Source organism: Camelina sativa, chromosome 8, assembly GCF_000633955.1.
Source record: "Camelina sativa cultivar DH55 chromosome 8, Cs, whole genome shotgun sequence".
In the NCBI taxonomy this organism is placed as follows: Eukaryota; Viridiplantae; Streptophyta; class Magnoliopsida; order Brassicales; family Brassicaceae; genus Camelina; species Camelina sativa.
The window spans coordinates 9387888-9451399 of record NC_025692.1 but is presented as its reverse complement, the minus strand read 5'-3'; the positions used below and the strand labels follow the sequence as shown (position 1 = coordinate 9451399).

The following is a 63512-nucleotide window of genomic DNA, read 5'->3' as shown; positions in this document are numbered from 1 at the left end:
TAAAAACATCACAGATTTCGGTCCTAATTCCCACAAGTTTTGGTTCGACTCACATGACAAACTGACTCAATAAAAAGAAAAATAAAGAAAACAAATGTCATAGGTGACCCTCCCCCGGACTTACTTCACACCGTCTCCGAGCATTAAACTTGGTGGGTTACCTGGGCCTGGGCCTGAAATTCATTAAACTTACCTGGCCCAATCGCTCTTCTCTTTTTCTTCTTTTGTTCTCAATTCGCCGAGCATGTGCATCGGGTTGCTCGCGTCCTACGAGCATGTGCTCCGCTTTTTTTCTTTTTTATTTTTCAGTTCGCCGAGCATGTGCATCGGGTTGCTCGCGTCTTGCGAGCATGTGCTCCGCATCTTCTTCCAACATTCCTGAAACCAAAAAGAGAAGAAACAAATCCTAAAAAGAAAAAGAAAAACTCAGCAATATATACCTGGTGGGTTGCCTCCCACCCAGCGCTTGTTTTAGGTCATTAGCTTGACTCGAAAGCTCCTTAGGCAATAGGAGGGTCGCCTAGGGCGAAGGTTTCACCCCTTGCGTGCTCAGAGGCGGCAAGATATGGTTTCAGCCTCTGTCCATTCACCACAAATTCTCCTCCTTTTGTGTCCAGCAACACAACAGCCCCATATGGTCTAATCTCCTTGATGGTGAAGGGTCCGGACCATCGTGATCTTAGCTTTCCGGGAAACAGTTTCAGCCTAGAGTTGAACAACAAGACTTGATCATTAGGAGCAAAGGTCCTAGTGAGGATCCGCTTGTCATGGTAGGCTTTGGTACGCTCCTTGTAGAGTTTTGAGTTTTCATAGGCGAGGTGCCTAATCTCCTCTAGCTCATGCAGTTGCATCTTCCTCCTTTCATGGGCGCTCTTAGTGTCAAAGTTCAGCATTTTCACTGCCCAAGCAGCCTTGTACTCTAGCTCAACAGGAAGGTGACACGCCTTACCATACACCAAGTGAAACGGTGTAGTCCCCAGGGGTGTTTTGTAGGCGGTTCTATAAGCCCATAGAGCCTCATCTAGCTTCTGAGACCAATCCTTCCTTGTTGTGTTCACTGTTTTTTGCAAAATGCTCTTAATCTCCCGGTTAGAGATCTCAACTTGGCCGCTTGTTTGTGGGTGGTAGGGGGTGGCGACCTTGTGCCTCACTCCATTCTTCTTGAGAAGACTCTCAAAGACCTTGTTAATGAAATGCGATCCACCATCGCTAATGACTACCCGTGGGACACCAAACCGTGGGAAAATAACCGACTTGAACATCTTGAGCACGGTCTTTGCATCATTATTGGGGCTGGCCAAAGCTTCTACCCACTTGGACACGTAATCGACAGCCACCAATATGTTTTTAGTTCGGGAAAGGTCCCATGAAGTCAATTCCCAAAACATCAAATATCTCAACCTCCAAGATGAAATTCTGAGGCATTTCATTCCTCCTGCTGATGTTCCCTTGTCTCTGACATGTGTCGCAAGTAGACACAAACCGCTGCGCATCTCTGAACATGGTAGGCCACCAATAACCCGCTTGAAGAGCTTTGGAAACGGGTTTGAAAGTAGCAAAGTGTCCAGCATAGGGTGAGCTATGGCAATGAAACAAGACTCCAGGAACCTCCTCCTCAGTCACACACCTCCTGAAAACACCATCCGAGCAATGCCTATAGAGGTAAGGCTCATCCCAAAAATACCGCCTTATGTCTTTTAGGAACTTCTTCTTCTTGTTCCCCACAAACTCAGTAGATTCTTTCTCTGCTGCTAGGTATTTTGCATATTCTCCAAACCAAGGAAAACTCGGCTGTTTGTTGGTATCGATTGCCTTGCACGGGGTTTTCGGAGCATGTGCTCCCGGGCGGAGCATGTGCTCAGCGGGATCAAAGATGCCGATCGAGTAAACATGTTCTTCAGGAAGGCTATCGTCCAAGGGTAACTCTTCTTCTATCCTCATTCTTGACAAGTGATCTGCAACACCGTTCTCAATACCCTTCTTGTCTTTAATCTCCAAGTCAAACTCTTGAAGTAACAAAATCCAACGGAGTAGCCTTGGTTTTGCATCCTTCTTGGTTAGTAGATACCTCAATGCTGCATGATCAGTGTGAACAACCACTTTGGAACCAACAAGGTATGATCGAAACTTCTCAAAAGCAAACACAACCGCTAAAAGTTCTTTCTCGGTTGTAGCGTACTTGCACTGAGCCTCATCCAAGGTGCGGCTGGCATAGTATATCACGTGCAGCTTCTTGTCTTTTCTCTGTCCCAGAACCGCTCCCACGGCATAATCACTCGCATCAGTCATGACCTCAAAGGGAAGGTCCCAATCTGGCGGTTGTACAATCGGAGCGCTAACCAAAGCTCCTTTGATCGTGTGAAAGGCCTCCAAGCAAGCAGAATCGAAATCAAACTTCACTTCCTTACACAACAGCTGGGTAAGTGGTCTTGCTATCTTGGAGAAATCCTTAATGAACCGTCTGTAGAAACCGGCGTGGCCAAGGAAACTGCGGATCCCTTTTACCGAATTAGGCGGTTGTAAACTCATCATCACCTCAACCTTGGCTTTGTCAACCTCAATCCCCTTTTCAGAAATCTTGTGTCCCAGCACTATCCCATCTCTGACCATGAAGTGGCATTTCTCCCAATTCAGCACCAGATGTTTGTCTTCACACTGCTGCAACACCCTGCACAAATTAGACAAACAAACGGAAAAGGAGCTCCCATAGACGGAGAAATCGTCCATGAAAACTTCCATTATATCCTCAATCAGGTCAGTGAAAATGGACATCATGCATCGTTGGAAGGTCGCTGGTGCATTGCACAAGCCAAACGGCATTCTGCGGTAAGCAAAGGTGCCGTAAGGACATGTGAATGTGGTCTTCTCTTGATCGTCGGGATGGATTGGGATCTGAAAGAAACCTGAATAGCCATCTAAGAAACAGTAGTAAGGATGGTTAGCCAATCTCTCAAGCATTTGATCAATAAACGGCAAAGGAAAATGATCCTTACGGGTCGCAGCATTAAGTTTTCTATAGTCTATGCACATGCGATGTCCCGTAACTGTCCTAGTAGGAATCAACTCATCCTTATCATTCTTAACCACTGTAATTCCACCTTTCTTAGGGACTACATGAACTGGACTAATCCAGGAACTATCAGAAATAGCATAAATTACACCCGCATCTAGAAGTTTCATTATCTCTTTCTTAACAACATCCTTTAGATTCGGGTTCAACCTCCTCTGATGTTCTACCGAAGTCATTGATTCATCTTCTAGATGTATCCTATGCATGCAAAGATCTGGTGAGATTCCTGGGATGTCATCTAGTGAATACCCTAGAGCATTTCTATACTTCCTAAGTTCACAAAGGAGCAAAGCGGTCTCTACATTGTTTAGTTCAGAGTTCACTATCACGGGGTATGTAGAGTTAGGACCTAGGAACGCGTACCTTAGCCCGGCTGGAAGTGGTTTTAGCTCTACCTTTGGAGCTCTTAACTCGCTCCAAGGACCGTCCGCTGACTTTACCGGAGCATGTGCTCCGGAATCCGGAGCAGGTGCTCCCTCGGCGGATTCCTCCCCTGATTGGTTCTCATCGTCTAGGCTGGCGTAAGCTACCAGTTGCTGGAACCGTGTACCTGCATCCAAAATGCGTGTAAAACCATCAGCTTCCTCATTCAAGAATCCATACTTACCCTCTGCCTTTGTCAAGGCAACCTCCAACGGGTCGAGAGTGAGAACTTCATCGGTAACCTCATGTGCAACCTCTGAACCATCATCAACCACAAAAGTCTGACCATCTATCATAGGTTTCTTGAGCAGCTTATTCATCTCAAACCTTGCGATCATATCCCCCAGCTGGAGATCGATCGCTCCCCCTTGCACATCTATAATCGCACCAGCTGTGCATAAGAATGATCTACCTAAGATCAGGGGGTCACGTGGTTCTTCTTCAAGTTCCAGAACCACAAAGTCTGCTGGTATAAGCGTGTCCCCTATCTGGACATGTAAATCCTCCAACACTCCTATGGGGCGCTTGGTGGATCTATCCGCGAATACTAACGAAATCCGTGTAGACTTGAACTTCGTGTATCCCAGCCTTTTAGCCACTGAATATGGCATAAGGTTCACACTGGAACCTAGATCACAGAGGGAGTTTGCAAAAATCGTTTTACCGATTCTCACGGATAAGACAAATCGCCCTGGATCATCTCTCTTCTTTAGCACTTTGTTTTGCAGCACAGCATTGCACTCTCTTGAAACCATCATCACGTTCTCTTCCTCTGACACTCTCCCAGAAACTAACCCTTTCACATATCTCTTCAAAGCAGGTATCATCTGAACAGCATCAGCTAGGGGTAGTTTTACCGTCAATTCTCTCAACATCTCCTTGCACTTTGCATCCTCCAAATCCTTGCGAGATTTCTTAGGAGGAACAGGGTAAGGAACCCTAGGGGTGTACACGCGTGCAGGAGGTACCTCAGTAGGAACGGTCTGATCGGGAGTCGGGAGCACGTGCTCGCTGGATGGGAGCACATGCTCGCCGGATGCTTCGGCTTCTTTTTGACTCAACGATGGAATCTCAGCAGCATGTTGAGGAAGGTATTCTTCAGCAATACCCTTGCCCTTGTCAATCCTAGCGGATGGTGCTTCTCTAGGGGGTAACTTCTTTCCTCCCCTTAGCTCAATCGCATTGACATACTCGTTCCGCAGGTTTGCTTCCCCTTTTCCGGGCAGAGTTCCAGGAGTTCTTTTCACGGCTTCAGCAGTCTGTGCAACCTGAACATCAAGCTTCTTCACATGTGACATTACTGCCTCATACTTCCCATTAAGGTCATTGTACATGGTATCGACCTTAGCGTTGATTTCCACTGAAGCTTTTTGTTGATTCACCAAGAGTTGTTGCATCATGTTTTTCAGCTCATCCTGAGAGCTGCTAGCAGATGAAGGTCCCAACTGCTGGTTGGTGAAAGGCAGTGCTTGCTGAGCGCTTGTATATGCCTGCTGGTTCCCCCCTTGGAAACGGTTTTGAGTGGGCACAAACTGTTTGCCTTGGAAGTTGTTTGAGAAGGTTTTCTGATAACCCATCTGATTCTGAGCTCCTTGCTGCGGATACACCTGATCCTGAGGATTCTCCACGTTGGTGCTTCTATAGGACAAATTCGGATGGCTTCTGTAGTTCGGGTTGAAACCCCTGTTCTGCACAAAACCTTGCCCACTCACATAATTAACCTCCATCGTTTCATCCTCTCCATCACAAATCTCCTGAGCTAGCGGCATGTCTCCGGTCTCATCGACAAAATGGACAGTTTTCTGGCTCCCCTTCAGAAGAAGGTTCACCTTGGCTGTCAACTCGTCAATCTTTTGCGTATCGACACTGTTGACCTTCACGGACCTGTCATACTCAGGAGCCTTGTTGCTGGAGCTTGCAGCTAGGTTCTCAATCAACTGATATGCTCCTTCCTTAGACTTTGTCATAAAATCCCCATTGCTGGCCGAGTTGAGAGCGTTTCTGTAGTCCCAGTTAACTCCATCATAGAAAATGCCCAGAATCTGTTCATCACTGAATCCATGGTGCGGACACTCTCTACGGTACTCTTTGTACCTCTCCCAAGCCTCGCAGAAGGCTTCTCCAGTGTGCTGTTGGAACGATGAAATCTTGTTCCTCAGGGCAGCGGTCTTAGCCTTGGTGTAGAAATGGTCCAGAAACGCAGATCTACACTGTTCCCATGATGTCAGAGACCCAGGTGGCAATGACTTCAGCCAACGTGAAGCTCTATCCGCAAGAGAGAAGGGAAAGAGCTTGCACTTCAGAAAGTCTGGCGGTATCCCATTTGAACCAGTGGTGCTACATATCTCCTCAAAATTCTCGATGTGGTCCATCGGAATCTCAGCTGGGAGACCGTGAAATAGGTGCTGCTTCACTAGAGAGATCATCTGTGGCTTGATCTCAAAATCTTGTCTCGGGATGGTGGGAGGAACAATCGCCGCTCGGTTGGTGTAGAACACATGCGGGTTGTCCTTGTCCCCAATGGACGGTTGTGGCGGCGCGGCTCTTTCGTGTTGAGCACGGAGCAACTGCCCCAACTGTTGTCGAAGTTGCTGCAACTCGGCAGCCATATCCTCATTGTTTCTGTTGTCACCCATGTTGACGGATTGAAACTTTCTGTTCTTGCGGTTTGTTCTTTCTGCCAAAGAGAGCTCTGCGGCTGACAAAGCAACTAGTTCTTCGGTGTTGTTTCTTCTTGTAGATCTTCTTGACATGCACCTGAAACACACGCAAAGAAGAAGCAGAAAGACAAATCAGTAAGGTCTTAGTCTAGTAATTTCGCCGAAAACCAAAGGTAAAAATTTGGTCCCCGGCAACGGCGCCAAAAACTTGATACACAGAGTTTTAAACCCTATTTTCCTACTGCAAGTGCACAGCAAAGAAGTAGTACTTAGGGGTCGAATCCCACGAAGACCAAGTTTTACTCTATGGTTCTATTGGTTCAATTTCAAGCTAAGACAATTCAAAGTTGGGTTTGTTTGGTAACAGTAACGCGATTAAAACGGTATAAAAAGGCAATAAGCAAAACACTAGATCAGGGGTAATTCTCGGGAATTTCAGAGATAGCAACTAAACAACTATTCAGGGCATAGATTAAGTACCAGTCTAGAACTCAAACATAAATATAAACTGATCCACTGTCGTGGTATCAATAACTCTATCTGATCGATTCTGTGCGGAAACGCGGAGCACGTGCTCAGACATCCGGAGCACATGCTCGGCGGTCCATAAACCCTAAACTGTCGTTTGAGCCCAGAATCGCAGACAAGCATTAAAGAACAGGAATGATAAGTTCACAAATCACCTACACATCAACTTTCGCAGGTCTAGGATAATTTGCCCACTAATGTCTTTTCTAGCAACCTATTACACTTTTGATGAATAGATAAACCTAGAATCATAGATTGGGTGATCAAATCAACCTAAGCATTAAGTCTAACAATAGTGAAGACAATCGATTATATAAAGCCCTATTTGTGTTCTGTTGCTAACCCATGAAACCCCTTTTGAAACCCCTAATCTAGCAAAGAAAACTACTCAGACATAGAAAAATGAATCATAGCAAAAGATGAGAAATTCAATGACATAAAAATAAAAAAAGGTTCAGAGAACGCTTCACAAGGTAGCCGCTCTTCTTCCTCTCACAAAAACGTCGCTCAAAAACAAAAAGAAAAAGGGTATATTCTCTCCTAAAAACCCTAGGTTAAATAGCATACAAGTAGAGAAAAATAAGGAAAGAATCCAAATTCAAATCTCCCTATTAAAAATCGATCTCCTCCCTCTTTCTCTCACAAAGGATCGCCTAAAATAAGGGGAATTAGGCAGGGAATCGGCGCCTAGATGCTTGCCACGTGTCGTCATGAAACCGTAGAGTTGGGAGCATGTGCTCGGAAATCGGGAGCATGTGCTCCTGGGTCTAAAATCAGCTTTTCTGCTCCAATTCAACTCCTATCTGCTCCGATTGCTCCTGCTGTTCCAATCCTTGCTTTTAGCTTCCTAGCCTCGTATTATAACCTGAAAATGACTCAAACAACTACAAAACTATCAAATAAACGGGGTCAAAGTGAGTCAAAACCGTAACATATCACTAACCAATGAATACCTCCGGACTGGCCATCAGAACTCCACGAGAAATTCGCGATGGCACTAGTAAGTTTGGATGTTACCGTTTTCGGAAGACGAAAACAAGACATCACAAACGTAGGAACAGAAACCGCCACTGACTTAATCATCACTGATCCTTATCTACCTTACAAAACAATAAGCTATCATCCGCAAACAACAAATCTGTAATAGGTGGGCACTTATTGGCCACCTTGATCCCGATATTCCTTATCTACCTCTGCCTTACTAATATTAGCAATCAAGACCTCCGTACATAGATTGAAAAAATAAGGAGAAAACGGATCTCCTTGCCGTAAACCCCTCCCCGGGACAATCAAACAACTTGGTTGTCCATTAAGAAGAACCTTATACTCCACTGAAGAAACACAAAACATAATCCATGAGATCCATGACTCCGCGAAACCCAACTTCCGTAACAAAGCCTCAATGAAACCCCACTCAACCCTATCATACGCCTTGCTCATATCAGTCTTGACTGCCATAAATTTGCCTTTACAGGACTGATTACTCTGTAACTCATGAAACATCTCCTGAGCAATCAGAATATTATCTGAAATCAACCGCCCATGAACAAAAGCCGATTGAGTCTCTGAGATGAGACCAAGTAAAACTGTCTTAAGCCTTTGACATAAGACTTTTGAAAAGACCTTGTAACTGATGTTACACAAGCTAATAGGTCGCAACTCCGTAATCCGGGTCGGCTTAGCCACCTTTGGGATGAGGCAAATATGCGTTTGATTTAAACCTTTGTCAAAAACACCCTCGACCAAAAATTGATTAACCAAAGACACCAGATCACCTTTAACCACATTCCATGCCTTTTGGAAAAACAAAGTTGTCATCCCATAATTAGTTTAAATTAAATATTTTAAATTATATAAAAAGGAAAATTATTGCATTTTATAATATTTTAAACATAAAAAACATAAAATTATATTAAAAATAAAAGAACAAATCATAAATGGAAAAAAAAATTAATTGTAAAAAAAAAACTTCTTTTATAATAAATACTAATTCAACCATATAATGATACAGACACAATGAGAATTGGATGTTAAACTTGTTAAATAAGAAAAAACTCTAATTTGTTCCATCTATTATGGTTTATTTTTAATCACTTTTGAAATAAGTGTATGTGGTAAATCTTCCATTGGAGATGCTCTAAACAGTAATTACAGATGACTCCGTTGTTTGTTTTGGTAAATATATTTACAAGTGTCAGTACAAAAACATGAAAATTTGCTATTGATCATTTTGTGCTAGTTAAATATAAGTCATGTGCAATGCTCTGCGTCGGGAGTTGTGTTTATTAAAATAATCACGAACATTGTCTTTACTATGATCATGTCTACAAATATTTAGGTCATAAAGACAAATAATTAAAACTCACCTACGTACCATCTACGAAATCGGCCAAACAATCCCTTTGTTGAAATGCAAACATCCTTTGTGAAGTGTCATACCCAACTGCTTGATCAACAAGAGCTGATGCTCCAAGCACATTAATCCTTTCCTCATCTTCCATGGAAGATCTGACCAAAGCCGTGCAGAGAGAAGATGGGCTGTCTCGGAGATAAAGGCCTTTGTTTGAGATTGTGTAATCGAAACCTTGGAAATGGAGAGTGAGTTTGGGTAATGAATCTATGTCGAACCCAACCTCGGTTGTGAAACACATTAGTTCGTTCACTTTGTACACGATCGTTGGACCAATCTGCGTCATTAGCTCTTCCTTCACCTCCTCGTGGAGTGATGGCTCTAGACTTGTATAGTACGTCCCGATATCTATTGCTATTACACTACTCTCATTGCTTATTCTGATGAAAAAAAAAAGTTTGTGAGAAACATATATAATGGATTAACATTTAAACAAAAAAAAAACATGTTTGTTTCAAACGCTACTCCCTCATTTGCATTTTTATGTGAAGATGATAAAATATAAATTTCTTAGATATAAAATATTATTATTCTTTTTACAATCTATTTGCGAATAATTAAAACTGCTGTTTAACTTGTTAAACGTTGTACGTTGTATCTTAAAAAAAAAGAAATAGACACCAAATTTCTAAGCAAACAAACAATCGAAACCCAAATATAATGGCTAGGATAGGTCACATAAGATAAATTTTCTATAAGACCACATATATATATGTGGCTAGATCTATATATGTTGAAGTATGAGACATTCATGTGAGTGTATGGAAGAGCATAATAGTAAACAAGACACAAGCTTTGTTAACGGGGTTCGGATAACCTACGTCTCCGGGACCAAGTCCAGAATTCATTAGTTAAAAATAGAACTTCAACAATACCATCAAAAGATCTCTATCTTATTGATGGGGCAACGCCACACACCTTTTGTGCATCTCTCAAAAATACCCTAAGACGTGCACCTCTTCATGAAACGGTCTCTTGATATTTATAACAATTGTTCAACCCTAGAGTTGACAACTTTCCTATTCTAAACCGGTAAATTAACATATTTAGATAACTCCTAAATATAATTAATCCTAATTCCATAACTCGGTAGGATTAGTATAGCTTGCACCTCAAGCTATCTTCAAGCTTATGCCAACATTCTCCCTCTTAAGCTTGAAATACTTTTCTTCCAAATCTCTCATGCCAATGAGATCCCCCATTTCTTTAAACTCGTTTCTTCCGAGCGCTTTAGTGAAGATATCTACCTTACCCTCACTTTCGGGAACATGCTCGACTTGCACTTACCCATTCTCCACACATTCTCTTATATCTCTGCAAAAATCTCATTTTATTTCATGTTTGATTGATCCCCTTTTGATGTCGTCGAACACTATCTTCATCGCCTTCATTCTCCCATGCTTATATCAAACAAGGTTCAACTTTTGAACCATCTTTAATACCCCTAAACATCAGGTTCATTCCACAAAGACATAATCAATAGAGACTTTACCTTAGTCTTTCTAGTCTTTGTGACTGCAGTGAACACATATTAGATTGATCCCAATCAGCTTCTCATATAGAGTAATTTTTGTTAGGATTTTCTTTTCAAATAAGGTTGATATCTCCTTGCAAATTTCCTTTGAAAACTTATAACTGAACATATGATAATCACTGAGAAGAACCTCTTCTCTTTTTCATCTAAAAAAAAGATCAAATACTTCAACCTTAATGATGCAGATCATGTCGTGAATTTTTTTTTTTCAACAGCTCTACTTTCCCTTTGTAATCTCTTCAACCACACAATCCTCTTGATGAACTTTGGAAATCACACATACATGTTTACAAGACAGACAAGATTATCTTCTCTTCTGAAATTATGCTCTCCAATCTAGCCAATATATTTCTCCACAACTTCTTGTCTTGAGACAACTAAAATTCTGCCATTTTCATCACGTTTGATGCAGAGCATAATGGAGTAGCAAAACAACCCAGAAAATTTTGAAATTTTGTGGATATATCAACAACAGTCGTATGAAGACACAGGAAAAAACAGATCACGATTTTCATTCACGGTTTGAAAGTTACGGTCACTTTCCCAGAACTGATCCGGAATGATGCAACCTGCAAGCAGTCCAACTTTGAAAGAAATTCCCCACTAAACCACAAGGAATCAGATGACGATATTTATATCATTTGAACGATCTCGCTCTCAAGTTTTCAGAACACCTTTCAGACTTAAAACCCGACATATGTAACCAAAGGAAATCAAGTACAAAGTATCAACCCGTTTCACTTGATTTTATACTCTTTTATGGATTTCTCTCAGCATCGTTTCAATCCAGCACGAAGTATCTCTTTGAGTTAACACTCTCCTTCATGAGGTGACATGAACATCAATAAACCAGATATTACAATTAAGACAAGTTTCTCCACCTCAATCAACCTTGATGATCGTCGATACAATATTCAAGGCATATATCCCATGGTGAAATCAAACTTTCCTTTCTCAAATCTAATGCCTATTTCTTTCCTTTGTTAACTCGATCAGCCTCCAATTCTCTCATGTCTCATAAAGCTTTTAACCTTTGCCACTTAAATGTTGAAACTCATTTCTCCTTTCCCATGTCAGACCCAATATTAAAGAACGGTCATACACGCTGGAGTTCCATCCAACCTCAGTTTGCCAACCAAACATTACAATGTCACCATTTATTCCATACAAATATGTCTCGGAAAGACACATAAAAAACAACAACTAACCGTTAAAATCACGATCCCACCGTTGAATCTGTAGCCAGTAGTACCGTGAAGCTCTCCACCAAATCTCAGCTCGATCAGGAAAGTTTTGGACTACGAAACGCTGTTCCAAGGAGACAACCTCGAATCCGACTTCTAGGGTTGCAGGTTCGAACTGTTTCAGATATTTCTTGCACAGGAAGCAACCAGCCTAACTTCTTGAATATAACTCCGATCGGACTTCCGTCAGTTTCTACGAGCTCATGGCTTGGTAGTGAACGCGATGGTGGTTTTAGATTGATAAACCGATGTCAAATCCGGCGTCCGACGAGCCTCCAAAGTCGCCTTTTCAAACTGCTCTTATTTCCTTCCTAACTCTTTCTTGTTCTTCTTTTCTCCACCTTTCAGTTACTCCGGCGTTGCTCCTCCACCACCACTGAGGCTTTCCACAGCCATGACATGAATAAACAGACCCCACCAATGTTCCCACAGCCTCCATGACGTCTACTTCTCTCCCCTCTCTAAACATCCCATTCTCTCTCTCTCTCTTCTTTTCTCCTCACGACTCTCTTTTCTCCTCCTCTCTCTTTCAATAGCAACACATCAAGAGCACGTCTACTTTTCAAAGTGGCCCACACATATAGAATTTGGGATGTTACAATAACCCTTCTACTTGTCTCTGCCTCAAAGCTTCTTACCCTACAATAGAACCATATGTAACTTCAGTCATTGCTTCTGCATTCTTTGGGGATGTTTATTCACCAATTATTTGACAATTTTTACTTTATGTGTTCTGGGCACTGAATCACCAAATACGATATCTTCTCCGGCTCTCTCAGAGTTCCATGATATTTTTCTCCATCTCAAAATTAAACATATCATTGATTCTCAATCAATACAAAGAAACTCTTCTAGACTCATTGTCAGGTTCTCTCTTTCCTAACCAATCCATTACAAACCTAACTCAATTAAGAAGACCAGATTCATGTTTCACGTTCTTCCCAACGAACACGCTGACAAGTTGACAAGCTTCAATCCCACGTTCTTCCCGAAACACAACAACACAAATCACAACTTTCAGATTTCTGATATCAATCCCATCAATCAATTAGATCTTCGATTTCTTCTTTGTCCTTTATGGGATACAACTTTTAGAACTCCCTCTCTCTCCATCTCTCTCTCTCTCTCTCTCTTCAGTACTATCTCCTTGATTCTGTTTCACAAGCTTCGAGCTTCCTTCTTCACTCGAACGCACAGAAGACTATACACGTACTAAGAGAGTGGGCTTTCATGGGCCTGATTTTAATTAGACAAGATAGAGGGCCAAAACAGAACACATAGACCCATGATGAGAAAAAAAAACGATTCTCTGTTCTTCATCGATGCTTCTGCAACACGATTCTGATCAACAACCTCCTCTAAATCTCTGTAATTTCAGGCTGTTACTTTGTCATCGGTCTTGGCTCTTGAATTCATCATACCTTTCTTTTCTAGCCTATGTCAAGAAAACTCTTTTTTTTTTTTTTCAATCGTTTCTGGGCGGTAATGGAAACAAGTAGCGTTTTCATACAACTTCGATGGATAGCACAAACCCTTCCTGAGAGTTTATGATTTATTTTCTTTCTTCATGAATATTCCTCATTCTCATCTTCTTCCAATTCTAGCCTAGCCACAAATCCAGAATCACATCGGAAACAGGAATAGAAACACAAGCTCTCATACCAAATAAAGCACATATATATGTGGCTAGATCTATATATGTTGAAGTATGAGATGTTCATGTGAGTGTATGGAAGAGCATAATAGTAAATAAGACACAAGCTTTGTTAACGGGGTTCGGATAACCTACATCCCCGAGACCAAGTCCAGAATTCATTAGTTAGAAATAGAACTTCAACAATACCATCAAAAGATCTCTATCTTATTGATGGGGGAACGCCACACACCTTGTGTGCATCTCTCAAGAATACCTTAAGACGCGCACCTCTTCATGAAACGCTCTCTTGGTATTTATAGCAATTGCTCAACCCTAGAGTTGACAACTTTCCTATTCTAAACCGGTAAATTAACATATTTAGATAACTCCTAAATATAATTAATCTTAATTCCATAACTCGGTAGAATTAATATAGCTTGCACCTCAAGCTATCTTCAAGCTTATGCCAACAATGGAGACTAATATGGTTTTTTGCTTCTAATGAAAGAACCATCAACAGTATAAGATCTTTAAAGATCAATGACTGAATAATTTTTTTTTCTTATTAAAAACTTATTTAACTAAGAACTCGTATAATTAAGAATATAAGTTAATTTTGTTCATCAATATATATATATATATATATAGCAATTGCTTAAAGATGTGTGATTGGTAAATGTAATTCATGTGAATGGGGAAATACAATTACATTCACTGTGATTATTTAACTTGCTGTTTAAGTATTTAGTTCTCTCAAGAGGTTGAGCCTGTGGAATCGTATATTATATCACATTGTTTCATTTTACGTAACCATGTTAACTAGGTCTAAAATGGACTAATCCAAAAGTATATATAATCAAAATATCAGTAAAAGATATATTTATATACCTCTGTTGGCCAAGACTGATCCCTAAGAGAGAAACATGATACGAGTAAGCTTCCGTCCCCGTCGTGTTTAACATCGGAACCAATATCATATCGCCGCCGTACGCAGCCACTGATCCAAGACGGATGTAGTTACGCGACCCCGAGGTGGAAGGCCATAGACAGTGTGAAAATCTTGTGAGACGAAGCTGTGAGAGGAGTGAGAAACGATGAGTAGTTAGACTCACTCTCCCGTCGACGCCACCTCCGTCTTCATTCGGCGACGCACGGTTACTAGTCCCGAAGCCAAAGACAAACCCTCGAACTATAGAGAGAGAGTTTTCTTGGTCAGTGATCGAGGATGTCAACTGAAGTGTGTCGGAGACAAGGTAGCCGGAGCTAGAGGGAGAGGCTTCGTAACGGCAGAAATCTGAAGGCGTGCAGAGAAGAGAGAGAGACGTTATTTTCGTTGTTGTTGCGTTGTAATGGTCAGTTGAATTGGTTGAGACATGAGGACAAAGAGAAGAGCTGTTGCAAGAGATTGTAGAGAAAGTGTTGGAAGATTTGTCTGAGAGTGAGCACTGGTGGTCATCATCATTATCGAGACATGTGAGATGTGTAGAAGAGTCTAGTTTGAGGTTGAAAGTTCGCGTTGGGGTTCCGATGGTGATCTCAACGTAAAGATTTGATTCGAAAGGTAAAAAGAAGCCGTTTGGTTGATCGTTCGAGATATCATCATCAAGGCTAGAGCTATGAGTTAATGCAATGAAGAGAAGAAGAAGAAGAAAAAAGATAAAGAGTGGAATTGATGAAACCATGTTTGTTTTGGTCTTGTATGGGGTTTAATGCTCCCTAAACTTTCTAAGTTGGTACTATAGTATATATTATTATCTGTGAATTATTAAGAGACTCCGAACGGTAACATCCAAACTTTCTAAGTTGGTACTATAGTATATATTATTATCTGTGAATTATTACCTTGCATGAAATTGAAATAATGTTAATTAATTTATATTTAGTTTTGGTAGTTTTTAAAAATACTATTAAAATTCTGGAAAATCATCATAAATCATGTGGCATGTTTTGTGGGTTTATAATGTAGGTGGGTGGGTTGGTTACAAAACGCATCTACCGTGATAGAGGCACATATATATTAGGTGACGTGGCCCATTTAGGATCATAAGAACTTGGGCTTCTGGGCGTAAAAGCCCAAAAGAATCAGACAAAAGAGAGATGCGTGGGGTCTCACAAGAATCTACGGTATAGATTCATTGCTTCGCGGGGGTTTTGTTTTCGTTTCATTTACACAAAACAAAACGCAGGACGCGTTTTTTCTTTGTCTTCTTCTTCTTTCAATATCTTATACATTGAGCACTCTCTCTCACCTAACACAACAAAAAAAGCTTTGAGCTTTTTCTTTTTCTTCTTTATAAATTCAAAACGTAGAATTTTCTAATTCACGCATTTATTTATTTATTTATATTTATATTGATGCGGAGTTCGCGATTTCGTGGAATCAATTCTGGCTCATTCCAGGTATATAAAAATCTCATTTTTACGATCTGGGTTCTCTGTTTTTCTTGTTTTGTTCTCTTATCTTCCAATTTCTCCTTTTACGATCTGGGTTCTCTGTTTTCTATTGATTCGATGACTTGGGTAACTGAAAAAATCTCTCTTTATGATCTGATTTTGTTGTAGAATAAACGGTGGTGGTCACTAGTGTTGGATTGCATCGTTTCGTTTTTTATCAGACTCTCAGCAAGTTTTAAGAGACTCTTTCACAAGTTTGCATCAATGGGTTGGGGAAACATTTATAGGAGACGTGTGAAAGTCTTCTCAGTAGCTATACTCATTTACCTCGATTACAAGGTAAAGCTTTTGAATTCTCTTATTCTCTGTTTTGTGTTGTTAAAGTTACATTTTTTTTATTTATTTTTTTTAATTTATTTGGATTTGGATTTGTGAGTGAAGGGTGTTCAGCAAAAGGAGAAGTGGATTAAGAAGTCCAAAGTTCCTGCTTTGTGGGAAAAAGCTCATGATCGTAATGCTAAGCGGGTTTTGAATTTGATTGTGGAATTGGAAGGACTTTGGGTGAAAATGGGGCAGTATCTATCTACTCGTGCTGATGTTTTACCTCAGGCTTATATATCTCTTCTCAGGCAGTTGCAGGACTCCCTACCTCCTCGTCCCTTGCAGGAGGTTGTCATTCTACTTTTATGTTAGCATTAGAGGATATACAGAGAAAAGCTGAAGTTTTTGTTTGTGATGTTATGTCAATGTAGTATGATTTTGAAGTTCTCTTATATGTGAGTGCTCGTTATTTATAATACTGTGTCCTTGTTGATATACTAAGCTCTTTATGTACCTTCTTTTTCTCAGGTTTGTCGAACCATTGAAAGAGAGCTAGGGCATTCCATGAATGTTCTGTTCACCGATTTTGCTGACGAGCCTTTGGCAACTGCCTCGGTAAAATTCTGAGATCTGTTAATAGAAGCAAAATGCTTCTAAGCTACTAAATGGCTAGAAACTCGTATGATTTGTTTTATAGTGAGCTCTCTGTTTTGTAGATAGCACAAGTTCATCGTGCAACTCTAGCTAATGGCCAGGATGTGGTTGTTAAAGTTCAGCATGATGGCATTAGAGCGATTATTTTGGAGGTATTGTCTTCGTTTTGAAGCTTTTTGAGATGAACAGTGGGAGCTATAGATATTATATGACTGTTGACACTCCTTTTAACTTCTCTTCTCTTTTCAATTCTTAACAGGACTTAAAAAATGCTAAGTCCATAGTTGACTGGATTGCGTGGGCAGAACCACAGTACGACTTTAACCCCATGATAGATGAATGGTGCAAGGAAGCTCCAAGAGAACTAGACTTCAATATTGAAGCCGGTATGCTTCACTTGCATAAATAATGAGTAGTTAAAATTTTCATCCTCTGAGAAAACTATACTTGCATCAAAGCTTGTGATTGCCATCCATGACCAAGTTCTTGGGATGTGCTTGTGGTTCTGAGATAAACGTTGCTGCATCGATATCATCTCTGTTACTTGTGCTGGCTAAGATAAAGTAACAGAGATGAATCATACTGTTCAGTATCTTTTCTCTGTGTCTTTAAATTCCTTTCATAGATTCAGCATTTTTCAATGCTTACGCGTCACTCTGAACTGCATTACCTAAGTTTTCCCCATTTTTGATTTGTTTCTCAATATGTAGAAAATACTCGAGCCGTATCTAGGAATCTCGGATGCAAGAAGACAAATGATGAAGTTAGAAGTGACAATCGGGTTGATGTCTTAATTCCAGATATAATTCAGGTTCTTATCTGTCCTACTCTAAAGCATACATACATACAAAATTTCATGTACAGTTTTTAAGTCTAGGATGGAAATATCAATGCCCTTAGCGAAAATCACAAAAGACATCCAAATACTCAAAGAATATGCATATGGATGGATAAGTCATGTTTACCGATGGTAATTCTGTATCATGGTATCTCTGTTGCTGCACATTGTCTATATTTGGTATTGCTTAGAAAATGTGCTAGGATAAGTAGTGGAAGCTAATGTGTAACACAGATTGTCCCAGGTATTCAGTGTACACTTAAACTGAGCATTAGGTTTAATGAATTTAGAAGCTGAAAGCTGTTCGTTCCTTACTCTAATTTCCTGCTACTTATGTCTTATACCTCCTCTATTGCTCTAACTGACAGTCTTCTGAGAGTGTTCTCATTCTTGAGTACATGGATGGAATTCGTTTGAACGATATGGAATCTCTAGATGCTTTTGGTGTAGATAAACAAAAGATCGTTGAAGAGATCACTCGTGCATATGCCCATCAGATATATGTTGATGGATTTTTCAATGGCGACCCTCATCCAGGTATGGTCCTCATGATTTTTTGGGAGTTCGCCAATTGTTTTCTATCTTGTAACCACCAAGCTTGCTTAGACATAAGGTCTTCATCTGATAGAATAATATCTATATTTTGTTTCGCAGGAAATTTTCTTGTTAGTAAAGAACCACCACACCGTCCTATATTACTTGATTTTGGGCTTACAAAAAAAATATCACACTCCTTGAAACAAGCCTTAGCCAAAATGTTTTTAGCATCGGCAGAGGTTTGTGAAAGATTATGCAATACATCTCTCTTTTCTACCTGTGTTTCTTACCCAACCCATTAGTTGATCATTTTGTAGGATGTTAGAGTGATGAGTTTGTTCGTTAACAGAATTTAAATGTTTTAAAATTTGAACAGTTGAACAGTCTGCAAAAAAAAAGTAAAAGAAAAAAAAACTGAGCCAACTGCACTCTGGTCATGTGAAAATTTTTTGTCACAGGGAGATCAAGTGGCGCTTTTGTCTGCCTTTTCAGAAATGGGACTGAAGCTGCGGTTAGACCTGCCCGATCAGGCAATGAGCGTGGCAGGTCTCTTCTTTCGATCTTCAACTCCCTCAAACGAAGCCCTGGTGAGTAAATTTACTTCTTTCTTCCATAACCTTGCTTTCTCTATTGGGGTAACTTTAGCGAATCCGCTCTTACATATTCCTCTCTTAATAGAAAACGCTAAAAACCCTGAACGATCAAAGAACGCAAAATATGAAAGTTATACAGGAGAAGATGCAGCTTAGCCAGAAAGAAGTTAAACGCTTCAATCCGGTGAGCATTAATTTCATTCAAGTATATGCCTTAGTGACCATCGATATCTAATTGAAAACATTTGATACAGATAGATGCATTTCCTGGTGATATTGTTATTTTTGCAAGGGTCATTAATCTACTCAGAGGTATGATGTGTGAATCATACTACTTTACCTCATTACATCAAAGGGTTGGATTAGTTATATTCCTTTGCTATTTATTTACTTATTTATTTTGTTGGCTATTTAGGACTTTCATCCACTATGAATGTTCGGATCGTTTATCTGGACATCATGAGACCATTCGCCGAATCTGTTCTGTTGGGGTAAGCCCCCTTGGAATTTTGCAGTTCATTTCATCATTTCCTTGGAAGATATCTCGTACGATGATAATGTGATTTTTCAGGAGTATCAGTCGAGGACCAACTGTAGATGCTCACTGGATACATGACTCGCCAATCCATTCTGATGTAGAGGCCAAACTGAGGAAGCTGCTCACTGAACTTGGAAGTATCCAGAAAATTCTTGGAATTCAGGTGAGCTACACTCTTTTACTGTTGGCTTGCAAGAGGCTTTCGTTTCATTATACCTTTGGTTTAACTCAGCCATGATTGTTTAGGTATGTGCATATAAAGATGGGAAAGTCATTATTGACACTGCTGCTGGAGTGCTTGGAAGATATGACCCACGCCCAGTTCAACCCGATAGTTTATTTCCTGTTTTCTCTGTGACAAAGGGTGTCACTGCCGGAATGATACATTGGCTTGTCGACAAAAGGTGAGTAACAACATCATAAGCTTTCAAACTTTTTCATATATTTATTTCACACACCCTGACAATCCGAATCGGCTACAAGTCTTACATATTGGTCTCATTGTTAATTCCATGATCTCGTTTGCAGAATTCATGCTTAGTCATACTTTAGTAATGTTAAGTATTTAATGATACAGAAAACTCCAGCTCGACCAGACTGTGGCAAATATATGGCCAGGATTCGGATCAAATGGAAAAGATACCATTAAGGTATAAGGAGCTACACTGTCACATAACCATTTTGCAATCTGTTGTGAGATATTGCTTTTCAATTTAATACCTTGGTTTTATGTTTCAGGTCCATCATGTGCTTAACCATACATCTGGGATGCACAGTGCCTTTGACCCTGTAGGAGAAAATCCTCTGCTTATTTGTGACTGGGATGAATGTTTGAAACGTATTGCTAATTCATCACCTGAAACAGAGCCTGGCACTCAGCAGTTTTATCACTATCTCACGTTTGGATGGCTATGTGGTGGAATCCTCGAGGTAAACTAATCAGATCATTCATTGTTTAATCATAAAACTTATGCAATTCTCAGTTTGTATCTCTTACCTGTTACCTATATGTTGATTTCAATCTTGCTTTCACCAATCTTGAACAGTATGCTTCTGGAAAGAAATTCCAGGAGATCCTGGAAGAGGCCATTATTAAACCTCTAAAGATTGATGGAGAAATGTACATTGGAATCCCCCCAGGTAAAATAGTAACAGATATTGGTTACGTTACGAGCTTTACTTGGAATTATCTAACATCTTGATCTTATTATAGGTGTTGAATCTAGGCTTGCCACTTTGACGTTGGACACCGATGAACTGAGCAAGCTCTCGTCCCTTGCCAGTCAGCCTGAGCTTCCTTCCACATTTCAGCCTGACAAGATCTTACAACTGGCAACCAGCTTGCCAGTCTTATTTAACACATTGAATGTGCGCAGAGCCATAATTCCTGCGGCTAATGGACATTTATCTGCTCGAGCACTTGCACGGTACTATGCAACCCTAGCAGATGGTGGCCTAGTGCCACCTCCACATTCCTCTTTATCCCAGCCACCGCTAGGTAGCCACACCCATGTTCCGAAATTCACATCGTTGAAAGACACAACAAAAAAGAGAAAGGGTAAGGAGATGGCAGCTACAGAAAAGCTTAAACCAAAAGATCATCAAGAGAGGAGGCTGTATGATGAGAAGCAGTTTATGAGTGCTAGTAGCAGCAGAGAGTCAAATACAGAAAGTTTAGCTAGACTAGTTGATACCAGCAGTTCTGCAGGCGAAACCGAGATCAGTAGAGATGATCATCAAGATGATATTCACAACATGTTTAGCAACCCGAGGATCCATGATGCTTTCATGGGTGCTGGAGATTACAGTAACTTAGTGGTACCTGATGGGAAGTTTGGGCTTGGTTTTAAGCGTGTCATTTCACAAGATGGGTCTCTGGCTGGATTTGGACATTCGGGGATGGGAGGATCAACAGGCTTCTGTGACATCAAAAACAGATTTTCCATTGCAGTTACACTAAACAAGATGTCTATGGGAGGTGTTACGGCTAATATTATGCAACTGGTTTGCTCAGAGTTAAATATTCCCTTGCCTAAGGACTTCTCCCTTTCAAGTGCTATCGGTCCAGATTCAGAGATGGCTACGCCTCTAATCAACTAAGGTTGGATTTCTACATAAGTTTTGCCTGCTTACGTTTCAACATACATAGCGGTCTCCTTAAATAGCTAAATAGACATTGCTGGAAAGTAAAGTGTAATGATCAGTTTTTTTGTTTCTTTGTCTGTATACCCAGGGAACTAATTGGAGCAATTCCCTTGTGAGAATGTAATGTATCGCCTATACCATTTGCAGTATTTCGAGCAATAAAGTATATGTTAGACACAAACTTGAAATAGTTTTTGTTTTTATTTTCCATTCTTCGAAGTTAAAGTTAATGAAACTAGAGATCGNGAGTTTGTAGAAGTTGATTCAAGCTGCTCGTGAGGGAACCTCTAGCTACCAAATCTTCTGCTAGTTTCACCTGTAAGTTACTTAAATTAGCACATTCCAATTTTTACTTTTCACAAATTGAGAGAGCAAGTGATCGATGATACCTTGACTCTCAGAGTTTCAACATCTGATTTGAGAACTCTGTTATTTGTTCCAGCGCTACGAAACTGTTGTGTTGCGTCTATGAGCTGCTTGTACAGTGTCGAGTTTTCTCCTTTCAAAGAATCAACCTTAACGAAAACACAAGGTCACTATCACAACATAACTCCTGAATCAAATCATCAAACCAGCTATTTGTGTTAACCTTACCTGAGATTCAAGATCTACCAAGTACTCTTGCTTCCTTCTCCTCGACCGCCTTGCTGATTCCCTGTTTGAATACATCCTGAGTTCACATCACAAAAAAAAAAGAAGAGTGATCACCTTCTATGTATCTTTCTCTCTCTCTCTCAGTGTTTTACATCTAACTTATTAACAGTATCCAACACACCTTCTAATACGTTTTAGATCATTAGGATCATTTGTCATTTCAGATTGACCAGCTTCTGTCTCTGCATCTTCTTCATCAGAGTGATCATGAGAAGATGCACTCGTGGTTCTCCGAGCTCCTCCTCTTGCCTCAGGTTTATTGGCTGACACTGGACTATCAGCTGACAGATTCTCTTTGCAGATAAGAGAAATACAAGTGAACATTAATACTAACTACAACAACACCTCATTACATGGAGTCAAATCAAAGAGGCCTGCGCATACCGCAGATTGAGGACTGTGCATCGCGAAAACGTCCAGTCGGAATCAATCCCTCAGACCACAAAAGACTATCTCTTAATTCACTGGTGTAATCCTGCAACCAAAGGAAAACCAAGAATCTTATTACTATCTCTGGATCTTGATCTAGACACAAGCAACAAACAATACAAACATGAGAGACAACAGAAAGACATAACTAAAGACTAACCCGGTTGATGAGATCGAAAGAAGGGTCTAGAGGGCTTGTGTCAAGAATAGATTCTTGTCTGGATAAAGCAGAAGAAGACAAGACCTTAGTGAGATACTCTTGTAGAGCCAACTCAGAAGCACTTCTCTTCATACCCATGTTTTTGGCTGTGTGACCATTCATTTTTTTTTTTTGGTATGCGAACACACAAGAAGAAGAGAATTGGTGGGAAAAGAGGGGAGGGGGGAGAGTAAGTTATGACAGACATCTTCTTTATATAACCGTCTCTTCTTTACTAAAGTTGTAAAAAGCTTCTTAATGGCTAAGCAAAATTGAATTTGCTTTGTCAATGCAACGTCTTCATTTTCAACTTTTTTTTCTTTAATGACAACAAATAACAAAGAGAACTGAAAAGCAAAGAGAGAGAGAGAGAGAGAGAGAGAGAGAGAGAGATCTTAGGCTCTGTATTTTTCTCCCTTAGCCTCTTGATATATGTCAAATAGTTTTATTTTTATAGAAGATTATGCTACCAATTATATGATAATGATAACATTTAACCAGCTAGAGGTATCTATATATCTAAGGTTAGTCAGAGACTCTTTCAATATATCAAACCTTGTGTTTTTAGGCATATAAAGAGATTATATTCATAAAAAGGATCCTAAAATATTTAGGAAAATATGGTTAATAATATGAAGAAATCGAAATGTAAAAAGTTAAGCAAAAAATAAACTTATAATTTTTCTGTTCACACTAAGAACACAATATGCTTCTTCCTTCTTTGTTTTCTTACTTTTATCGTCGTCATATGCTTTTGGAAAGCAGATCTAAAGACGTTTCTTTTCTCCAGCACCAGAAATGCTTTTTTTTTTGTTTTTTTTCTCTCTAGAGTCATTTTAGCTTTTGTGCGTAAAACCAACTTTTCTTTCTTTTGATCTGCACTACTTCCTTTAAAAAGTTATATAATATTTCACAACAAAAGAAACAAACTAGGAAATGATGTGTCTTTATAAAATCAAAAGTTATTTAGATCCGAATTTAGAATCCAAAAGCATTTTAGAAAAGCTTTTTCTATATATATATTTTCATCAACTAGAACATTCGAACTTAGTGGACTACAAAGTTTACGATCTACCGACTACACTACAGGTTAACCCTTTGCATGAGGAATAATAAATAAGTAGTGATGTTTTTAAACAACCACTGGACCTTAAGTTCTCATTTGATTCGAACCCATTATACAATTCACAATTGATTACGCTTTGACTCATTCAAATCCAAAAAAGAAAAAAAAAAAAGGGCCACAAAAGTATAGGTTAAACGCCTAAACCCATGAGAGAACAACATCACTACTTATTTAGTAGATATATTGTTATTCTAGTGAAAAGTTTTACTAATATGAATATTTTTCACTACAGTTCTATCAAGTAGCTCTTCATGTATATAAAGTACTATAGTATTTTTTTCAAGATTTTTTTTAGAAAAATATTGTGTCAGTTCCTAGATATTATGGCATTTGTACCACTCTAATTCTTGGGACATTAGTAAGAAAATAAATAAATTTATGAACATAGTTAAGTTTAAGACGTTGTTCTCTCACGGGTAAATAATATGCATCCACTTTTCCGAAGTTGAGTGTAATATGCAAGCTTATCCTACATACCACAATTTATGAATTTTGGAAAGCAAGGAACTTTACGCTCCATATGGAACACCCTCTCGACCGTATAGTCAAAGGGATACTTCAACTAATTCACAGAAGGCTGGTAAGCCTTACATGTCCTTCTCCATCAAGAGCGGCAACAGCTTCATCTTCTCACTTCGGTCTCACCTTCCTTCCGATAAAGCCAATTAAAGAAAAGAAAAGGAAAGGAAATATATAAAAAGAAGAAAAAAAAGAAGACGTTGTTCTATGTTTAGCCACTAGAGTAGTAATATTACTAGGAGTGATTTAAGTTTTCCGAAATTTACTTATTCCAAATCATAGAGCTGTGTTATACATATTTGTCTCTTTTGTGGTCGTAGGTGCATAAATATAATTATAGGACCAAAAAAACCATTTGAAACTCAAGACAATAACAAGATTTCTCGTGACATATGAAACTGACGAAATAACAAATAAACAACACAAGTATCTTTAGTTCTAGTTTTAAGGGACCAAATGAATGTTCTTTAAAGAAAAAAAAAAAATCACGAGAGAAATTAGTGTAGTAATTTTGTTTAGAATCTTCTTTCTGTTTACAAAACGGAATATATAATATTTTTCCAACCAAAAGAACTCATGGCGTCTATTTGGTAACGACTAATGAGAGACTGAAAGCTAGAGGTTATAGAGAAACTCTTCCACGTGCATATATTTAACAATCCGGAGAATATAACATCATCACCGTCTTTTACTACTTCATGCATCATCCTTAAACAAAAGAAAAATCATATAGCATCATCATCAGTCATCACCATCATTTAGAAGATCAGAGGCGCGACGGCAATCAACTACACGTTGTTTCTCTTTCTTATCGTTGGCCGACACGAAATCGAGGTTATAAAGAACAAGAACCATCCCCAAAACGCTCAAGAACACGAGGATGGGACCAAAGATCCACAGCATCAGTGAAAACCCGGCGTAGAACAACCTGTTCCCTACCGTGTTGAGAAAGATACCCTTCTCGAACATCTCGCTGACGTGCTCAGACGTGAGGAATAAGCAACCGGAAAGATTAGGGTCTAAATTAGGGATGTTAACGAGAATGGCGACTTGGTTTAAGAAACGGATGCAGAGGGAGTGGAAGAAGAAGGAGAAGATGAAAATGGTGAGAATTGTTAGGTATTTGATAGATATGGCAAAATCTCCGTGAGCTCCAAGAAAAGCGGCGTCGTTTAGTGGCTTCTTGATGCTGTAGGTGCTGCTTAACACCGCGGCTAGACCGGCGCAGAGGAGCACGCATGTTGTGGCCATCAGTGTAGCTCCCATTATTATGTTACGCAGTGTTTGTACGGCCAATATGTTCATCTTTTGATTCTCCTGAAATGTTAAAAAATAAACAATAATAAAATCCTTATATATTTCTCCAATTATAAATATTTTTCAAACTTCATTTGTAGTCGTAGTATGAGAGGATTTCAGACCAGAACCAAGACTAATTTTTATACCATCTATACTAATTAATCCTCATACCAAAGCTCTTATCAATACGATGACAATGACTAAATTGTACCATAATTTTATATTTTGGGTAAGAAGAAAATGGAGATGTATAAACCTTGATCATAGAACAAATCCAGATCCGGCGGCCGCGAGAGTTAATGCCGAGGAGGGTGGAGAAGGGATGGGTTCGAACCATGAAGCACAAGTAGATGTGGTAACAAAGCATCATCACAAGAGCTAAGGGCACAAGAATAGCATCCAAGTACCATTTCTTCCACTCCATTTGCGCCTCTATCTCTCTTCCTAGCTCTTTTTTCTTTTCTTTTTCTTTCCAACCTCTTCGATATTAACGATTTCTTTTGTCTTCATTTATATATATGAAAAAGTTAGATGAAAAAATAAAATTGATTTTCAGTATAAATTCTAAATATAATCAGTTAAATTGTCCCATATCAATTAATATATGAATATTTCCCCATAAAATTTAAATAGAAGCTTAATTATTATAATTAATATTATTTCATACATAAAATTATATATCCTACTATATTAATTGGGAAGTACAAATATGAAACTAACCTTAAAATGTGTAAAAATTACATTCAATATTTGCCATTAGAAAAACTTAATTAAGTTTAATTAATTAATTAGATAAATATAATTAATTAAAAAACAAAAATTGGGGACACATAAAATAAAATAAATTGTAGAAAAGTAAAAAAAAAAATCTATTAGAATCAAAACTAATTTGTACTTAAAAAAATATATTAACAGCTAAGATTTTAAAAATCTAATCAAATAAAATCTATATAATTACAAATTTTATTACAAAACTTTTCAGCACAGATTAAAATTTATATCAAAAATCAAATGTAATAAAATATATAACAGTTCCGTTTAACGGCTTAGATTTAAAAAATTAAAAAAATAAAAAATATAGATATAGTATCTTATCTATTTAAAAAAATTATATTTTTCTTTTAACCATCGTTCTTTAGGAAAATAAAACTAAGTTGAGATTTAAATATATTTAATGCTTGAAGGTGCTTATTAGTTATTATAGACAAGTAAGGGAAGTCACAGAAAAAAACAATGAATGTTGTTTTTTAAGAGGTTTTTCAGAACCTTCACTAGCTATATTTAGTTACTTTTTTTACATGTTAGTTATATTTTTTTTTACTTACTTCACAACTATAGTAAGGATTGCGTTTAATTGCAAAGGTTTAAATAATTTTATTCATTACATGCAAATTTTTTATTGACAGGTTTTCAGCAAACATTTTTAAAATACAAAAATTTTTAATATAAACAAACTAAATTTTTAATCACAAACCTTTATAAATAATATAATAACATAATAACAAAAAAAATTATTAAAAATCTTCATCACAAAAAAAGTTCAGCCCGCGGTTTTCCGCGGGTTAGTACCTTGTACATATGTAATCAAAATTACCGAAAAAGATTTAGTCAAAACTTTAAATCTTGTGTAAGACATGTAGTTTTGTTTCCTTGTTTACAACCTTGTTTTTAAAATTTCTCATTCAGAATAAAAGTATAAATTAAGATTTTAAATTAATACATTTTTTTCTGTAAAAAACTAACTCACTCTCTCTCATTAATTATGGACGAAAATAGTAATTAATCTTTTAAAAATTGTTAACTTATCATTATACCAATTATATCTTATTATTTGTTTTTAGTTATTATATTTGAAATTTTTTGTTAAGATTTATAATTATGATTCTCCTATCATATTTCTTTGATTTCATTTACAAATTATTTGGAATTATTAAATGATACATATGGTTAGTAAATATGTAGAATTTTTTTCTGCATATTTTGTGATTCGAATTTTAGAAAACGAAAATATATTACTCAATCAATGAAAAAGAACATGTGTTTAATGTTCTACATCGACAAATTGATAAAATTGAAATAATGTAAATTGATATATTAATAAGTTTTATTTGCTCATAAATACAATATTAGAATTAATTTTTTAAAATATCTCAAAAATAATAACTCAATTACAGCAAACAAATAATATAAATCTATAGTATACATCAAATAACTTAATATACTATAATCTTCTAAAATAATTTGTACAATGAGATCATTATATGATTGTTTGGGTATAGTTCGACAAAATATGAACTCAAAAATATGAAGTATAGACATACAATTGTTTCGCTACATCCAAAATTAAACTCTATTAATATGGATTAAAAATTTAAATTTACACTACTAAAGGGTGTGTATTCAAAATAGGATTTTGGAGGATTTGTGATTTTTTTTATAATCTCCTGTTATTCAACTAATGATTTTATAATCACATCTCAAATCCACTGTTATTAGATATGAAATTTGTTAAAAATCATTCAAAATCACTCACAATCCATTGTTATACAATCAACAATTTACAAAAATCATAACAAATCCACTGTTATTCAAAACTAATTTTTTTTTTAAACATAATAGTGATTGTGAGAGACTTTGGGTACATTTTTATAAGGGAAATCCTATTTAAGAAATCCCACCTTCCAGAGTGTGTTTTTGAAATATTGGTTTAAAAAAACAAATTACAATTTTGCAATAAAAACAAATTCTGGACTCTCTCTCTATCTCTATTATCCTCTCTCGTTTACAGAGGTTTGTAAAGACTTAAGAGTGAATCTTGTTTCATTCACTGTAATTTCTCTGCTCTTATAATTCATTCATGGTGAGTTTCTCTGTTCTTGTAATTAATTCACAGTGAGTTTCTCTGTTCTGCTTATGGTGGCGGTTTGCAAAGATGTTTGATGTAATACGTTTGAATAATAAGATAACCGTTTTATCATAAATCCTACAAAATCCTCCAAAATCCTATTTTGAATACCCTCTAAGTAATAACCGTTTAATGTAATAAGATATACTATATCTTCTATCCATTCTTGGCATTTCTATACTACTTCATACATATTTCTTGTTTTATACATTTGTTCTTAGTAGTTTATATATACAAAAGCAAATACATACTTGAATGTGGATCCGACATCCAAGCATGTCAAATTCAAAAGATGTACAGTAAAATTTCTATAAATTAATACTAAACTAATATTCGAGAAATTAATAATCGCTATAAATTAATAAATTTTTTCCGGTTCTGAGTTCGGACAGTATAAAAATGACATAATTCGATAAAATAGTAAGATATTATTTTTTGGAAAATTTTATAGATACATATGGTCATATGAATATCATAAATTAATAATTATATAAAATAAATATAAATATATGTTTATATGTAAGAAAAGTTAGTTGATTGGTGTTGTTTGTTTACTCTTTATTCTTGATGAAACTTATCTCAACATATGTAAGGAACTATAAACAATATTCTGTAAACTGTAAAAGCATAAAAACTATAAATAATTAAAGGAAATTCTAAAACAAATATGAATTAGAACAAAAACTTATATTTTGAAATATATATTTTTTGAAAATATGAATAGACAAAAATTTTTATTATTTAATATTTTATTAATTTATCGATAAATTAAAACCTCTTTAAAATTAATAAATCCCAAAATAATTAATTTATAAAGATACTGTATATAGATTTACCAAATAACTGCAATATTGAATTTAAACACGGTCATAAACAAAATAAATATTAAAATATATACAATTATAATTTTATTATTATATTATAATTCTCTGAAGAAAACGTCAGTCCTGAGCTATGGAATACTTCCTAGTTTAGATTAAATCTATTATATAAAAATTTTAAATTTATGTGTACGTTTTCGTATCTTAAGCAATACAATAAACCTTTCAACATTTCAACCTTTTACATGGTCATATGGTATCATATCCATCTTCAATTCTTCATCCATTGATTCGACCACCGTTTGTCAACACCTCAAAGTCAAGCAACCCTCTTGCCATGAGCAATAAGTCTAATGTGAAAAATATATCCTCTAGGAACGACGTTACATTAAGTATACATATTAAATCTCTTCTAAAGGGTTATATGCAATCAAATACATCGAAGAATCTGCATATCCATTCTCCACCTCTGCCAACAAGCACAGTCGACACTAGCTAGGGAACAATAAACGTGGTTGACTAATAGTTTTTTTAGATCAAGAAATCGGAGTTTAATGCTTAGGCGGTTAGCCCGTACGTAACCTCTTAGTAAAAAATAAAATCACTAGAGGTAATTTATATAATCTATAAAATTAGTACAATAGATATCAACCATTAAAAGATTCCTGTCAAGTACATATAGGAACCTAACAAAAGTAATTAGTAAGGTAGTGATAGGAGCTAAACCTCTTTTTCTTCGTTTAGTAAGCTATAATTAGTTACATAAAAAGAACAAATCGTGTGTGATGAAGAAAAAGCAATGTGTTTTATTATGGAAATCAACGTTAACTTTGGAAGGCGACATGCAATATGCATGCATTTTTCTTTGGAGTCACTTGAATCGTGTGTGTGTGTGTGTGTGTAAACTGTATATGTAATAGTTGAGTACTTACGCGAATATTCGCTTAAGTCTTTTAGTGATAATTGATAAATACAGTATATAATATACCACTCTTTCACGTCTGCAAGTATTTATAACGTAATTTCATTAATTTTTTTTTTTTTTTTTTTTAGAGAATACATAAATTTTCAGGTTTATGCAATTAAAAGAAACAATATATTGTTGACAAAAAAAAAATATTGATAATGTAATAAAACAACTTTTTAATGCTTTATGATAAGTTTACGAAAACCTTATACATTTAAATGACTCAGCCATGAGTTCATTAATTAATTCAACTATCAAATCTGCCATAGTAACATTTGTCCTGTGTTTATATACGTTTCACATGGCGACCAACAATCTCTGTGTCACAATCTTCTACCTTCTTTTGAAGATTGTCTGTTATCTATACATTGTTCGCTGTTCTACTCATTTAATATTAACTAGCTAGAGAGCCTAGAGGTGACGATTTCTCTAGCAAGAAGTTTTCCGCAAGTCTAGCATGAGGAATTATGGGACTAGAGAGTAGAATCCCACGACTAAATAGTTCGGTAAAAGTTTGTTGTGTTGTGGTACATATATAGTAGCTAGTGTAGATAATAGCATGTGTGATGTGTCTTGCATAAAACAACTCATGTGTACATTGAGTGAAGAACGCAAGAAACTGGCTTTATGCAAAGCGAACCAAAAAAAAAAGTAATAATAGAAAATGAAAATTATGAGCGCCCTGTGCATATGCATGGGGGATCTTTTTTCCCATCGATTTTTTTGAGTCATATGAGTAGTATTTTACTCAGACTAAAACATCTTTTTTTTTTTGAACAACAGACTAAAACATCTGTGTCTCACGTCTTTTCGATATATATATATTTTTTGGAACAAATTAAAACTCTGTAACAAAATAAAAAAATCGAGTTCCAAATCAATTCAGCAATATTTTAAAAACCAAATCAAATAAGCCGATTCAACCGGGAAGCTAATGATTCTTATCATTTTAAGTATGAAGTTGTAAATCGAAAAAAATCAATTAGAATTCTTGTGAAATTTCAATATTCTTCAATACTCGTTATAATTTTCTCTTCCAATAGTAGGTTTTAGTTCTGGGTCTCTTATTTTTGAAAATATTGTTTTTTTAAAATTTAAAAATTATAAATAGAATAGAAGTAATATAAATATGTAAACATTTAAGATTTTATAAAAATAAAAAATATTGCATTTAATTAATTTAAACATATAAAACATAATAAAAACATTAATACATATTACAATAGAAGTGCAATTCATAAATGGAGAAAATGATAAATTTTAATACTGATTTGCTATAAATTTTGCCTAAATATTCTCAACCAAATCATCTTGCAATCGTTTATGTTTTTCTCGATAACGAACATCCATTCGAATCTTGAGCATAGTTTCGACACATGAAGGCCTGGTTGTTGGAAGCATGTAGTCTACTTCTGAAGCTCTATTTGATTGCAATTGTGCGAATTCATTTTTATCAAACAGAGTGTACCCATCTAGTTCATCTTCTACTATCATATTGTGCAGTATGATACACGCTCTCATTATTTTTCCAATTTTTACCTTATCCCAAACAAGAGCTGGGTTTTTGACTATGGCAAATCGAGCCTGCAAAACTCCAAAAGCACGCTCTACATCTTTACGCACAGCTTCTTGTTGTCTCGCAAATAAAGAGGCTTTTGGAGTTTGTGGTAGCGGAATAGATTGGATAAAAGTAGCCCATTTTGGATAAATACCATCCGTCAGATAGTAAGCCAATTTATACTCATGTCCGTTGACACTGTATTTAACTTTAGGAGCTCGACCATGCAAAATATCATCAAAGACTGGAGATCGATCAAGAATATTGATATCGTTTAATGTACCTGGTGGTCCAAAGAAAGCATGCCAGATCCAAAGATCATACGAAGCCACCGCCTCTAAAACGATTGTGGGCTTTCCAGATCCGCGGGTGTATTGACTTTTCCATGCGGTGGGACAATTCTTCCACTCCCAATTCATACAATCGATGCTTCCTATCATGCCGGGAAATCCGCAAAAATCGCCAATGTCGAGTAGTCGTTGAAGATCTGCTGGTGTGGGTATTCTCAAGTACTTATCTCCAAATAAATTTATGACTGAATCTGTAAAATTGTCCAAGCATGATAGCGCCATGGTTTCAGAAAGACGGAGGTATTCGTCAATCGCATCAGCTGCAGAACCATATGCCATCATACAAATTGCTGCTTTACACTTTTGCAATGTAGACCGACTCAACCTTCCGGTAGCATCTCTTCTTTGTTGAAAGAAGGGAACTTCATTTGCGAGTTTATCCACAATACGAATGAATAATGGCTTGTTCATTCTAAAACGGTATTGGAACATGTTGGGTGGGTAAGTTGCATCCTCACTGAAATAATCGTTCCACAAGTGGTCATGACCGACTTCTCGATTTCTTTCAATGTAAACTCGTTTTTTTCTTGGTTTAGGTGGTTGTTGATGTTGAACCGGTGGACTAAGAAGATTTTGCCATACTTGATTGCTGATTTGATCGCATGTTTGATTAAAACATTCATCAATTATGTCATCAACATTATTGTGGGAAGAAGAAGCCATTTGTAGAGAGTTTGGAAATAAAGGAAATTAAAGGTGCTTTGGTGTTTTAAATTTTGAGAAGGAGTAGTGTTTTAATCGGTTTGGTGTGAATATTTTGTGTGCTTGCTTTGGACATTATATAGAAAATTTTGAGGTCAACGTAAAACTATAATTTTGTGGTACACAAACATTGGATACAATATGTGGTCTAAAATGATAGAAAAACATGTTGTAAGAGTACAAAAAACAAAAATACTTGTACAAACACGGTAAGAGTGAGTTTTGGTTTACTTGTACAAACACGGCTTCTTTTGGTGTCACGGGTAAGAGTGACTTGCCTCTTGTCGACCTGCATAACAATGACAAACCAATTACCATAACATAACAAACCAATTACCATAACATAACAAACCAATTACCATAACATAACAACCAATTACCATAACATAACAAACCAATTACCAAAACCAATCGATTAATAACCATGAGCAACCGATTAATAACAAACCAACTGATTAATAACAAAACCAACCGATTAATCCCAAGTAACATAACAAAACGATTAATAATACATCCAAATAAACAAAAATAAACACGGTCCAACTGAAACAAAAACATAGTTAAAACATAGTTAAAACTGTGATTAAAAAAAAACACAAACAAACTGAAACAAAACATAGTTAGTGAATCCTTTAACATTCAAGTTGATGACATCATGTCATCAATTAGCTTATCCTTAAGAGTTTTTTCTGATTCAGTTAATGAATCCTTCTTGGCAATCAGATTTTCAAGCATCACATGCTTCATATGCTCCTTCTTCATAGCGTACTCCTTCTCTTTCAATGCGAAGTCCTTCTCCTTCATCTCATACATCCAAGACACACGGTCCAACTGATACTCCAAGTAAGCTTTTCCATCTTCCTCCACATCCGGTTGGGTGTTTGAGCTTGTTTTGGACTTCCCCTTTGCAGCCTTAACACCAGGAGGACGAGGCAATGGTTCATCGACATCAACAACCGGGTGTGCATCCGGTTCAGACCCATCAACACTCACTCTTCCCCTTTTCACTCCACTACCTTTAATAGATGTTGAGGCACACCATTTTTGATCGTATCTTAAGTCTCGCCATGCATGCTCCAAGGTAAACCTCGTTCCATGATCATTGAAATATATCTGATGTGCTAACTTCATCACATCATCTTCATTCTGTCCACTAGACTTCTCTCTTGTGGCAGCCTTGTAACAGCCAACGAACTTGCACACCAAGTCGTTTATCCTCCCCCACCTCTGCTTACAGTGACTCGCCTCTCTCTTTGGCCGATCAACAGCATTCGGACATGATGCAAAGTAATCCGCAATCCTCCCCCAAAAGGCTCCACGTCTTTGCTCGTTGGAAGTAATCGGATCCTTGCTAGTGTTGAGCCAAGCGCTGACCAACATGATATCATCCGTTGGTAACCATGCATGCCTTGACTTGCGGTTTACTTGAGGGGATGGAGGTTCGGATGGGGGTTCAGATGGAGTTTTAGAACATGGACTATCAAAAGGAGTGTATTCGAGGTTTTGGTTATCAAGTTGGCTGTGTAACAGGTTCATATAGCTAGAGGAGGGAAGATATGGATTCATAAACTCGTCTGAATCCATATCGTGATAAAGAACTTGTGTGTGTTAAAAGGGATTAAAGAGATTCCTAAAGGGTTTATAAGAAAGAACTTGTGTATTTTACTTTTGTGTGTTAAAGAGATTGGTAAATGGTTTATAAGAAAGAAATTATGTTTTAAAGTTGTTGGTAAATGGTTTAAATTTTCAAATTAAGTGTTTACCTAACACAAAGCATCAAGTACACAAACATAGTTAACAAAGCATCAAGTGTTTACCTAACACAAAGCAACAAGTACTAAAGCAATGAAATCAATGACAAAAGCGTATTAATCACAACCACAACCACCATCCGAAAGCAATGACATCAATCACTCACTCGACTTATACCTAAACTAACATCAAGTAAATTAAGAAAGAGAAGGATAATAAATTACCTTCATTGATGGCCGAATAGACACAAGGACTCTATACTCATGATCTAGCATTCTTTTTGTTGTTAAAGAATGAATAAAAAAAAAGAAAAGAGTTAGATTGGAAAACAAACATCACATGCTAAACTAAACAAACAAGAACCATGACTATCAAAACAAACAAGAACCATGACCCCCAAATCCAACTGTACATTAAACATATAGAGCCTTCCTCACATCCATAACCCGATTTCATCACAACACACATATAGATATGATTTACCTGAATATAAGTTGAGACGTCTTCATGAGTGAAGGAGCTTTCAGATGGAAATGTCAAGTAAATCTGTGAAGAGACTGCATCCTCTCTTTCTTAGCGGCTTGGACTATAAGAGTAACCACCTTCTTCTCCAAATTGTCTGATCCTTGTCTGCAAGAAACAAACAATCACCATTAGCAAAACCAATCCCCAGGAGCTCAATATCTCTTTATACAAAACCAAGACAACAAAGCAACATTTGTTTGGTATAGTCTCAAGTCTTTACACTTGTTTTGTAAAGTCTCAACCTACCAATAATCTTGCTCTTACACTGCTAATCAAACATATACAGAGATTAAGGATTCGTCAATACCAATATCAAAAACATGGATCATACCGGATAACATGGACACCCAAATCCCTAATTTTCCAACACCCATCACATAACCCTAATTTGCGATCCAAAATCTAAGAACCCAAATCATAAAACAATTGTACTAAATCTAAGAAACATACCATGTGATTCCAATTGCTTCAATCTCATCCAATTTATTCGACTACACAATACGAACCGCATCCATCTCCAACTGAAACTCGATTTCTTTCTTTCGCGATTGCAGAGCCAAATCGCCTTCGCCACTAATAGCCTTCTCTCCATTCCCATTGAATCCAAACTCTTCCTCTGAAGCAATTGGTCCTTCGATTCCAAACCTTCAATCTTCTGATTCCAATTTGTTTTTTTTTTTGTTTCGGAGATACAGACGCGAGAGAAAGAGAGNGGATAAATACCATCCGTCAGATAGTAAGCCAATTTATACTCATGTCCGTTGACACTGTATTTAACTTTAGGAGCTCGACCATGCAAAATATCATCAAAGACTGGAGATCGATCAAGAATATTGATATCGTTTAATGTACCTGGTGGTCCAAAGAAAGCATGCCAGATCCAAAGATCATACGAAGCCACCGCCTCTAAAACGATTGTGGGCTTTCCAGATCCGCGGGTGTATTGACTTTTCCATGCGGTGGGACAATTCTTCCACTCCCAATTCATACAATCGATGCTTCCTATCATGCCGGGAAATCCGCAAAAATCGCCAATGTCGAGTAGTCGTTGAAGATCTGCTGGTGTGGGTATTCTCAAGTACTTATCTCCAAATAAATTTATGACTGAATCTGTAAAATTGTCCAAGCATGATAGCGCCATGGTTTCAGAAAGACGGAGGTATTCGTCAATCGCATCAGCTGCAGAACCATATGCCATCATACAAATTGCTGCTTTACACTTTTGCAATGTAGACCGACTCAACCTTCCGGTAGCATCTCTTCTTTGTTGAAAGAAGGGAACTTCATTTGCGAGTTTATCCACAATACGAATGAATAATGGCTTGTTCATTCTAAAACGGTATTGGAACATGTTGGGTGGGTAAGTTGCATCCTCACTGAAATAATCGTTCCACAAGTGGTCATGACCGACTTCTCGATTTCTTTCAATGTAAACTCGTTTTTTTCTTGGTTTAGGTGGTTGTTGATGTTGAACCGGTGGACTAAGAAGATTTTGCCATACTTGATTGCTGATTTGATCGCATGTTTGATTAAAACATTCATCAATTATGTCATCAACATTATTGTGGGAAGAAGAAGCCATTTGTAGAGAGTTTGGAAATAAAGGAAATTAAAGGTGCTTTGGTGTTTTAAATTTTGAGAAGGAGTAGTGTTTTAATCGGTTTGGTGTGAATATTTTGTGTGCTTGCTTTGGACATTATATAGAAAATTTTGAGGTCAACGTAAAACTATAATTTTGTGGTACACAAACATTGGATACAATATGTGGTCTAAAATGATAGAAAAACATGTTGTAAGAGTACAAAAAACAAAAATACTTGTACAAACACGGTAAGAGTGAGTTTTGGTTTACTTGTACAAACACGGCTTCTTTTGGTGTCACGGGTAAGAGTGACTTGCCTCTTGTCGACCTGCATAACAATGACAAACCAATTACCATAACATAACAAACCAATTACCATAACATAACAAACCAATTACCATAACATAACAACCAATTACCATAACATAACAAACCAATTACCAAAACCAATCGATTAATAACCATGAGCAACCGATTAATAACAAACCAACTGATTAATAACAAAACCAACCGATTAATCCCAAGTAACATAACAAAACGATTAATAATACATCCAAATAAACAAAAATAAACACGGTCCAACTGAAACAAAAACATAGTTAAAACATAGTTAAAACTGTGATTAAAAAAAAACACAAACAAACTGAAACAAAACATAGTTAGTGAATCCTTTAACATTCAAGTTGATGACATCATGTCATCAATTAGCTTATCCTTAAGAGTTTTTTCTGATTCAGTTAATGAATCCTTCTTGGCAATCAGATTTTCAAGCATCACATGCTTCATATGCTCCTTCTTCATAGCGTACTCCTTCTCTTTCAATGCGAAGTCCTTCTCCTTCATCTCATACATCCAAGACACACGGTCCAACTGATACTCCAAGTAAGCTTTTCCATCTTCCTCCACATCCGGTTGGGTGTTTGAGCTTGTTTTGGACTTCCCCTTTGCAGCCTTAACACCAGGAGAACGAGGCAATGGTTCATCGACATCAACAACCGGGTGTGCATCCGGTTCAGACCCATCAACACTCACTCTTCCCCTTTTCACTCCACTACCTTTAATAGATGTTGAGGCACACCATTTTTGATCGTATCTTAAGTCTCGCCATGCATGCTCCAAGGTAAACCTCGTTCCATGATCATTGAAATATATCTGATGTGCTAACTTCATCACATCATCTTCATTCTGTCCACTAGACTTCTCTCTTGTGGCAGCCTTGTAACAGCCAACGAACTTGCACACCAAGTCGTTTATCCTCCCCCACCTCTGCTTACAGTGACTCGCCTCTCTCTTTGGCCGATCAACAGCATTCGGACATGATGCAAAGTAATCCGCAATCCTCCCCCAAAAGGCTCCACGTCTTTGCTCGTTGGAAGTAATCGGATCCTTGCTAGTGTTGAGCCAAGCGCTGACCAACATGATATCATCCGTTGGTAACCATGCATGCCTTGACTTGCGGTTTACTTGAGGGGATGGAGGTTCGGATGGGGGTTCAGATGGAGTTTTAGAACATGGACTATCAAAAGGAGTGTATTCGAGGTTTTGGTTATCAAGTTGGCTGTGTAACAGGTTCATATAGCTAGAGGAGGGAAGATATGGATTCATAAACTCGTCTGAATCCATATCGTGAGAAAGAACTTGTGTGTGTTAAAAGGGATTAAAGAGATTGCTAAAGGGTTTATAAGAAAGAACTTGTGTATTTTACTTTTGTGTGTTAAAGAGATTGGTAAATGGTTTATAAGAAAGAAATTATGTTTTAAAGTTGTTGGTAAATGGTTTAAATTTTCAAATTAAGTGTTTACCTAACACAAAGCATCAAGTACACAAACATAGTTAACAAAGCATCAAGTGTTTACCTAACACAAAGCAACAAGTACTAAAGCAATGAAATCAATGACAAAAGCGTATTAATCACAACCACAACCACCATCCGAAAGCAATGACATCAATCACTCACTCGACTTATACCTAAACTAACATCAAGTAAATTAAGAAAGAGAAGGATAATAAATTACCTTCATTGATGGCCGAATAGACACAAGGACTCTATACTCATGATCTAGCATTCTTTTTGTTGTTAAAGAATGAATAAAAAAAAAGAAAAGAGTTAGATTGGAAAACAAACATCACATGCTAAACTAAACAAACAAGAACCATGACTATCAAAACAAACAAGAACCATGACCCCCAAATCCAACTGTACATTAAACATATAGAGCCTTCCTCACATCCATAACCCGATTTCATCACAACACACATATAGATATGATTTACCTGAATATAAGTTGAGACGTCTTCATGAGTGAAGGAGCTTTCAGATGGAAATGTCAAGTAAATCTGTGAAGAGACTGCATCCTCTCTTTCTTAGCGGCTTGGACTATAAGAGTAACCACCTTCTTCTCCAAATTGTCTGATCCTTGTCTGCAAGAAACAAACAATCACCATTAGCAAAACCAATCCCCAGGAGCTCAATATCTCTTTATACAAAACCAAGACAACAAAGCAACACTTGTTTGGTACAGTCTCAAGTCTTTACACTTGTTTTGTAAAGTCTCAACCTACCAATAATCTTGCTCTTACACTGCTAATCAAACATATACTGAGATTAAGGATTCGTCAATACCAATATCAAAAACATGGATCATACCGGATAACATTGACACCCAAATCCCTAATTTTCCAACACCCATCACATAACCCTAATTTGCGATCCAAAATCTAAGAACCCAAATCATAAAACAATTGTACTAAATCTAAGAAACATACCATGTGATTCCAATTGCTTCAATCTCATCCAATTTATTCGACTACACAATACGAACCGCATCCATCTCCAACTGAAACTCGATTTCTTTCTTTCGCGATTGCAGAGCCAAATCGCCTTCGCCACTAATAGCCTTCTCTCCATTCCCATTGAATCCAAACTCTTCCTCTGAAGCAATTGGTCCTTCGATTCCAAACCTTCAATCTTCTGATTCCAATTTGTTTTTTTTTTTGTTTCGGAGATACAGACGCGAGAGAAAGAGAGAGAGAGAGAGGAAAAATAACAAAATCAATCACTTCCAATTTTTTTTTGTCAGTTTGTATTTTCTCTTAGCCCAACAGACAACTGACACGTAGCGCCTCTTAACCTACATTCGAGTTTACTATATAAGAGGATATCTTAGTTATTTTTTTTGTTATGATTTATTTTTTTGCCCAAATACACTAAGAACTCTGTTATCAACCCACCGATGGAGAAGGTCTTTGGACTTCAATTCTTATTTATAAAGGAAATGAGGGAAAAATCATGGGTCCAAAACTCAAAAATAGATTATCATTCTTAGTCTGAAATTTAATATTAAAGCCTTTCAGCTTTTAGAACAAAAAAAAACCTTTAAGCTTATTAGTGGGCTAAATCTGGGCTTAATTTCTTATTAATCCATGTGATTTCTGAAATATGCAGCCAAATCCTAAATCTATGAACTAAGCCACTTAACCACACTTTGCAACGTGGAAAGTTTGTGGTGGCTCAAAATCTAATCATCAGTTTCCAGTTTTTTTTTGCTTTCTTTATTGTTAGGTTTTGTTTTAAAAAAAATTATTTGTCAGAGTCGGAGATGAACGTGTAATTAACGTTTTTTTTTTTTTTTTTTTTGTTATTGTCGTGGTCTATATATCTATCCTATTCAAAATGAATGACACCACCTTTGACCTTTGTTTTGTGAAAACAGTTTTCATGACAACTTTTTCAATGGATCATTTTGGTCTGAAAATAAACACGTGAAGAAAATCGTCTTCACAAGTGTATACATCACCACCGATTGTTTTATCTTCACCTTAGATATTATCTATGGTATGGCTCTTATATCATAGCAAAAACACATGTATTTTTTTTGTAGTTTTAAATTTTTAGTACAGTCGGTCGACACATGACATATATACAAAAAGTACGTATTTTCTACTCTGAGTGACATATACGTATGTTCGTTGTATCAGCATAGTCTAAGACATAATCAACTATTTTAGTCTCACACATAATCAATATCATACAAGATAATCTGAGTTTCTCCCCCGGTGTTGCTGTGGAATTTGTTTATCAACACACGGCGTGTAATAATCAAAACTTAGAAAATGTAAAATAAAGATTAAAAAAGGTGTTGTAACCGTGTAAGCATCCACTTAAACAAAGATTAGGCATTGATTAGGTGTTGTAAGCTTTGGATCACCGTGGCCTAACGATCCAAACACAAAGTGAGTTTCTGTAAATAACAAGAAGTCTCTTGGATTACAACTTCACAACCATGCAAGATTGTAAAGCTAATAATTAGTAATAAATTAGCGGTCGTTTGCCCAAAAAAAAATAGATTAACGGTCAAAAACGTGCTCCAAAATCGAATGGTGCAAGTGAAAAAAATCTCATTTATTCTCTTGATAGTGATGGGATAAGCAATCATTTGCATCACACGAAGCTAGACACGTAAACTTATCTCCCCATTGCACATCGTATCATCATAAGTAATAACCATAACGCAAAACAAACCTCACGCTATTATAAATACCAACCTTTGTATATGCCACAGATAAATATTATAGATTAAAAAAATAACCATACAAAAAAAAACAAAATGAAAATTCTTTCACTCTCACTTCTCTTGTTCTTGACCGCTACGGTCTCCCACAGCCGGCCTTCAGAACCCGTTCCTAGGCTCATCGAGCTCTTCACATCAACAAAAATCGTTGAGAATGAAGCCGAGTTCTTAGAGAAACAACGACTCTCCATCAGCTGGCACCTTGGTGTCGAGACCTCTAACATCATAAACTTCAAGACGGTGTTCGCAAATTGCAAAGACTATGTTGAAGACTATCTGAAAACTTCCCAACAGTACCGTTACGACTCTAAAACGGTGTGCAAAGAAGCTTATTTCTACGCTAAAGACCTTGTCCTAAGGAATGACACCTACAATGTTTGGATCTTTGACTTAGACGAGACCCTCCTCTCTAATATTCCCTTTTACGCCAAATATGGATACGGGTATATACATACATTACTTTTATTAGTCCTACCACCACCATAGAGTGTTTTAGTTAAACTTTTTGTAGTTGTACTCATCATGTCCATATATTCTATTAATTCTTAGATGTCAACATATAATAGAGAGATATACATTTTGTTCGTTTGGTTTCTTAGAACAGAGAAGCATGAACCGGAGACGTTCAGGAAGTGGTTGGAGGCCGGAGAAGCTCCCGTCCTCCCAGAGACCTTGCATCTTTACCAAAACATCCTTGAACTCTGGATTAGCCCCGTCTTACTCACTGAACGATTCCAAGATTTGGAGGAAGTCACTCTAAAGAATCTCAAAGCTGCTGGCTTCCCCTACTGGAGGCATGTCTTTTTCAAGTAAGAATAGTTTGTAACTTTAATCATATATACAGTACTTAAATATATAATATAAGATTACATCAATATATGTATATGTATATGTAGGGAATGTAGGCCAACAGGCTCGAGCAAGAAGATAGCGAACTTCAATCAAAGGAGAAGAAGAATCTGGAGAGGAATGGCCACACTATCATTGGGAATATTGGAGACCAATGGGCTGATTTGGCTAAGGACAGCCCTGGGAGAAGGACTTTTAAGCTCCCTAATCCACTCTACTACAAGATCTAATAAAGATCATGCATCAACCTTGTATGTTTTTTTTTTTTATCTTTGTATCCCCGTGGTTGCTACTTGCTAGTGCAAATTCTAAAATAAAACTTTAATATTATCAAAACTCAATAAGAAAAGAACTTCCTATTATTTAAAGTGTAGTGGGCATGAAAATTACGAGCAGAGTTATTTAGATTTTAGAATTTTAATGTTATGAATAAACTTTTTTTTTTGGGTTTGGTTTAAAAAAAAATATTCATTGAACTATTAAATTATTAATATTAGCTCAGTTGAGTTAAATTGTATTGTTTCGATTTATCCGGATTGAATATCCTTTTCAAAAACAATAAAACCATGTTAAATTTAGGTTTGGACCTGGGCTGCGCTTACCAGAATCAATAAATTGAGCCCAATACTTTATTATGATCAAAGTGAAAACATAAGAACAAATTCACTATTTATATCAAAGTGAAAACATAAGAGCAAACGGAGTATAAGTTTGTGTGGAAAAAAGAGTTGACTTAGTATATAAGGGACATGTGCACTAATCTATTCATTATCAATTAAATTTTGAAATCCATAAAACTTAACATAGTATCATGTTATAAATACATGCTATCTCGCTAATATGATTAGAATGTAGCCTAATACATGCTATCTCTACTAATAAACTAGGGAGGCCCGTGCTAGAGCACAAAATTATATATTTTGTTAGTTATTTTTTTTTTGTAATTTGTATTTTTGTAATGTAGTTTTTTTATTTTGACTTATTTTCTTTATTTATATCGTGTTTATTTGTATATTTGGGGTTATACAGTAAATTAGAAATCCTAATATAGTAATTAGTTTGCAGAATGTAACTTTTCACGGAAACAAACATACCGCAATATTGGATAGTAGTTTTATAAGAGAATAGATACTCCGCAATATCGGATAGTAGTTTTGTAAGAGGATAGACACACCACAATATCAGATCGTAATTTTGTAAGAGGATGAGTTTTTCTTTATTTTGGTTTGTCGTCAAAAGAGGAGAAGTTGCTTGTTAAATTTTAGTGTGAGATATTTTAATGGTTAGGAAACCATTGTATTTATAGTAACATTATGTATATTTAGGTTATCATTTAGAAGTTAATGCCAAAATATACTAATGTATTAATAATTATTGATTACTAACCATTTTATTTTAAAACTACTAAAACAAAGTCATGGTCCAAAAATTGATCCATGAGTACTCATGCTTTAATATAGATAATTTCAATTTTTTAAATGATTATTAAGGAAGCAACTTTAAACAACTTACAAATATATCTCGCAATTACACACATTTGCGTTTTGGGACGATTACGAACTGAAAAAATTGTAAACAAACAATTTAATTTATAGTTTGATAAAAATAGCTGTTTTAACGGGTTTAACTCAAACTTTTTTTATATTTTAAAATTTTTAAGAGTAAAAATATTAATATTACTTTAAATATTTTATAGACTTTAAATATATTCTAATATTTTAAACTTTCGACGAAGTTCAAATATTTATAATCATTTAAACATCCTTTAAAAATTTAAATATTTATAGTATCTTAAACTTTTAGAAAAACGTAAATATATATAATATGTTTACTTTTTAAAAGTTTAAATATGCTCAAATATAGAACCAATTGAAACTGTTAAATTTGGATACCTGATAAATCAAGCTTCCTGCTCATTTGTACTCAAAACATATTAGTCATATATTTATAGTGATTATGAACCATATTCCAAAATATTTAGTCGATGTGGGATATACAGTACACCTTTTCTGTAAATTAGTTTACAACTTTACATATATATATATATATATAGTTTCTGTGTTTTTTATTCTTTCCATCTATACTACTCATAATTAATTACTATAATTTCGTTAAGAAAATATTGAAAAATCTAAACTAAATGATGATTTGTTTTTATTTAATTGTATTAAGTTGATTTATTGTTTCCGTAAATATCTCACAATATAAAAGCAAATCAAATAAGTTTACATATATATACAATTTTGTATTTAATCTATTGATTATTTTGAAAGCAACAAAGTCACAATCGATAAGTATTAAAGATTTCTCATTATTATTAATATTCGTAATAATTATAGGGATTAAGTATGGTAGTAGTTAATATTTGATATTACTGAAGTCATTAAATACTCGGATACCAATTTTCTTATTTATAGGGATTATACCTCTGTTTGGCGACGAGAATAATTATTCTTGAATCAAACCAAATACACGATCCGAATAGTATCAACCCAGATTACAAACAGATCCGTGTGTTTTGAAGTCTACTATTGTTGGGTTAAACAGGATCCGCATCCCAAACCGGTGGTAAATAAGTTGTCGACCAAAGGGTATAAACGTCATTTAGACAAATTTAAACTATAGGTTAATTTAATTTAATTAAGTGATTCTCTAATCATTTTTAATGAAAAACGTACCAAATAGAAGTCATGGTCCAATTTGACTACTCTTGCTTTAATAGCATATGATTACTCTTGCTTTAATAGTATAGATATGTAGTTGCATGCTAGCTAATGGTTTATAGAAAACTAGGTTCGGACCCGCACGTACGTGCGGGGTTGATTTCAAAACCTAAATTCGCTATTATGTTTATAATATATTACATATGTATGGGGTTATGTTTGTAATTTTTTTAAGAACATTATTTGAGTTGTTTTTAATTCGAGCTCGAAAAAAATTTATCAGATTTGTTTTTGTTATTTATAATGACACCTATATTAAAAACAATATGGTATGTTTATTTCGAGACAGCAAATAGTAAGAGAAATGTGGTGTATCATATGCAATATTTGATATTTTAAAGTTGAAATTATGATTTTGATCCAATTTTATGATCTCGTCTCATTATCTTTATTTTCTCGTCATGTTTTTTAAACAAAATTTTTATAATTTGATTTACTCGTTGTCATCTCATAACCAATCGTTTTTTAGTTACCATAAATTTTGGATCGATATGGCAATAGACCTGAATCAAATGTAAATCGGATTTTTTGACGGGTTCATTTTTTATCAAACCCGTGAAGTGTCAAATAAGCCAAAATTGTCAGAAAAATAAAAACTTCCCAAACCGGGTGATGTAAATTTTCAAACGGGTCAAATTCATCCCGGTAAGCAAGTTGATAAACTAACTATCCAAATTATTTAATTTTATCCCGCCACCCAAAATTCTCTTATCGTATTTTACCATAATAGTTTAGATAATTTTTTCTATTTTTCGAATTACCAGTTTCTGTTTCGTACCCATTTTTTTTCCAAATATTTATAATAAATATGTCAATGAAAATATTCAAATATACTACCAACCCATCCCATCTTGTATATATTTCTCTCAAGCAATTCTTTTAAATTCGTACCAAACCGACTAGGCAGAGCGGTCTAACCGCGAACTGGTTGGAGTTCCAGTCTGGTGATATACGTAAAACACATCAAAAACAGGAAACACAATGTTTAAGATCCAAAAACCATGATTAAACCGATGAGCTGGTTAAACCGGATCAAATCTTTGGAACCCAATTTTCATGCTAACGTGAAACTGTTATTTAGTGGAGAAAGTATCTAGTTATTTTTTCATATAATATGATGTGGGACTCTACATAATATTTCTAAAATTAAGGGTAGTTTTTTTTTTTTTTTTTGTCTCTTTTTCTCCTATTATGTGTGTCTAATTGTTTGTCTAATCAAAAAGAAAATAATATTTTTCAACATTAATCCGGAATTCGCATTAAATATTTGAAGTATAACTGATCCATATATGCTACAGTTAAAAATAAATGAACCACTTCTTGAAAATTCAACTTGGTTTAATTGAATTTTTTATTATTCAATTAGCCGGTGTATACTTCATAGTACATGTTTGATCCATGTATGCTCCCTGAAGCATAAATGATCCATGTATGCTTCTAACTGTGACAATCCGTTTTGGGGGACTCCATTAGCCCACCACTAGCTGTCCCAACGGACCGTCTGTGGACCCTGTTAGCCCACCGCTAGCCGGCCCAATAGACTCCAAGCTGGCCCTACAGTGCATCGATCCTAACACATCACTGTGGATATCCAAATCCACCAGTAGGTTATTGGTGCGCCAGACGTTCCTCGAACCCTGGTCTTCACCTTTTAACAACCTTCCCACAGGACAAGCTGTCACCAATAACCTACTGATGGATTTGGATATCCACAGTGATGGGTTAGGATCGATGCCCTACAGGGCCAGCTTGGGGTATGTTGGGCCGGCTAGCGGAGGGCTAGCAGGGTCCACGGACGGTCCGTTGGGGTAGCTAGCGGGAGGCTAGTGGGGTCCACGGAACGGATTGTCATATAAAAATCGGATCAATTGGTGACAGCTTGTCCTGTGGGAAGGTTGTTAAAATGTGGGGAACAGGGTTCGAGGAACGCCTAACGCACCAATAACCTACTGTGGATTTGGATGAATAGTTCCATTTACCACGGTGAGGGGTTAGGATCGATGTCCTGCAAGGCCAGCTTGGGGTCCGTTGGGACGGCTAGCGGAGGGCTAGCAGAGTCCACGGACGGTCCGTTGAGGCAGCTAGCAGAAGGCTAGTGGAGTCCACGAGACGGGTTGTCATACTAATTTATAATGATTATGGGTCCAACTGGTCATTTTTTAAAAAGGGAATGTGTTTTTCCTTGTTTTTGTTACCATTTAGAAGTAATTTATTTTTCGAATTTTAACATGTGGCCCCTAGACTATTCCTACTCTCTTTTTTTTTAAGAATCGTAGAAGAAAATTGTTCCTTTCAAATTGTATAAGGAATAGATTTTCCTATTCATTCATGTTTTATCATTTTTTCTTTTTCGGATCGTTCTTTTTATTCTTATTTCTCCTCGTTATTTATGTTCCTTGGTAGGTTACCAAAATTTCTAAGGAGCATAATCTTTTTTTTTAAAATTTTTTGAATTCTTGGTTTCCCTCTTTCTTGTTTTTTCTAGTCTTTTTTTTGTTCTCGTTCTAAAGTTAAAATAAGACTTAAATGTCACATTTTTTTATTTCCTGACCAATAAAACCAAATCAAATAAGTTTAAGTATATACAATTTCGAATTTAGTTGTTTGTTATTATGGAACAACTTTAAACAACTTGCAAAATCTCGCAATTATACATTGGTATTTTAAGACGATTACGAAGAACTAAAAACTGTAGTTTTTAATATTACATGTTTAACTCTAACTTTTTTATATATTAAAATTTTATAGAGTTAAAATATTAATATTACTTATTTTTAATAGAGTTTAAATATTATAATATTTTAAAATTTCAATGGAGTTTAGTTATTTATAATAATTTAAACATTCTATAAAATTTGAATATTTATAATATGTGTACCTTTCAAAAGTTTCAATATTTATAATATTTGAAACTTTTTAAAAATAAATAACATAATATTTTGAAATTTTGAAAAGTTTTATATTATATATATACTCAAATAAGAAGCTGAATTAACTTTTAAATTTGGACGTTTGATAAATCAAAATAGGCCTGGGCATTCGGGTACCCGTTCGGGTTTGGATCGGGTATTTCGGATTTTCGGGTTTTCGGATTTAGGATCCGTTCGGGTATTTCTAGACTTCGGGTTCGGATCGGGTTCGGTTCAGGTATTTCGGGTTTGGATTCGGATTACCCGAAGTTCACAAAACTCTAAATTTTAGTATCTAATTTACTCTAAATTATTCAATAATACGCAATATATCTGAAAATTTAGTGTATTTTTTACCTAAATTTACTACTTCAAATTATCAAATTATCAAAAATAGTTTAAATACTTCAAATTATCAAAAATATCTAAAAATATGAATATTTTGAACACTTATATTATTAAAATTATAAATATTACTAATATATTACTACTATATATTAATAACATGGATATATTCGGATACCCGTTTGGATTTCGGTTCGGATCGGGTTCGGGTTCGGGTTTTCGGATTTAGAGATTTAGAACCCGTTCAGGTATTTTACAATTTCGGATACAGGTTCGGATCAGGTTCGGATCGGATTTTCGGATCCAGGTATTTTGCCCAGGCCTAAATCAAAGTCTCCTGCTCCTTCGTAATTGGAAAGATTATTAGTACTATTTCAATATATTTAGCCGACGTGGGACTCGACATACACTTTTCTATATCTTTTAATATATAATCAAATTAAATTTGTTTAAATATATAAAATTTCGATTTTTAATTCTTTCCATCTATACTAATCATAATTAATTACTTTTTTTGTCAACAATTAATTACTTTCATTTTATTAAAAAAATATTGCAAAATTGAAACTAAATGATTATTTGTTTTTTATTTAATTGTATTAAATTGATTTGTTGTTTCCATAAATATCTCACAATATAAAAGCAACTCAAATATGTTTACATATATATAATTTCGATTTTAATTATTTGATTATTATGGACATAAACTTTTAACAACTTCCAAAGATATTGTGTAATTATCGGTTCTATTTATATGGAATGTAGAATTAAATTTTGATTTCCTTATATATCAAACGAAATTGATTAAATTCAGTTATTTTCTAATTTAATGTTTGGTTGACAAAAAAAAAATTCATTTTTAAAAAAAAATCTGTTTGGATAGACATTTATAACTGATCCGTTTAATCACATTTATAACTGTTTGGCTTCACAGTTTATCATTAATTATTTCTGTTTGGCTTCAAGGATTATACATATCCTTATTCCTATTTGAGTGGCATTTCATTGTAATAATTTCAAACTATGTCTACTTATTAAAAATGCTTTCCTTTTAATAGTATAGATAGAAATATTCAATTCTTCGAGATATAGCTGAAAAATCATTATTTCAAATAAACGTGATAAATTATATAGAGATTAATGTCTAAAATAATCATAACCTCTAAGGGCATCTCCATCAATGGGTGTAAACAAAAGTTGCTGAAAATATATTTATTATTAATTTTGAAAAAAGTTAGTTTAAGAAATTCTTAAGAAACTTTAGAATTTAATAGGTCCATTGAAGATTGTTAAATTTGTGATTCTTAAAAAAACATATAATTTTGTAAGGGGGAGGTATTGGTTTGGGATTTTAAGAGAATTTTAATGACTTTAAAAGTTATGTAAAATATGTTGTTATTCAATTAAGACTTTCTAAAACTCTTTTAAAATTTGGTGTTATTAGTTGTGGATTTATAAAAAGTAATCTAAAATCTTGATAAATCTATTGTTATTGGATTAAGAGTTTTACAAAGTCATTAAAAGTTTTATGTTATTCAAATAAAACAAAAGAATCTTGGATTGTTAATGAATTCAAATATTATGTTATTGGTTTAAGATTTTATACCATTTTCTTCATAAAAAGAGTCATGAAAACTCTCTCATCAAATAGAGAGATTTGTGAATCATAGTCCATGACTTTTTGGGAGGCAGAGAAGAAGAACCGAAGACGTCGCAAACCAAACTCATATACCCAGAAAAAAAATAGTGGCTAGGTTCCGGCTTTTGCTCCGACCCAAACCTGTCGTGTCGTTGTTACCCTACAAGCCTCCTCCTCCTTCTTCTTCGTTGATTACTCCGGCGATAGAGTCAGTACCTTCGCAGCCAGCACATGAATTGTGATAGACAAAGAGCAAACGTGTACTTATGATTGTGAATTGTGAATGTGAATTGTTAAAGAAGATATATTTTACTATTTATCTTGCAGAGAGCAAACGTATGTGAACAGAGAGCACTAAAAATACAAATCAAAACAAAAACTTGAGTTATTCAATGTCAAGAGGCGTTGAATAAAGATGATTTTATAGAAGATGAGATAAGCAAGAGATTTTTTTTTTCTTTCACAGAAGCGTTGAATCAAAAGAATATTGTGCAATATTTTTTGAGAAAGATTTTACAAGATTTTACGAGTGATTTTACAAGATTAGGAAAAACAAATCAGCAAGATTTTAAACAACTTTCTAAACAATCACTTAGAATCCTCAATTTTATACTTTCCATGATTTTATTTAAAGTCATTAAAATTCTCTTAAAATCTCAAACCAATACCTCCCCCTAAATTGTTATAGTATAATTTTTTTTTTAAATTTGTTAATATTGTATATTTTAAAAAACTTAGTAATGATTGCATTTCATAAAATTTTAAACAAACTTCAAAATTATTACATTTCATAAAAAGAATGAAACAGAACATCTTCCTCTGGATATTTAATACAGTAGAAACGACTACCTAACTTAAGATTTACATAACCTCGATGATCAATTCTTTCCAAAGGACACCAAACCAAACGGAAACCGGACATCACAGCAACATTCAGACTTACCGGTACTCGGTGGTGGTACAACTTTGGTAGGTATTTTGGAGCCCAAAGCAAACAATGTCGTGAAATATACAGCACATGTAACATTATCAGCAGCCAGTCCAGCAGCTAAAACCGATGGTGTAACTCCGAGATGATTTGATATAGCTATGTAGTTGACGGCTGGACATAAAACAATCAACATGCAACTCATAAGCCATTATAGAAGGAAGGGAACGAGATAAGAGAAGATATAAATTACAGTATTGTGACAATGTCCAAAGACATATGGATGTAAAAACGTTACCTCCACCGATATGTCTTAAATTAATCAAAAAGTTACCTCCGCTTCCAGAAAGTGTGTCCTCGGTAAGAAGACGAGAGAGAGATGAGAAGGAGATAGGGTAATTTTTATCTTTTTTGTTAAAAAATATAGTCAACAATATGCTGACACGTCGTTGGTTCTAAAGGATCCTAAAATCACTTTTCTAAGCGCCAATGCTAAGTATATTTCGCATTTTTGATTTTTTTTTTGTTTTGTTTTTGAGCTAAGAATCTCCTAAGATATGTTTAAGGATCTTTGATGGAGATGACCTAAGGAACTTGTGCAAATAGATCCTACATGAAAAAGATGAGAAGTGACTTAACTTAACTAGTATATAAGAAACATGAATATTACTCAAAACCCCATGAATATATAACACTAGAGACGGGTTTTGTTTAATTTTTAATTAGTATAATTTATATAATTGTAGAATATAAATATATGTATATATGTTTATTATAGGTCATCAATTCTTATATTTTAGTGATGTGTGCATTGTTAATGTATGATCGTTTTTAAATTACATATTTCTTACTATTACTTTTAGTTAAAATAATATATTATCAGTTAATTATTATGAATTATTGAATAGTATATTCTTTAAATAATTATTAACTGAACATTCATGAAATCAGAATTTTTGTATCACTTATTTTATTTGGTATAATAATAATAAAACATATCCTAAGGATGAGTTAAATCCAAATTAAAATAACTGTATAAAAACCTAATTTTATGCATAGACTTATAAGAAAATAAAAATCAAATTCATTCCTCAATTCTTGGTTTCTTCCGTTGATCATCAATTGGTTCTTGACGTTCGTTACAAATTTCGCGTTTGGCTCCGTAATTTTCATCGTCTGAACTTTTCTAAACACAAAAGACAAACCATTAATATGTTAATTGAAATAATATTTTGTATTTAGCAAACATAACACATCATATTATATATGATATTTACCTTTATTTGGTCTATAATCTCCAAGAATGTAAAAGTTTGATATGATGCATCAAAATCAAACTTTTTAACTTGAATCTTGAATAAATAAGTATTTCCAACAATTGAATGCACACATGTGGGAACGCCTTCTAATTCTTTTTCGCCCAAATTACTTTTTATCTATATGAACAACATAATAACAATTAATTGAATTTCAAGTCAAAATATATTAATTCATAAAATAAAACAATTTTCTATAATTTGTAGCTCTTACTATTTCTGCAGTTGTTCTAGTGATTTTTTCTGCATTTTTATCAAATATAACAAAAGATAATATCTGGTAATAAATTATATTTCTATTTGCTGTAATAGGACCGAAAAAGACTCCATCTTTTAGGTCCTTAAGGAGTTCTTCCAAATTTATTTTAAATACACAACATTCAATATCAGGTTTGTCATTTGCATTCTCATTTCCCGCCTTTTTTATATGTTCGTTCACTTCTTCCCATTTTGGATTTGCTGTTCTAACAATGAAAAGGTCCAGATTTCCATACCGTCAACATATTGCCATTTTGTCTCGATAATTTTCTACTATGTATCGCGGTCTGCCTGTGAACGAAGATGGTAAAATTATTTCTTTGCCTTGTTTTTTTGAATCTACATCTCCTTGTTCAACTGCACCACATACATTACTGTAAAGATCTGCTCTAAGTTTTTTTCTGGTTATATAGATGAAAGTTCATATGTTCTTGCCCAATAGCAGTGTATGCATCAACCACGTATTGATGGAAAAAACGGCCTGAACGAATTATTGTTCCTGGAGATGTCAATCTTGAATGTATTTGATATGCATAATACTCTCGCATTGTAACATATGACCTCTTCGTAGTATATATTTCTCTATATGGAAAGGTTATTTCCATATAACCTTGTTCACCATATGGAAACAATAAATGATATTGTAGATACATGTACGATGGATGTAAAGAGCTGATGTATTTTGGCTTGTCCATTTTTGGATACACTATTATATCTCTCTCACCATTTGGAATAGGCATGTCACCCACAATAAATCCAGCTATCTCGTCTCTTTGTGGAAGGTCAAATTGTCTACCATGTTCTTTATTGTTGATTAATCTGATTAAGTATTCTTCAATTGTTCCGGATTCGTATCTATCTCTAGCATTCTAAACACTTTAGCTAACTCATTATATTCGTCAAGCATTTCAATTAATCCGCTGAGAATATTTTCATTTAACTCATTATTTTTTCTTTTGGCAAGTGCATTAAGACGATTTTTTACTTCATGAGCGGTATCATATATGTATAGCTGTGCAAAACGTGGTAGATCTCCTTCGACTGATAATAGAGATCCAATTTTGTGGTAATTCTAACCATGCATACGAAAAGTGAAAGAACTATGTCCTGAATTGATATCGTAATCAATTTTTCCACCCATATATGTAAAAGCAAGCATTGAATTATACACTCGTATATTGTTCCAAAACAATGTTGACCGTGACAATAAGTCATTTAAGTAAGTTGGAGGTCGTGGAGATGGTTGCAACACAACTCGTCCTTGTTGACAACAAATCAAAATTTTCAATGAGCTGATATATTGTGGTTTGTCCATTTTTGGATGCACTATTATATCTCTATCACAATTTGGAATAGACATGTCACCCACAATAAGTTCAGCTATCACGTATCTTTGTGGAAGGTCAAATTGTGTACCACATTCTTTATTTTTGATTAATCTGATTAAGTATTTTTCAGTTGTTCCAGATTCGTATCTATCTCTAACAATTCTGAACACTTTAGCTAACTCGTTGTATTCGTCAAGCATTCAATTAATCCGCTGAGAATACTTTTATTCAACTCATTATTATTTTTTTTGGCAAGTGCATTAAGACGATTTTGTACTTCATGAGCGGTATCATATATGTATAGCTGCGCAAAATGTGGTAGATCTTCTAAGACTGGTAGTAGAGATCCAATTTTGTGGTAATTCTGACCATGCATACGAAAAGTGAAAGGACCATTTCCTGAATTAATATCGTAATCAATTTTTCCACCCATATATGTAAAAGCAAGCATTGAATTATATACTCTTATATTGTTTCGAAATGATGTTTACCTTGACAATAAGTCATCTAAATAAGTTGGAGGTTGTGGAGATGGTTGCAGCACAACTCGTTCTTGTTGACAACAAATCAAAAATTTCATCTCTTTTCCACTTTGTCTAAGACTTTCAGATTTCCACACCAAAACCTCACAATAATTACATGTCACTAAGTCATTGTCTTCTCCTTTATTGTTTCTTGAAAGAACAATACACTTTTATAAAATAATATTATTTTATGCAATTTTATTTAATTTTATAATTATTATAGTAAAGAATATTGAATTTCATAATATAGAATATAACTATTGTCATGCTTGTTTGACGTTTTATTCCGGAAACATCTTTATTTTTGGTTTAGAGCATGATTATATTGATTGTTATCAATACATCCTCTAGTAGGTGGATTGACATCAAAAATATATTTAATTATCCTTTTTTCTGTAAGATTTCCTTCCAAGATATATGTGGTTAAATTTGATGGGTTTGAATATTTGCTAGTTATAACTTATTTTGGAAAATTAAAAAAAAAAAAGTTGAATTTGTTACTATTTTCTTAGCTGCATAGTTGTAAGATGGAGTCCCTATAATTTGTAAAATAATATTAGTCAATGATTGAAAAATATGAATGCGAAGCTGAATAGGAGTTTTATATGTACTCGTTGATTTAGTTTGTTGACTCATGTCTTTAGTGTTGAAACGACCCGATCCTTTTTTTATAATAATACTAATAATATAATTAAATACCCCATAATATTCAATTACAACCCAACCAATAAACCAATAACATGCACAGCGGGATACATATAACAACAATCACTAATACAATATCCTTCCTAATTATTCTATCCATCAACCTAACATGCTTCTACACAATGTTCCAACATGAACAATATAACCAACAACACACAAACGAGACCCTAGATCATCCTCCTCCTCATCGCCATGATTCCACGCTACACATGTATTAATTGCACCACAAACACAATGAGATGTGTGAGTACTACCAGAAATACCCAGTGAGGTGATCCTCCCATCTACGAGCTATACACACAAGCAAATCAAGAGTACAACCATAAATAAAACATAACAAACCAGCCATTAAATAGAACACCCAATAACACATTCACCACACCTACACATTATCACACAAACAAGTCATACAACCCAATCGTTCAGATAAGCTCAAGGTCACGCACTCACCCTCACTAGTTATTCACGAAAATAACTATAACCAAAAGAGAGGCTCTCCAATATCCAAGAAGAACCAAACTCGCTCCTACAACCTGAAACGACCTGACCCGTTTTTTTTTTTAAATAATAAATAATAAATAATAATAATAATAAACTACAACTAGTGGTCCCATACCCACTAGCCACCTAACCACAAGCACAACCAACAGCGGAAATAACATATACCAAACAATAATCCAATAACTAATAACCAATAATCAAATATAACAATACTCCAATATCAAACAATAGGAAACAAGGAACCAGCAACCTAGCAAGTTCTAAAGACCCAACTCTAGCAACCTAGCAATGCCAGACAACATCCAATCGAGTTTCTAGAACATCCTCCTCTTCATTGCCTTGATTCCACGATCACACTTTGCGTTTACCTGCATCACAAACACAAATTGCAATGCATGAGTATTTTATAAACACTCAGTAAGACAATCCTCCCATCTACTGGACTATACACACAAGCAATAGAGATACTCTAACCATCAAGCAACAATCAACAAACAAACAAGGTTCTGCATCGACCGACACAAGGCTTGCATCGACCGACACCAACAGGGACAAGCATCGACCGACACAAGGTATGCATCGGTCGACACAAGGTTCACTTGCATCGACCGATGCTTCCACTTGCATCGACCGACGCCTCCACATGGCATCGACCGATGCTCCTAGGTCAAGCTGTGCCGTCCTTGCAGTGCATCGACCGACGCACATGCCAAGCATCGTTTTTCCCCGAAGCTTCTCGCCGGATCTCTGTTCCTACAAACACAAGAATCGATCCCAAGCCACAAGAAAGCTTCCTAACACTTCATACAACATTCTAACAAGCCTAACAACACATAAACAAACAGATCAGAGGATCTCCAGCTTAGATAAGCTATGGTCATGCACTTACCTTTGCCAAGAAGTTTCTGAACCTTAAACAATCAAGAACACGCTCCTAGGAAGCTCCTACAACGATCCCACCTACAGATCTCTACAGGAAACGCCTCCAAACACCAGAAATCACCAAGAATGCTCAAGAATACTCAAGAACACTTTTTCTCCCTTCTTTTCTCTCAAAAACGGCTGAACTCGTCGAATGAGACAAAAACACGACTTAAGGGTTTCCCTAACCCAAAACGCAGCGTTTAACTTAAACTCGTCCGCAGAAAACAACCTTGCATCGACCGATGCAATCCCTAAACCGGGATTTCGGTTCGCGGATGTTACACAACCAATCAAAACAACAAACAAACATTGAAAACAAACTGGTAGAAAATCAGAAAAGAACGACCTCACAAGTGAAACCACAAAATTAAAACGAGCCGTTAACTTTCCAATCCTTCCGGTGAATACCAAGGTCTAGACGTCCAGAATCTTCCCACAAAATTTCATCACAATCAGATTTCAGGTCAACCCGCAATCGATCTCGAAACACCTGATATCTCAATCCGCGACTAAGAAGAAACAACCCCACGAAACTGCCGATATCTCCTAGAATATTAACTCAAATTCACTTCAGTAAAAAGGAGCGTGTACGAAAATCTCTTAGCTACAACCCTACCAAAATCAATACTTTTCGAAACGATTTGAGCAGTCGGATTCTCCTTCTTCCATACCCCGACATTTCTGTTTCACTCTTTACTTAAGAAAAAGCTTGATCTTCTTCTCTTTCTCTTTTAAACCAAATAACCAAGAGTTATCTATCTTTCTCTCTCTCTCTGATAATAATGTCGACAATAGCACAAAAGAAGAGGAGGCGTCGACAATAAGAGGGGGAATTAGGGTTTTTTTTGTTAAATTAGATTTAACTAGAATTTAATTTAACCGAAATTAATTAAAATCCACTCATTTGATTTACTCAACACAACCCAAAATATAATCCCAGAACACGGACATATGAGGTTCATCTCTAAACACCTTCTCCATCATAACAATCTGATCATTATTCATAATAGTTTTATTCTTTTTGTAGGTTTACTTTTCATTATTTTCACAGTTATGATCATTATTCATAATAGTTCTATTCATTTTGTTTGCTGACTTTTCATTCTTTTCACACTTTCGGTTTCCATCTCTGGTGCTCATGTTTGAAATTCTAATTCAGTTCGATTCATTGGAATGACCTCTTCCTCTCTCTATATATATGACACAGATATGAGAGACTACATATCTTTATATTTAAATTATTTTTCTTTATTAGGCCAATAATTCAATATAATGTAGGATTGTTTTGTATAAATATAATTATTATAAAAAAATATTCTTTAGGAACTACATGTATCTTTATTGGAGATGGGTGTCGATCGACACCATTAATTTCTGGTTCGACCAGTTCGCTTTAATTATCGATTTGGACCGGTTTGGTTTAGGGAAAATCATTAAACCGAGCTATTTAAGTGTTTGGTCGACAGAGAAGGGTTTTGGAAAGGTTGTATTGTTGCCGCTTTGAGTTTTTGAGAGAAAAAGAGAGAAAGAAGAGTTCTTGAGTATTGGTGATTTTTGAGAAGATTGTTGGCTGTTCTTGGGGAATCTGAGGCTAGGAGGGTGATAGAAACTTGCTGGAAGTGTGAGATTCGTCATTGTTGGTCAGAAACTTCCTGCAAAGAGGTGAGTGCATGATCATGGCTGATCTAAGCCTGAGATTCCTTTGTTCTTGCTTGTTTGTTGTTGTTTTGTGTGTTTTTCTTGCTGGGAATGTTGCTTTAGGTTCCTACGGATGCATATGGTTTTGGATTTGAGTATTGGACGATTTGGTGGTGATTGGAAGCGAGATGCGACTCTCGGCTTCGAGCGGATCGCGATTGCAGAGTCAGTGTCGATCGACACCAGGAGAGTGTCCGTCGACACCAGTGAGCAGCATTGGTCAACACTTGGCTGGTGTCAGTCGACACCTCCCTTCCAGCGAGACTGATACTTGTTTCCCTGGTTTGTATGCTTTGTTTGTTAATTGTGTTAGACATTGGTATCTCAGTTGCTTGTGTGTATAGCCCAGTAGATGGGAGGATTGCCTCACTCAGTGTTTTATCAAATACTCATGCATCTTGTGTTTGTGGTGCAGGTAAAGGCAAAGTGTGATCGTGGAATCAAGGCAATGAAGAGGAAGATGTTCTAGTGGCTCACTTGGTTGTCTGGCTTCTCTTAGGTTGCTAGAGTTGAGTCCTAGAACGTTGTTTAGGATTGCTGGTTCTCTGGTTTATGTTGATTGAATCATTATTTTATGATTTGGAATTAATACCTATTATTTATTATTGGATTATTGGTTATTTATTGGTACTGTTATTTCCGTTGTTGGGTGTGGTTGTGGTTAGGTGGCTAGTGGGTATGGGACCACTAGTTATAGAGTATTTATTATTATTATTATTATTATTTGTTATTAAAAAAAGGTCGGGTCGTTTCAGTTTGGTATCAGAGCCCTTACGGTTCTAGATTTGGGTTCACTAGGCTTTGTGTTGTAGATGTTACGGATTTGCATGCTTTGATTGATTATGTGAGTTAGTCAATTGTGTGTGGCATGAAGTCCTAGAAGATCCTCTTCCAACCTACTGTGTGATTCCACGGTGAGTTTATGTTTTTGTGTTCTAGTTAAAATTGCTTGCTTAGCCTTCTGTTCATGGTAGTGCAGATGGTTAGAGAGGATGCTGTTTCTGGTCGTGGTCATGGACGCAGACATGGTCGTGGACGCGGACGAGGTCGTGGTAGGGGTAGAGCCCCACCAGTTAGTGAAATTATGGACCAGAGTGTAATAGCTGAGGGTGTTGGCGAGTCGCAGGGCCTACAGGAGGGATCCATGAGTGTGGCCGGTGGGGGCAGTGTTGGTCCTCGAGAGGCCGGTGGTGCTAGGGTTCTAGGTGTGGTAGTCCCAACAGGTGGAGTCCCTGGAGGAGTTGATCTTGCAGGCTTGTTAGCACAATTGTTGGAGCGGTTGCCAGCGGTGGTACCGGCTCGGGCTAAGGTAGTGCCACCAGTGGTGGCGGAGGAGTGGCAGCCAGTGACTGCGGATGCGGGGAGATACTGCGCGGTTTTTGGGTGGTACAGACCTTACTGTTGCAGATGCGTGGAGGACGAATGTGGAACGTAACTTCCAGACTCTGAGATGTCCTGAGGAGTTTTGGGTGGACATAGGGGTCCAAAACTTGATTGGTGATGCTCAGGTGTGGTGGAGATCAGTGGCTGCTAGGAGATGCAGAAGAGATGACTTGGGCTGACTTCGTGGAGGAGTTCAACCGCAAGTACTTGAGGGTCTGAGGAGGCCCAAATCAGGAGGTTTATGAGGGCTCTTCGTGATGACTTGAGGGTCCATTGCAGAGGACGGAGTTATGTTACATGTGCAGAGTTGGTTGAGACTACAACAGAGTTTGAGCCAGATGTGAGGAAGACTGCGTTCATTACAAGGTATGGGCATTATGAGTTTGTGGTGATGTCGTTTGGTTTGACTAACGCATCGACGACATCCTGGTATTTTCTAAGAGTCCTGAGGAGCATGCAGTGCATTTTAGGGCAGTTCTGGAGAAGCTGCGGGAGCAGAAGTTGTTTGCTAAGTTGAGCAAGTGTAGTTTTTGGCGGCATGAGATGAGGTTTCTGGGTCATATTGTTACAGAGGGGGTTTCTGTATATCCGGAGAAGATTCAGGCTATCAGGGATTGGCCTAGACCGCATAATGCCACAGAGATCAGGAGTTTCCTTGGTTTGGCAGGTTACTACAGAAGGTTTGTGTACAGGTTTGCGAGCAGAGCACGTCCGATGACTAAGTTGACAGGGAAGGATGTTCCTTTTGTTTGGTCACATGAGTGCAAGGAGGGCTTTGCAAGCCTTAAGGAGATGTTGACTACTACATCAGTATTGGCTTTGCCTGAGCAGGGAGAACCCTATGTTGTTTATATAGATGCTTCTAGAGTTGGTTTGGGGTGTGTGTTGATGCAGCATGGGAAGGTGATTGCCTACGCTTCGCGGCAGTTGCGGAAGCATGAGGACAACTATCCTACTCATGATTTGGAGATGGCTGCTGTAGTGTTTGCCCTGAAGATTTGGAGATCTTATCTTTATGGTGCAAAGGTACAGGTGTTTACAGAGCATAAGAGCCTGACATACATATTCACTCAGCCTGAGCTGAACATGAGGCAGAGGCGGTGGATGGAGGTGGTGTCAGATTATGATTTGGAGATAGCCTATCACTCTGGTAATGCTAACTTGGTTGCAGATGCTCTGAGCGAGAAGAGGGCAGCTTCGGCTCAGGGGCAGGACATGGAGTCTCTAGTAGGAGAAATTAGTGCATTGAGGTTGTTTGTTGTTTCTCAGGAACCGTTGGGTTTGGAGGCAGTTGATAGAGCAGATCTTCTGAGTAGGGTGCGGTTGGCTCAGGAGAATGATTTGGGGCTGGCGAATGCCTCAAATGATGTTGGTTCTGAGTATCAGGTTTCGGCTAATGGTACTATTTTGGTGCATGGGCGGATTTGTGTGCCCAAGGATGAGGAGCTGAGACAGAAGATCTTGAGTGAGGCTCATGCGAGCAAGTTCTCTATTCATCTAGGAGCGACTAAGACGTACCGTGATCTCAAGAGGTACTACCACTGGGTCGGGATGAAGAAGGATGTAGCTAGTTGGGTCGTGAGGTGCGACGTGTGTCAGCTAGTGAAGGCTGAGCATCAGGTTCCAGGTGGGTTGCTGAAGATTTTGCCCATTCCAGAGTGGAAGTGGGATATAATCACTATGACTTTTGTGGTAGGATTGTCAGTGTCTCGGACCTTTGATGCTATTTGGGTCATTGTGGACCGATTGACTAAGTCGGCACATTTTTTGGCCATTAAGAAGACTGATGAAGCAGCGGTCTTGGCTAAGAAATATGTGAAGGAGATAGTCAGGTTGCATGGGGTGCTAGCGAGTATTGTGTCTGATAGGGATTCTAAGTTCACTTCGGTGTTCTGGAGGGCATTTCAGGCAGAGATGGGCACTAAGGTGCATATGAGTACAACTTATCATCCCTAGACAGATGGACAGTCAGAGAGGATGATCCATACGTTGGAGGATTTGCTGAGGATGTGTGTGTTGGATTGGGGTGGCCATTGGGTAGATCACCTAAACCTGAAAGAGTTTGCTTACAACAACAAAAGAGTGGTGCAGGTAAAGGGAAAGTGTAATCGTGGAATCAAAGCAATGAAGAGGAGGATGTTCTAGTGGCTCGCTTGGTTGTCTGGCTTCTGTTAGGTTGCTAGAGTTGAGTCATAGAATGTTGTTTAGGATTGTTGGTTATATGGTTTATGTTGATTGGATCATTAGTTTATGATTTGGAATTAATACTTGTTATTTATTATTAGATTATTGGTTATTTATTGGTACTATTATTTCTGCTGTTGGGTGCGATTGTGGTTAGGTGGTTAGAGGGTATATGACCATTAGTTGTAAAGTATTTATTATTATTATTTATTATTTTAAAAAAAACGGGTCAGATCGTTTCACTTTTAAAATTAGAAATTTGTGTAAAATTGACACTTGTCATGATTTTAGTTAGTAACTTTTGAAATTTACACTTGTTACGATTTGGTGAGTTAGTAACTTTTAAAATGGTACTGTATACTTTATATATAACTAGATAAGGCCCGCGTTATTACGCGGGTAAAAATTAGAAAAAATTATTTAGAATAATTAAGTAGTAATATACTTGTTTTCAGATTTTATGTTGTAACATTTTAATATTGAATATTAACCTCTCATATTTCATTTTAATACTCTCTCAGTTCAGTTATATAAGAGTTTTAAGGAATTTTTGCTCTATTTTAAAATATTTTCTCAAATTTCTATGTACAATTTTTATTAATATAACAAATTTTGACTATTTGAACTATGCAGTATATTTTCCTATTGGTTGAAGTTTTATAAATTACATAATATTTATTGTTTATTAATCTTTGTGCTTTTACTCAAAAACTCTTATAGCACAAAGAGTACCATTTAAATATCTATACCATCGTAATAAACCATATTTTAAGTTTAATTACATATTTTATCTTAATGCATAGAACTAAATATTTTATATCAAACACAATTAATACATCATATCAAAACTATATATTAGTAAGAATTGAAAATACAAATAAAAGTTAACAAAATATAATTTACAAAAAAATGAATCAGCATTATTTAGGATATATTTGTTATGTTGGTATCTCTTAAGTGCTAATTTTACCTCATGTCATAATCAATTTTAAATGAGTGAAATTTATAAAATAAAAACATATATAAAGATATAGAGACATTCTCATCAAATAACTGAAGAACATTCATTCCTATACATTATAATTTACTTCAAATTATCTTATGTTTTGACATATGCGTTATAAAAATACATGTGTTGAAATTATAAAATCACACATAAAAATGACTAATATTCTTAAATGAATTTGTTTAAAGTTATACATATTAATATTTGAAAAAATGTAAATCTAAAATAAGTTTCATCGTTAGACATTCAGTTTAGTAATCACATTTACCTATCTTTTTTATCGTAAAACCATAATTCACTTCTTCATGGATTAGAGTTAAAATTTTAAGAAAAAAATAATATGAGCATCATATGAGATAATATGTATATTGGTTAGTATTTTAAATTTAACAAATAAAAATAATCAGTAAAAAATCAGTTAACATCCACAAAAGTTTTGGAAATCCAAAAATATCCTAAATATTATGCTTCTATATGTCATAATTTCATGAGTAATACTTTTGTCAGTTTTCATCAATTAACCAAAAATTCATTCGTACAAACTCATTTTTTATAATTTTTTTCCAGGTTTCTCATATTACTACATGCATTAAGTTCTTTAAAATAAAACATGTAAAACTATACTAATACACATTATGTATTCATTTTAAGTTTATTTTCTTTTTAAGTTTATTTTCTTTCAAGGTTCTGTGTACTTACTTACAATAAAATTTATATTACAACGATAAAATACAATTTATATCCAACTAAAATTATGTTAAATAACTTATGTTATTCTTTTTAACTTTGTTATTCATTATTTATTGAT

General features: G+C 35.9%; 7 protein-coding genes across 7 annotated transcripts; 2 read left to right on the top strand and 5 right to left on the bottom strand.

Moving 5' to 3' along the window:
- LOC104706795 (probable aspartic protease At2g35615) lies at positions 9015–15187 on the bottom strand. Its single transcript, XM_010423022.2, has 2 exons — positions 14394–15187; positions 9015–9471 (listed from the first exon to the last, which is right to left on the bottom strand). The coding sequence occupies exons 1-2, from the start codon at positions 15185–15187 to the stop codon at positions 9048–9050; spliced, it is 1218 nt and encodes a 405-aa protein (XP_010421324.1). The 3' UTR covers positions 9015–9047.
- Positions 15694–21755, top strand: LOC104706794. Its single transcript, XM_010423021.2, has 20 exons — positions 15694–15905; positions 16068–16238; positions 16341–16568; positions 16749–16835; positions 16937–17026; positions 17134–17260; positions 17585–17685; positions 18081–18249; positions 18367–18488; positions 18708–18836; positions 18928–19026; positions 19097–19154; positions 19258–19333; positions 19414–19543; positions 19627–19784; positions 19958–20030; positions 20119–20310; positions 20427–20520; positions 20594–21481; positions 21614–21755. The coding sequence occupies exons 1-19, from the start codon at positions 15861–15863 to the stop codon at positions 21478–21480; spliced, it is 3036 nt and encodes a 1011-aa protein (XP_010421323.1). The 5' UTR covers positions 15694–15860; the 3' UTR covers position 21481; positions 21614–21755.
- LOC104709358 (basic leucine zipper 9-like) lies at positions 21761–23126 on the bottom strand. The gene is made up of 6 exons (XM_010425986.2): positions 22769–23126; positions 22564–22654; positions 22301–22472; positions 22120–22195; positions 21915–22040; positions 21761–21841 (listed from the first exon to the last, which is right to left on the bottom strand). The coding sequence occupies exons 1-6, from the start codon at positions 22928–22930 to the stop codon at positions 21761–21763; spliced, it is 708 nt and encodes a 235-aa protein (XP_010424288.1). The 5' UTR covers positions 22931–23126.
- LOC104706793 lies at positions 24950–26231 on the bottom strand. Its single transcript, XM_010423020.1, has 2 exons — positions 26008–26231; positions 24950–25769 (listed from the first exon to the last, which is right to left on the bottom strand). The coding sequence occupies exons 1-2, from the start codon at positions 26173–26175 to the stop codon at positions 25194–25196; spliced, it is 744 nt and encodes a 247-aa protein (XP_010421322.1). The 5' UTR covers positions 26176–26231; the 3' UTR covers positions 24950–25193.
- Positions 33694–34638, bottom strand: LOC104709357 (glutathione S-transferase T3-like). The gene has a single exon (XM_010425985.1). The coding sequence runs from the start codon at positions 34636–34638 to the stop codon at positions 33694–33696; it is 945 nt and encodes a 314-aa protein (XP_010424287.1).
- On the bottom strand, positions 37592–38536 carry LOC104709356 (glutathione S-transferase T3-like). Its single transcript, XM_010425984.1, has one exon. The coding sequence runs from the start codon at positions 38534–38536 to the stop codon at positions 37592–37594; it is 945 nt and encodes a 314-aa protein (XP_010424286.1).
- On the top strand, positions 41448–42664 carry LOC104706792 (vegetative storage protein 1-like). Its single transcript, XM_019229102.1, has 3 exons — positions 41448–41927; positions 42084–42293; positions 42381–42664. The coding sequence occupies exons 1-3, from the start codon at positions 41521–41523 to the stop codon at positions 42631–42633; spliced, it is 870 nt and encodes a 289-aa protein (XP_019084647.1). The 5' UTR covers positions 41448–41520; the 3' UTR covers positions 42634–42664.

Excerpts from the sequence above, each read along its gene's own strand:
- LOC104706795 (XM_010423022.2), bottom strand. The coding sequence starts at position 15,187 with ATGGTTTCATCAATTCCACTCTTTATCTTTTTTCTTCTTCTTCTTCTC. Across the intron at positions 9,472-14,393 it reads ATCAGTCTTGGCCAACAGAG|AATAAGCAATGAGAGTAGTG; the intron begins GTATATAAATAT and ends TTTTTTCATCAG.
- LOC104706794 (XM_010423021.2), top strand. The coding sequence starts at position 15,861 with ATGCGGAGTTCGCGATTTCGTGGAATCAATTCTGGCTCATTCCAG. Across the intron at positions 18,489-18,707 it reads TGTTTTTAGCATCGGCAGAG|GGAGATCAAGTGGCGCTTTT; the intron begins GTTTGTGAAAGA and ends TTTTTGTCACAG. Across the intron at positions 20,311-20,426 it reads TATGTGGTGGAATCCTCGAG|TATGCTTCTGGAAAGAAATT; the intron begins GTAAACTAATCA and ends AATCTTGAACAG.
- LOC104706793 (XM_010423020.1), bottom strand. The coding sequence starts at position 26,175 with ATGGAGTGGAAGAAATGGTACTTGGATGCTATTCTTGTGCCCTTAGCT. Across the intron at positions 25,770-26,007 it reads GGATTTGTTCTATGATCAAG|GAGAATCAAAAGATGAACAT; the intron begins GTTTATACATCT and ends TTAACATTTCAG.
- LOC104709357 (XM_010425985.1), bottom strand. The coding sequence starts at position 34,638 with ATGGATTCAGACGAGTTTATGAATCCATATCTTCCCTCCTCTAGCTAT.
- LOC104709356 (XM_010425984.1), bottom strand. The coding sequence starts at position 38,536 with ATGGATTCAGACGAGTTTATGAATCCATATCTTCCCTCCTCTAGCTAT.
- LOC104706792 (XM_019229102.1), top strand. The coding sequence starts at position 41,521 with ATGAAAATTCTTTCACTCTCACTTCTCTTGTTCTTGACCGCTACGGTC. Across the intron at positions 41,928-42,083 it reads TACGCCAAATATGGATACGG|AACAGAGAAGCATGAACCGG; the intron begins GTATATACATAC and ends TTGGTTTCTTAG. Across the intron at positions 42,294-42,380 it reads TGGAGGCATGTCTTTTTCAA|GGAATGTAGGCCAACAGGCT; the intron begins GTAAGAATAGTT and ends ATGTATATGTAG.